This window comes from Benincasa hispida, chromosome 6 (assembly GCF_027475165.1).
Source record: "Benincasa hispida cultivar pf3 chromosome 6, pf3_genome.v1.1, whole genome shotgun sequence".
Classification (NCBI taxonomy): domain Eukaryota; kingdom Viridiplantae; phylum Streptophyta; class Magnoliopsida; order Cucurbitales; family Cucurbitaceae; genus Benincasa; species Benincasa hispida.
The window spans coordinates 52741780-52813868 of NC_143483.1; the positions used below are offsets into that span (position 1 = coordinate 52741780).

Genomic DNA, 72089 nt, shown 5'->3' on the forward strand with positions numbered 1-72089 from the left:
GTCAAGCTGAAGAAAAAGAAGAAACACAAGAGAACAGAAAGGCCCAGGTTGGTAATTCTTTTGACATTTTTTTCCGGCACTATTTGTTACATAAGTGTGCCATATTTAGATATTCCAATCCTGCAGATGGTAGCAAAACTGCATGGAATAATGAGACCATTTCTACTTCGAAGAATGAAATCTGATGTCGAGCTAATGCTCCCTCGGAAGAAAGAAATCATAATATATTGGTTATGATTGAATGTAGCACTGTTTTTAATGTAATTGTTATAGATAGATTCTATAACCTGTGCATAAACTTTTCTTGTTTTCATAAATATTATTTATATATGTAGATATATATCTCCGTCCAAATCCCTCTCGCTCTCGCTCATAAAGGCCAAATCCTAGCCTCTCGCTCTTGCTCTTACTCGTCCCTCTACTCTCACTACTCTCGCTACTCTCACTCTCACTACTCTCACTCTCGCTACTTTCGCTCTCGCTTTCGCTACTCTCGCTAATAGTCTCTATAGCGCAGCCCTCTCGCTGTCGCTCTTCCCTCCACTCTCGCTCACGCTCATACCTCCACTCTTGCTCATACCTCCACTCTCGCTCTCGCACATAAAGTCCCCTCTCGCTCGCCTTACCCCGACCTCCGCCCCGTTGCCAACCCTAGAGGAAACTGATCCATTCATTCTGTTTATATTTACTTGGCTAAACTTGTTTCATATAATCAGATTATGCATTCATTCTGTTGAATGTAGATTATTTTTGCAATCTGACAGAAGCTGGTTATCTTGATTGTGTTACTGTTACATATGAGTTGGCACTTCTGTTTTCTGTATTTTGATCACATTATAGCACGTTTCAATGTGTGTGACAGATTGAAGTTTTATTAACATTTGGCCTTTCATATGATTATATAAATGTGGTTATGGTTATAATATTAATTTTTCTCCTTGGATCAGAGTCTGCCTGGGGTTAAATTCTTAATCTCAGGCACATTACTTGTTAAGTTGAAGTTAAATTCTAAATCTTTCCAATTCTTCTGTAGTTGCTGGATGAGCTAAAGAAGAAGAATCCTGATAATGAAGTCCATTTCAACAACGTATATTACATCTCTTAATCTCTCAAACCCTCCTAAATTTGTAGACAAATAAAATTGTGTTGCCCTTATAAAATCATAATCTTTGTATTACTTGTAATTTGTGTTTTCAAGGCTTGAATTATTGTACGCCTTTTAAATTATAATTCTATAGCAGAATTTGTGGATTAAACGTAATAGATTTACAACCCATATATGAATAATGTCATAGCCATAGTGTTCGATGATGATGTGTCATGTTATAATTTTTTATCGAAAAAATGGATTTGGCAAGGGAACTTTAAAAAACGGACAATAATTGATAAAACGGACAGATTCGGGCTTCAATGTCGGTTAAGAATCAAAAAAAAAAAAAAAATACTTTAATGTCGGTTGGATATTAAAGACCTTTAATGTCGGTTGCAACTGACAAGTTTTAATCACTAAAGACCAACCGACATTGAAGATTGTGTTATTGGTGTTATTGAAGCCCTTTAATGTCGGTTTAAAACCGACAATAAAGGCAATCGACATTAAAAGGCTTCAATAACACTATTTTTAATGTCGGTTTCCAACCGACATTAAAGCCCGAATTTCTTCTAATGACCTGTAGCTTGAAGCTCCAATGGTACGTGAATAACTGATTAAACTCTTTAGTCACGAGATCCACCATCCGTTAACTATCGGGCATTCCTCTAAAGACCGACAACTACACTCTTCTCACTACAGATATATTTCTGTGTCCATATTAACCAATCAATAGTGCGATAACCCTTCACAAATAGCTTGTAACTACAACTAGGCCAATTTACCGTTTTGTCCCTATAATTACATCTAACTCCTTAAATACCACTGATTCTTCTAATGAACAATAACTCGTATTCCTACTATGACTAAGTCCTCTCTTCTAAAGAGAGGGTGTGGCTACTATATTCAAGACCCTTAAGGGAGAAATTTATCTACTTACCCCGTTTCGGGGAAGGAGTGAATTCCGTCTTGTATAAACTGAGTTCCCAACTTCTCAATCAGACAAATCCCCAAAAAGGCAGACTTGTTGAATTGGCAATTTGCCACTCTCACCCATACTAATCAAAGGACCACCTCATATGCAGGAGTTCCCAAAACACTCAAGATTGAGTAATGTCACATTTGGTCATTTTAGTAAAATGTAAGTTTCAATTATCAACGGCATAGAGAGACAAATCATCTTGTGGTCCGATCTTATACAAACTTTTTGTATAGGACACCCCGCTCACATGTCTCCACATGAATGGTCAGGATCAGACCATTATAGCACGTTACAACAATTGTAATTATCTACAAAGTGGGCCGTATTCATAGTATCACCAAGATAAAGTATCCATTCTTTATCCTTATACTACAGACCATTTAGATTATTACTTAAGGCATGATCCACTTGTATATCTCACATACATACTTAAATTTACAAAAATAACCACGGTTCTTAGTTTATTGAATATGAGCAAATGTAAATAAAAGAATTTTTATTTTATTAATAACAATTTGTACAAACTGTTTACAAACTATGAGGCTCCGGGAGAATTAGGACACTAATCTCAACATGAATTGCAATCGTTTGTTATACATTATTTTAATGAAAGCTCAGTTTGGTTATTCAAAGGTTTATCAAGGCAATCTTTATGTCAATGAATTGAGTGATCTTCTTTTAAGATGGTTTATCTTAGCATTGGATTTTGGTTTATTGTAAAAGCTTTGACTGTTGATTCAATGGTGGATTTCCCATAATTGATGTCTGCCTTGTTCATTTTGCATAATCGCAAAATTCATAATCCGAATGGCCTACGTGCATTGCACGCGATTACAATCCATGTTGGTACGACGTGATTGTATTTTGGAAATTGTTATTGAAGTAATTTTATTGATTTTAGTGGATAAATTAGTTGAATTTATTTTTCTTTCTTTTTCTTTTTCTTTTTGTTAGCCCAAAAGTAAAAATAAAAATAAAAACAATTAAAATTTTATAAGTCTCCTCCTGGCTGACTTTAACGTTTGGTGTTTTTAATATAAACATGTCTTTTTTCATGAGCTTGAATAGTAAACACTATTCAAACTTTATTATTTAAATCCATGGATTATCATTTTTTTAATTTCTAATTTAATCTAGGAAGTAAATCTAGGGTTGGCAATGAGGTAGGGCAGGGTCGGAATGCACTCCCCGTCCCTATGAGAAAAAATTTCTCGTTTATATTTTTTATTTTTAATTAATTATTTATTTAAAATCAATTAGATTTTAGTATTTATATTCAAATTTTAAATATTTAATATAAAAAGTATTATTATTATTATTTAAGTATTTAAATTAATAATTAAATTATTTTATAAATAATTAAGAAAATTATTTATAAAATAAATAAAAAAAAGTAGAAAAAAAGTTAAAAGAATAAAAACAGTAGCTAAGCTACTGTTATATATTTATTTATTTATTGTTATTATTATTAAAAATTATTTAAAAAATATTCGGGAAGGGGTCGGAGTCGAGGACGAGGCAGGGATATCGTCTCTGTCCTCGATTGGGGACCCATTTTTTATCCCCGATTTGACCTCCATCCCTGGTCAAACCGGGGATTCCTCGTCCTAATTGGGGTGGGGACCCAACCACGCAGGGATTTTTGTCAACTCTAGGATTTTTGTCAACTCTAAGTACGTCGGCCAACCTCCAAACACCACCTTTGATGACTGTTGTTGGCCAACTTCAGCCACCACCTACGATGACCGTCGTTGACCAACTTTGACTACCACCTCCAACGAATGTTGCTGGCCAACTCTGACTACCACCTCAACGTTCATCATGCAGCCAAGTTCGGCGCCCACCTCGGCGACCGCCGTCAGCCAACCTCTGGCCGCCACGTCAACGATCATTGTCGGCCAACTTCCGGCTACTATTGGGCAATTTTGATCAATATCAACCAACCTCTGGCAATCCCCGTTTCCCTCACATTTGGTAAAATTTCGCCACCAACTCCGTCAACTAACCTCCAACTGCCACTTCCGACGATCGTCACCAGTCGTGAAAAATTAATAAAAACACTCTTAATATATAACAAATAAGACAAATTTGTATATAAAAACACTTTTAAGAAAGAATTGCAATACACGTTTGTTTTTTATTTTAATGAGTTTTTATTAAAAGTGTTTAAATAAAAATGAATTTTTGAAAGAGATTTTTTTTTCTAAGTCATTCTTATTAGATTGCAATTGTATACGTATATTTATTTAGATTATATGTGTAGAAAGTCCTAATTTAATTTAATACATTTAATTTTATTTTTTTTTTACGATCAATTTAACTAGCTTGAAGACTTAGAATCATTTTGTAAACGTAAATGTTTAAAATATTTAAAACAACTTAGCAACTTAGTGACCAAATAAAAATTAAAATTAAAATTTATGACTTTTTATTTCTCAAATGTAATTTGATAAAAAAATATATATAGTTTTTCAATAATTAAATTTAATATTAAAATACTAGTTTATTTTAATTTTAAGTTAGCATATTATGGTAAAAAAAAAATTGGTCATTTTCAAATTAGTTAAAATGACAAAAGTTTATGAAATTTTATTTCAAAATCCAGTAAAATTAAAATATCAAATTATTAAAAAAATAGATTAAATAAAATTATGATTTTAGTCCTAATCTCTATTTCATTTTTTTTTTTTTTAAAAAAAATTCTTATAATTTTTTTAGTTTATTTTAAACTTAATTATATTAAAATAGTTAAGATTACAAATTTAAACTAAACTAAAATCTAACCATGGATTAAATAAAAGAAAATATATAAATCTATATTTCATTCTCAGGCTACTTAAGCCTGCACTTCAAATACAGACTTACCGTAATCCAAACATAGTTTTCACTCAAGCTACCTAAACCTCCCAATCTGATGGCTCAAGCTTAACAGTCTCGGGCTTAAGATCCAAATCGTCCTCCGAATAATTTTAATATAAACTTTGAGTGGAATCCCTTCTATTTTAAATCAACTTAAAATTACCACCATAATTTTCGGGGAAAACTACAAATTAGCATTTGCACAATTATTTTACACTCAAAATAACTAAAATAACATCAAAGTTGCATAATAATGATGTTTATTTAACGGAAATGTTTTAATGTCCATGCATTTTGTTTGGGTAATGATTATGGCCTCTCTATTTGCTATCTGTTTTAATCAAAAGTACTATTTTGTTAATTTGAACCTATTTGTGGATAAGTCATATATTATGATTTAAAATGGATGTGTATATATATTTGACAATGTGATGTGGGGTCATACCTCATAGTTCATGTTTATTTCGAATATTAGAACATATAGATTTTTTTTTTTTTTTTTTTTTTTTTTTTTTTTTTTTTTTTTTTTTTTACAAATTTTATAAATGGATGTCTGAAAATAGGATGTATGAGAATCAAAGATAACTGTGTTTGAGAATCAAAGATGTTTGTTTTTTTATTGTACATGGAAAATGCTATTAGAATTTTATGAATAAAATTTGTGTTTATATTTGATTTATGAAATTAAGTATGACAATCTTATATAATTGTAATGAGATTAGTTAATTAAAAATAAATATCATTAAAAATAACAATTTTAATTATAAATATTTGAAAATTAAGTAATTTATAATTAATATTATTATTGATTCTTAATTGATTAAAATTAATCAATTAATATATTAAATGAACGTCATATTAATTATAATATCATACTTAATTGTTTTTTGTAATTAATTAAATTCAACAATAATTTTAGTTTTAATTAAATAATATAAGAAAATATATTTTAATAAATAATATATTATAGTGAAATAATATATTTCAAAAATATGGTATGTTAATAAAGAATACTATTTTTTTTTTATGTTTATAATGAAAGATTAAATTAAAATTAATCTCAATAAATAATTATTTGATTCTAAAAAAACTAATTATTATTATTGAAAACTATTTTTTATACTAATTAAATTTAATTAATCATAGTTAATTAATTAAATAGATTTAGATTTTTGTTAGCTAATTATTTATTATTTATGTAAAAAAAAAGTAACTGCATTAATTTAATAATTTTTTTTTTGTAAAAATAAGCTAGGTAAATATTTTTAACAGATTATCATTGATTTATTTAAATAAATATTTATATTAATTTTGTTAAATTAATATTAATTAGGGTTGTTTTTAAATATAGAAAAATAAACCAAAATATTTACAAGATATAGCAAAACTTTAGAACTATCAATGATAGACACTGATAAACACTGATAGACTATCAATATCACTAATAGACATTGATGGAAGTCTATTCGTGTCTATGAGCGTCCATTATTGATAGTTCTAAAATCTTGCTATATTTTGTAAATATTTTAAACAGTTTTACCATTTAAAATAATTTTCTTATTAATTAATTAAATAATTAACTAAATTCAAAGTGAAATTATATAAAAAATGAAAAACAGATAGAGAAGAAAAACCCCTACAATTTTGGAGGGAATGAAAAACTTTATTCGTGAAAAATGAAGATGCCCGAAAATAGCTTATTCCCAGATAAAGTGTTGAAATTTTCAAAATAAATATGAATTTTGTATACTGTATCAATTCTCATGCAAACCCCAAACCCACCGAACGACCCCATCGTGACAACTTTACAAGTGAAATATTCAATAAAAGGGAGTAAACCAGGCAACATTTTTTTGTGGTTATTCGCTAAAAAAACCCATCTTCATGAGCTTGAAACTTCAAACAGACACCCCATGGCTGATATCTTCAAACTGTTACATACAAGTCAAGAAATATACAAAGTAAAAGCTTCATTGGAAAAACATGAGTTTCATCATAATCCTTTGTGACAAAATCTCTTTTCAAAAGGTTCCAAATTTGAACAAAATAGAAAGTTCAAATGTGCCTTCATACATTTTAGTTTAGTCCATTGAACCTTTTGTCATATTTCTTTTTCAGTTTATAAACCTTTCGTTCTACTCTTTTGAAGTCATTGTCATTTTTTAAAAATTTAATTTCGTCCTGAAATTTGAAATTTAGCTCTAATACATTTTATAATTTCAAAAACTTGTCTACATAAACATCTTATTGATGAAGTAAAGGAAGAAAATGGAATTACACTATGTCATTGCAACTTACAAAAGAATTTGATGACAACTTAAGTAGTTATTCATGAAAATTCAAGACTAAAATGAAGTGTTTGAAAGTTGAGAGAACAAGTGGGGACGTTAAGAGCAATTGCTCCTCTAAAGCTTTGTGCGCAAGGGAAGGGAGTGTGTCAAGTCATTATATCGACAATAGGTATGAGCGAAATGAAACCTGTAGATGGTTTTGAGCCAAAGACTTGACATTGTCAGGAAAGAAAGTCACCTCATACAGGTCCATTGATTTCTCGTTCATCCTGTTCACCACTTCCAATATTTTAATGATCTTCAAGTTTGGAAGTTTGTATACCCTGTCAAAATCTATTCCAATGTTTTATATACTTGAGAACTAGGAATTCTTGAAAAGGACATACTAATGATTTGCTTGTGATGGATCACAGAGATGAGTCTTTGTTATAGGTTTGATCAAAGCAGTCGAGTTGCCTCGGTTGTGCGTCTTATTATTTCGAGTTTCTTCAAAATATTGACAGAGATGACACATCCATCCCCATCTTCCTGCAACAAGCATCATCAAAATCATTGTCAAAAGAAAAAAAAAACATTACGTTGTAATTGTCTGCAAACATTAAGAAGAGAAATAATTTCAAGTACATTGCCATTCAAGGTCTTTTCACAAGGTTTATGTTTCAAACGACTAAACAAATCTAGTTACTGAAGAAATGACCCTTGAACTAGTTTGTTTGAATTGTGAATTAACTTTTTGAAGATAAAGGTACCGTAATTATAATTTCTGCCTCGTAAGTCTAGCAAGGAGCCGAGGAAAAATTCAAGTGGCATGCTGCAATGCAAGTGCACTTTCAGCCTGCTTTTCGGTTCCCAAACCTGGAAATTGTCCAATATCATGTCCTTGAATGGGCTGAAACTCATTATGTAAACCAACTGCGAATTCTTCGGAACGTTCGACGCCGCTTTGGAAGTAATCTGCAATCTGCAATGACACCCCATTTTCAGTAAAATATAATGCACAACAATCCAAGAAGATCTGACTGTCATTGCCTCTATTCACATATGTCGATTATGATACTGCCCTTTCAACTACAGAACATCTACAAAATACTTGGACTCAGATGTTGTTTGGAGCGTAATGCTTGTTATGGAAAAACTAGAAACAATAGTACAAATTAAGAAAACTCAGCAAGCTTACATGATTTCCAAGAGCTATCCCACTTAGGGCTGCTGATTCTATATTTGAACCTAGTAGCCAATCACCACAGATACCAGCTCTTCCATGAGGATCAAAGATGCATGGAATATTAGGTGAATTTGTAGGAAGTGCTGCTCCCCTGTATAGAGCATGTTAAAAAGGTTATTATTAAGGAAGTTATAATATATATATATATATACATACAACATATTAAACATTCCATCATCCATGCACTCAAGCTTTTGAGTTTAGTAGTTATTTATTTTATTTTTAAATCAAGTACTAGAGCAAGAGATCCTATATTGGATGTTCGTAATATCATTTCCTTGATATTGATAGTCACTCCGTCTTTAGGCTTGTGTTCACCTATTAATCTTAGCTTTTGAGTGATTTCTTTAATGAAGGAAAGAGAAAGAGTGGTCTAGTTAGATGTTATGTTGCTCGTTTAAATGAAACTTCTTCAAGAATAGCAATTACACCAAGAAGATGCAATTTGGCATGTGCACAAAGAATATGCGAAGTTACAAACCTACCTTAGCTATTAACCATTTTTAAACGATCAAGATGGTTCAGTGCCAACTTAAGCATTGTTCAACGACATTACAAAATCTCCACTTCCACGTGTTGTTTACATGTGAATTTTGTTTTGGCCAATTACCATAACTGAACTCGGGTGAAAAAGGGTTTTGGCAGTGACCCTTTAGACAATCCCATGGCTGCTTCAACACCCTCAAGCATATTTTTCTTTACTTTCTCAGCAGTAGAAGTTGGGATATTCTCCTAACAGAACATCATAGTTGATATCCATCAGTACTTAAACAAAAAAAGTTGAGGTAAATTGCTTCAAATTAGGCTATGGACACCCAAGTATCAAATGTCAACTCAAGGTGTCATACATAGTGATAGTGCTATAAGTAAATGAAATCAGAAATGAACAGGCAGTGACAGATTGACTACAAATAGTCAAATATTTTGATACAGTGCACAAGCAAGGGATAAAAAGATGGCCAAAAAAGCCATTCATTTCACTTCCATTTCTTGCTTTTATACTATTTTTGCTTTGGTGGAGCACTCTTTAATTTAATGAAAGCTCAGAATGTTACTAATTCAAAACCTTTTTTATTTCTCTTTCCATAATTGATATTAAATAATGGAATTAAAGGAACTCTTTCCCTTCATATCGAGGCCATTTTCAAACAAAGATTCCTTCATTCTCCTCCAGGCCTTAATCTAGAGTCCCCAAAATCAATCCATTGATGATAATAATCATGGAAACGTTATTAGAGATTTTCTGATAATTAAAAAAAAAAAAAAAAAAGAAGAAGGCATTTGATAAAAATGTGGGTGGAAAACCAACCTGTGGAACCTTGTTCTGTTTCCCAAATGCAGCGGTACTCAGAAAGGTCCAACAGTGGGGCCCATCATTTTGAAAATTTAGAAATTTGTTGTTATTGTTAGCCATCCATGAGATGGAATCAACCCCTTTTACAAAAGCTCCTTCAAATGGAAATGTTACTGCAGCATCTGAGGAAGGAAGAGGGTCCTCGAATGCTGCAAGGAGGGCCCATATAGAACTCAATTCTAATCTCTACAAACACAGAATAGACGGGATCAATTAAGGAGCTTTAAATACTTATTGTTCAGCAAACTAAATAAGCTGGAAAAATTATCAAAAGTTGCACCTTCATTTGTCTAGCAATCAGAGGTAAGCCAGATGTTGCAAGAAGCCGATTAGCACATTTGCCTGCCAGCATAATCAATCCAACATTTCAAAATCTAAATCAAACAGAAAATTTTCTGATAAGCATGATAAAGAAACAGAAAAACAAAGAGATTAATTGAGATTGCAGCTCGATCATAATATTAAATCATGCGAATGATATTTAAACGTCTTGCTTCAGAAATTTTGTGTTTGGGTAGTCAACGCTAACTCATAGAATCAAACCACCTAGCAATTGTCAAAAAGCAACAAAATTTGGAGTCTTCAAGCTTTAAATGGAAAGAAGGAACCATCAACTTGCCATTGTGTGCAATAACAACAGCATCAAAATGCCCGCAAGGTTTTCCATTCTCACTTAAGTGCCACATTCCATTAAAAGGCTCCAGCTTACTTATCCAGCAGGGACGGATCACATCAATCAGAGAAGTCTAGCGACAAAAAGTCAAATAGTAGGAAAGTCAGAGAAAATCAAGGGCAAAAGGTCCCATTTTTTCTTCTGGGATAACTTGTAGACTAGAATTCATTACAAAATTAACCATCAATAATCAATAGTTTCACTCATGTGATTAGGACTACTAAATATTATGCCCATTTAGATTCCATATCATTCATTCAACTATGATCAAACCATGTAATCTAAAGAGTTATATGCACAAATCTTTGCTGTTAACAAGGCAGCGGCTGTTTTAATGTTTTATTTCTTCCAGAAACTTTAGTTCACTCTTCTAAAATGCTCTTTTGCACCTGAGATAGCAACGAGTCAGCAAGTGGCCGCATTCCATTCGTACCAATGTACCTTGGACAGGAAGACATTGGAACAAACCGACCACCCAATTCAAGCTCTCCAACAGTGCCCTTCCACTCTTTAACTAGACCTGCAGCCAACCAACCATCGACCAACTGCGCAAATTGGTTATCAGTCACTGTAAAGAACTGAGCCGCATGATCAAAGATTAGGGGTTCGGGACCAAGACTTCTGGTCCCCATTCTTCCTCCCAACCCATGAATGCCCTGCAATGAAATGAAAATTTGAACTGCCCCCTCCTAGATTAACTAAGTTTATCAAAGATAAATTTTAACCAACATAAAATGGAGTTCAAAGGTTGCATACACATCCATTCACTAGACACTAAAAAGCCTTTTAATCAGGTTTGAGTTGCAATAGTTGATCCAACTTCTGATATACCTACCTCTCTCTCAGATTGTTTTACTTAATGAACAAGAAATTTCTCATTCGGAATATAATTTAATGATTAATAACCAAAAGTAGTCCTACATTTTCATTGAAGTAACAATTTAGCCTCTAAACTTTCATTTATAACGATTTAGTCTATGTACTTTCAAATGGATAACAATTTAGTGCCCTTATGTAACAATTTAGTCCCTACAATGAAAATTCCCATTAAAGTTAAGTGTCAATTTAGTCCCTACTATGTTTATCGATCTACACATAAGAATCCATTAAAATCAAATCTTAACAACATTTTTTCACAATTAGAAGGTATGAGTTTATGGGCTAAATCATAATCAAAGTGCATGGACCAAAATAGTTTTTTTTTTTTTTTTTCCTAACCCAATTCAATTATGTTTGTCAACATGAAACAGATGTCATCCATGACAGAATCAGTGATAACTAAAGAAAAATTCAAATATGAAAGAACTAACAAGTAAAAACCAACCGTGTCAAAGACGGTGGAACGAACACCCCTTTTCTCCAAACTCAGAGCACACATTATTCCCGCCATGCCGCCACCAATAATGGCAATAAGGGGGTCATCGGAGAAAGCAGAAGTGAAGGTCACTTGCTCCTGATTGAAAGTTTTCTTCAGAATCGACCTCCTAGAGGTACCGTATGATGATTTTCGACGGAATTTGGTGGTGGGTTTGTTGCCATCCATGGTGGGTTTTCTGGATTTAAGTCTGGAATTAGGTTTGGATTGCGAATCAGATGCTACAACCAAAGTGAAATTCCTATTCCGGTAGGGTTTCGAGGAGAAGATCGAAGGTTTTGAGATTTTGAGGGGTTGGAGAATGAGGGAAGAGGAAATGAAATGGGTGAAGGAAGACATGATCTTTGGAGAGAAAAGAGTGGATGAGAGGAGAGGTAAGCTTCAATAATCCCCTTTTTCGCTCTCGTGCGCGCCATTTTGTTCTTTATATTAGTTAACCAATGGTTCTTCAAACTTCATTTTTTTTTAAATGTTGAAAATTAAAAAATCTCACTTTTCCCTTCTATAGTGTCTCAAAACTAACATTGAAGTAGACTCCAATTTTAGTTTGAAATTTTAAAATATCATTCTTTTAATTCTAAAATTATTTTTGACAATTATTTTTATTGAAACACCCAGTCTTTCTTGAATCCCATTTAAAGAGAGATTCCACTAAGAGCATTTAGAGTATTCTTGAATCATCGCCTTGAAATTATCATCAATCTCTCAATGGAATCTGGTATGTTAATTATTCTTGACAATTCTTGGTAATTTGACATGAATGATTCTAGGGTTAATCTATTCAATATAGATTTAAAGTATTTATGCTAACAAGTGATGTCAGAGCATTCGACAATTATTTTATTTTGCTTTATTTTAAAATATTTATGCTAACAAGTGATATCAGAGCATACGAATTACTCAGGTGAAAAATAGTTGGTCCAAAGAAGGGCTTTTTTTTTTTATCAAGTTTATTGTCTGTACTTTGATTACTACATTGAGATTACTATTTACAATTGGTGTTTTAGCCCAAAGGCCAGACATCATTGTTGTGCTAGGTATATTGTTAGAGAACCCGCCATATATGTGAAATTATTTTGTCATATTTTAATTGTGAGTATATATTTTATTGTTTATTGTTTCAGTTTGTCTTAGTCAAATAATTGGGAATATGAGTTCAGTCCCTAAGTTGAATGGATCGAACTTCAAGTTTGGAAGGAAAACCTATAAATACTTCTTGGGTGTATGAATATGGACCTTGCATTAAGGACTGATAAACCTACTTCTACTAAAGAACAGCTGAGTATGGCTAATATTGAGAAGTGAGAACGGTCAAATCATATGTGTCTAACAAACATTAGGCACTCCATTCTGAAGTCTTTGTAGGGTTTTATCACGGAAAGTGAAAATGGCAATAAGTTCCTTGCTCAAATTGATAAATATTTTGCTAAAAGTGAAAAAGGGAAAGCAAGTAGTCTTTTGACTTCTTTAACTTCCACGAAGTATAAGAGTAATGGAAACATAAGGGTATACATTATAGAAATGTCCAATCTCACAGGTAAATTAAAGTCACTTGACATTGAGATAAATGAAAATTTACTTGTGCATTTTGTATTTGTTGCTTGTTGCATTGTTGTATGTTTATGATGATGAGGATGAATGATGATGAAAAAGATGCGCAATCTATCTCTTGGTACGAAGATGATGTTATGTGTTGGACGATGATAAATTTATGAGCATGCACACCTTGCTAATGCATACAAGTTCTCTTAAGCTAGACCCAAGTAAAAATCTAACCTAAGTATCCTGGTAAGCCTAGGGTCGAACGCCAGGACTCTAGAGTACTCTAACGTAGGTTTGGTCTTTGAATCTATTACAAAGGTTTCCTAATTGCTTGATATGAGTTGGTTATGTACACTAAACTACTGGCAAGCATTCAAAAGGAAAATCAAAGTTCAGAGAGAAAGAAAAATGTATCGTGGATGTGTGGCTTAAGCGTAGATGGTATGTTTTGATTTCCTAGTGGTAATAAAAAGCCTATATAAGCACAATGATAATGAAATGGAAATGGTATAGATGTTTGCTACAATCTAAATGTATGCGTGATGCGTTGGAGATCTGTTCTTTAATTCATGTTCAACATCTCTCGATGCGGATGCCACACTTATCCTATCTCTAGGGGTACATGCTTTGGTTAAAATGAACAAACATGTGACATGAATAATTTTATCTCTAGAATTACTTCATGCCCTAGCTTGATGTGTTCAACCTTTAAGTGCTCTCTTGAGTGACTAATTGTGTTTTCACTTCAATCAGGTGGATTCAAGTAATCAAATTTATGCATTCATCAAGCTAGAAGATTCACAAACACAAATAGTTAAAAGATTAATAGATGGAGATGTGAAGAATAGTAAAAAATGAGATTGAATTAAAGATAAGTCTTAATACAAATAATCTTGGGTCAACTAAGTGGAATAATGAATGGGAATGCACGATAAAAGAAATAAGTCAAGCTGCAGGGTTTGATCTTTTGTCCTCTTTGGCTTGTTTTTATGCTTGTTGTGACCAACTCAGTGGAGGGGTTGAAGGAGACTGATGACGGGCATAAATGCATGTCATCGTAAGCTTTTTATTTAGAATTATGAGGGCTGTTAAGCATAATATGTGGCAATTACGTTAGGAATTCATGAGAAAATGAGTTTGCGTCGTTCAGCATTAAGAATCTCGGCTAACCCACTATTATGCATTATTATGCATCAATTGTCTATCTTTGTAGCTAATGCAAGAATCGGATGCATACGTGGAAGCCGGGCTATCGCAGAGACGATCGCATACGCTCGACGCATGAATATTGCGTCTATTAATCACATGCGATGATCGCGTAGACAGTCGTATGGGTGTTGCAGCTATCGACTGAATGCATCCATCGGATGGGAATTGTGGTCGTCGAGCGAATGCGGTCATCAAATAGAGGATGCGGTCATCACATAATAGTTGCAGTAATCAAACGAATGCGGTCATTGCAAGATTGCGGCTACACGATAACCATAATAGAGGGATGAACGCAAGGTTGGTGAAATGAAAGCATCAATGCATATCTCGGGAAAATTAAAAGATGATGTTGACATTTCACCTACCATGCCGTTAGCAGCAGAGATTCAGAAAAGGACCAACATGCCGCAAATGTCAAAATCAGAGCAGGTCCATAATGTTGTCGACGATCAAGCTCTATAAATAGAAACCGTTGAGCATAACTTCGGATCATCCAAGGTTTCCATCCAAGTTTCTACCTTCAGGTGGATCCTTGTGATCCAGACTAACGCGTGAGAAGAAAGCTTGAGAGTTCTTCATCTCCTTCATCCATTCCGAGTGATGATCGGAGCCTTCACTGGAGTTAGATCTCGAGAGACTTAGCTCCACCACCCTTTTATGGCACCATCGGCAACCTTGACACACATCTGCTGGAAGCAAGACATTGCATCCAGCTGGTCCTTTCATTTTCTCTTCTCTTCTTATATTGTATTGTATTACATTTTGGATTAAGAAATTAATACATTGTATGTTCAATGCATTTCTATGTTTCCTTCGATTCCATCTCCGTCTTCCTTTACTTAGCATCCTTAACTTTCATCGCATCACTTAGTGAGACTGTTAGAGTAACAAATACTTAATCATGCGACATAGAAATATGAAGCATGTAACAAACTATCGAGTGGTGTGTGTTGCGTGAGTATTATGAGAAAACCTTATTTGCTTAGTGTGAAGCTATAGCAATGCTTATCTATAAGCGGACACAATGCTTGTCTATGAGTAAAATCAACAACAACTAACTGCCTGGGAGGGTAAGTGGTTGGTCGCATTAAGCAGTGTAAGCAAGTGTTCACTAGAATAATCTTATGTCAACCAGGATTTTGCGGTTACCTTGTCTTATATATGCGTCCATCACACCTTTAGAGCTACTCGAGAGAGAGTCTAAAGAAAGAACCTAAAACTTGAGAGAGCTAGGTTAGAATCGATGCTCGGGAGAGCTAGATTAAGATCGCATAAGCAAGAATGGAGACTTAGGAATAAGTTCTGTTTGCTAATATAAATCACGTGCATTTGCGGTGGGCATGTATGTCACGAACGCATTAGTTGGCGTTGGTTGGGGTTGCCCTTGTGGTCAAGCTAGAGTTGGGTTGAAGACATCCCCATATTTTATCTGTTTTTCCATGCATTTACTATGCGTCAACATTTGTTGTGTCTCTACCTCTCATTCGTATTCTCACTGCTTAATCTGTTAGTTAGGAGTAGGAGTAGTTTATAGCTTATACCCTCCATCATTCTTTTATTCAACCGCCGCAAACACATTACCGCATAGCATTTAGTTAAAAGTCCTTGAGTTCGACCTCAGATCACTCGAGAAACTTGCGTTCGCGTTATACTTGGCGTGAGCGCAAGAAAACTTGTGATAGGAATGCATGGTCATCGCATACATTCATAAACGCATAGTTTCATTTCAATGCATGACCCACTGACGCATGAGTATCAACGCATAGCTTAAGATATGCATCGCATAATTACGTTCACTAATTTTCGTCAAAGACATCTTTCTTGAGCTTCTCTCCAACAGCCCCTCGTTACTAACGGTGGAGAATGGCTATCGTCCCTCCTACTTCTTGCTTGCAGACGACAAACGTGAAAATTGACTATCTCTTTAACTAACTACTGGCTAATTTTCTAACTTGCTAACTCCGTAACTTGTAGGCAGCTCCTCCTTATATAGGCAATCAACTCAGCCACTTGGTGATGTGATTGCATTAAATTCCATACCCTAGGACAATCGCCTGCCATTCTGCTTCGATCAAATGTCGCCAGTCAGATGCCCATGCCTGCAAATTGTGATTAGACATGGATTGCACAAGCCAAATGTATCTTTCATGCATCGAGTAGTCTGGACGCATGCCCCTTGTGTTGGGCTTGTCTGCAGCACTTAGTGATTTTTTTTTATTCTTGCATTAAAGTGTGTTAGTTATGCAATTTTTCACTTAAGAAGGTACTTTTGCATGAGTTTATCACATATATGCAATTTCATACATTTTTCTTCATCATGAGTGCGTTTTCATCACTTATAATCCTAATTATTCAAACTTTAAGAGAATAAATACAAGTTATCATACCCCCAAATTTTGAACGATGCTCGTCCTTGAGCATTCCAAAAATAATTCCTTAACATACTCTCATGGTCATACACACTAGCTCCACCTCTCATCATGTCTTTTTAATCTCAAAGTGCTTGAGATTTACATTTAAAATATAAGCTTGTTCCCATCCCAGAAAAATATATACTCGATCTCTTATGCGACAAGCACATTCTTAAAAAATTATTTTGCTTTCCAAAATATTTCCATATTTCAAGTTCAGTAATGCGTTGGAAGGTTTTCTCGTTACAAAAGTCCTGTAAAAAAAAGGTTTTTATTTCTTAAAGACTACCCATGCATCGATTCAGGTAACTCACCTTCATTTTGGCTTGCCCCCATGGATATCATGCAGACATCCAACTAGGAGCAAGTGCCTTTCACGACTAAACTCTTATCTAAGCTTTATGTTTTCTTTTTTGGGCTTAGATAGCGGAGTTTGGGATGCATTGGTTCTGCTTACTTATCTTTGTTTTGGCTTGCTCCCACGGGTGTCATGCGGACATCCAACTATGAGTAAGTGTCATTCTCAATCTTGATTCATATCAAGCTGAGTTTACCCTTGTGCATTGATAGTGAAATTTTGCTATTATGTTTAATACATACATACATACATACATACATACATACATACATATATATATATACACACACACACATACATACATACATATATTGAAGAATTAAATGAAATTATGAAGATTTTTACGAATTAGAGAAGACATCAACTCGAACCTCCCCACCCCCAAATTTTGGAGTTCAGCAAGGTCCTCGTTGCTATGGAAACCTAGGATAGGACCAGTGGCATTATGATCCATACCCTATCACATTCGACAGGTCGATGCAAGCTCACACCACCAACTCAGGTATGTTATTAGAAGATGTGATGAGACAACTTGTTGATAGCAATCTTCTTTTTTAGCAGGAGATCCATAACCTCCAACAGGAGAGCTTCAATTTTCAGACTGAGGTCGGAACTGATCTTCAGAGTTTGAGAGACTCAGTCATTCAATCTTCTAATTTAGTTGAGAGAGGACGTGAATTCCTGCTACTCACTTCTTATGACAATATCGAGGCGATCAGTGATGAGGTAACCTATGTCGACATCGAGGATGAATTGGAAGATAACATGCCATATCTAGAGCCAGTTTGTGAGAACGATGAAGAATATGAGCCTAAAATGTCGATTTTTAGGTGATGGAGTTAGAGGTTGAAAGACCTCGCCCATTCCACTCTCTGGTATATCATTTATTTTTTTAGTTTTGTTCTTTTTGTTCTTAAGAGTTTGATTTTTCTTTATTTTGAATCTTTTGGGTCACTTGAATCTTTTGATTCTTTCTTTTTACCTTTTTTGACTAATATGAAAAATACCAAATTCGATATCTGGTTTTCTTCAAAAGATGCAGAGCCTTATAGCCTTATCGGGGTATATCGACTCATCCAAGAAGGGACCAAAGAAATACGAGAATTTCTTTATGCCTTGACAGAAGATAGGTCACATCGAGCAACCAACGTTAAAAATTTGACCTTCATGGAGGAAGCCAAGTGATAAAATTTACTGCTTTCTTTATTTTTTTTCTAGATTAACCTTCTTTCTAATTTGTAGGGACGACCTGGAAGATAAAAGCATCCTTTTGAGAGGCGAGCCCTACTGCCACAACTCAAAGACTGTGCACGAAAATGACTACAGGGGCAGTTTTTTATTCCCTTGTCTTTATTTTCGTTAGGCTTAGATTAAGATACATTGGGGACAATGTATCGTTTTAAAGTTGAGGATGGTAGTTATATATGCATGTTTGACAAGTCATTGAGCACCTGAGCTTGGACTTTGTGGTTGAGTTGCTGATATGTTTTTGTGATGCATGTATTGTGATGATGACTTTCTGTGATAGGATTTAGATAACTCTTTATTCAATCTTTTTAGGATTCACAAAATGTATGCATGATTTTTGGGCTAAATTTAAAATTTTTTCTTGATTCCCTTGCATATTTTGAGCACATAACCATCTTATCTGTGGTCTTAAATGCTTAGGATTGGGTTATTTGGTCTATATGCTTATTGTCACTCTGAAAGGTCTAGGTGATAGTTGTTAAGTAACTGGAGCTCAACTAAGTAATGCATGCTTAGGTTTTTGCCAAACTCTTGTTTTGTATAGTAAAAGCCTGTTGTATGCTAAATAAAAGGCAAGCATGTTGTAGAGTAAAATTAAGTATCTATGATAATTTTGAAGGGGATTATTTCTCTTTCTTAGGGGGGTGATTAACCTGACACGGCTATGACACCAGTAGTTTCACTCTGAACTAAAGTGCCCTTAAGGAATGAGTAAGCTTCAATATCTTTGAAGGATACGTTACTCATAGTTGGATGTCTTCTACATAACCTGTGTGGGCAAACCAAAACGAAGGTGGCGTAATCTGGATAAGAGTTCCCCTTTTGTTTAAGATAAAAAAAGAAAAAAAAAAGAAAAAAAGAAAAATAAAAATTTGATTCCCTTAAGTGTTACATTGCCACCTTGAGTCTAGGGAACTTAATGCTTAATCCCCTGAGCCAGAGTAGGGCGAAAATGAGTGAGAATTGAATAAAACCTTCATGAGCTAGTAGAGACCTAGATAGGATTGGCTAAGCACACACATACATAGGGGATGGAGAATTAGTTTTAAACTTCTTGATTAAGTGCATGCATTTAAATGATCATTTCTTTGAGAAGAGTTTGTTATCTTTAGCCTTAAGATTCGAGTCGCTCATTTGCATCATTAGTTCCATGTCTATATTTTGTTCTACCTTGCTCAGGACAAGTAAGAATTAAGTTGGGGGTGTTGGATAGCTCTCGAAAAGAGCTATATTTCCTTGCTTAATTTAGGCTTGTTAAGGATTTTATGTGTTTATTATCTTATTTTGTAGGTACTGAGCAATCAAGAGGTAGAATTAGTGATTTGATGAGAAACAGGGTTCATTTGAAGGAATTTGGAGGTGATTTGGACATCCAAACTTCAAATGGGAGGAAATTACCAAAATGCCCCTGTGACAGAGTTGCAATGCTTACCCAATGCTTGCCCAAAGCTATAAGGCAAAATGTGCAATTGCAGGAACAACGTTGCAACGTTATGAATTTTGACGAAAAAGTGTTGAATCCGCGTGCACCTCAAATTTGCACCAGCTTTGCAATGCTGCGTCAACTTGATCGAACGCTTGAGGTCTATCATTGCTCATAAATCCTTGTTGACCAAATAATATTTATAAATCTTTGAAAAAGCAACTCATACTAACCAATAGTACAAGTGGAAAGTCCGGCATCAATCCATAAAGAGCTGGTTTAGATTTCTCAATTTAGAAACTTATAGGAAGTAACCAGGGGGGTTTTATGAAGATAATCTATGTATATGCATGAAAATTAAAGTGTGCAGGTGAATTAAAATATGCAGAGTGAGTTGAGTGAATTTTGTGCAAAAACAATCAATCGAACAAAACATCTAGCTTGGGTCGACTTCATTTAATCCATTCCCTTTTGATTCTATCATGGATTATCCAAAAGATCAATGCGAAAATGTCTAATTGAAACTTAGCCTACTCAATTAGAATCCTAACTGGTAGTCCTTAAGGATGAGTTAATTCAAAGAATTAGTGAGAACCCTCCACTAATCAACAAATAAACAAGCATTAAGATTAAGGAAATTCTAAGCTAAACAATCGATTTCCATCGTCTAATCAATTATTTGAGTGAGATCAATTTAGGTTAGAAAGTAATGCTTATTAAATAGGATCGCAAGTTAACTTCACAAACTCATTTCACCCTTGCCTCTAGGTGATTAACTAACGAATGATTACAAATTAGGGCCAATCAAAGCAATCAATTAAACCATCATAACTTAATTTGTCAAATTATCCATGAAAGGTAGATTGAAGAGTAATTACAAGATGAAATCACAATAATTCAGAACAATCCTCAGCAAATTACTACCAAATCTCAATAATCAAGTAGAAATGGAAATAAACTACAAACCTAAACGATTGGACTATTCTATTTGCAAAAAAAAAAAAAAATTGTCTTTTGTGTTTTATTCAGATGGGTGCAAGGTTAAGATTAACGCAATGCGTCCATTAACGCAAATGCATATTTGCAGAGGACGGGCAACAACGCATGTATCAGTGCAACACACCCCTCAACTCAATGCACTTCTGGAGGACGGGCACATGGTATTTCTACTGGCACAACACTACCTTAACATAGTGCGTTTTCGCTAAGGACGGGTGAAAAATACATACGAGCACAACACACCCCTCAGCGCAATGCATTTGTGAAAGATGGACGCAAAGTGTATCTTGTTAGCACAAGACGTACTCATCATCGCAATGCATACTGGAAGTTGATTGTTATTTCTATTTTTAATTTTTTAATTTTATATATATATATATATATATATATATATATATATATTTTCATCAACGCAAGTCGTTAGGACTTTATGGTATTCATTTTCTTTTACATCAGTCATTCACAACAAATTTAAAAAAATGCAACTTATGCATATAAGTAGGGAAATTGAACAAAGCACGAAAATTAACGCAATTGAATTAAATAAAAAGTAAATTCATAAAGCAATAAAAGCTAGTTTTAAGGAAACAATAAATAGCGCAATGCATAGAGCAATAAAGAAGGCAATTAAGAAAGCAATTAAACATAGATTTTAGAGATATGGATTGAAAGACAATTTTCCCATGATTATCGCAATCCACATCTCTGCAGGCGGTCAAGCTTGCCTGCACAATGCCATCAAGGACATTGTTCCTTCCCGTGAGATCCAGGGGCTTTTGAATTACTTGGCAGCGTTCCCGGTGTTCTATTGCGAAGCTCGGTTGCCAGCTGCCCAACTTGGATCTCCAAGTTCCTTATTGAAGACACCTGCGACTGCATGACTACATCGTTTTTCTCAATATACTGCTTCAGCAGGGACTCCAATGATGATGAATTGGCAGAGGTGTTTGAGGAGGACGGTTGGTTTTGTGGTTGCTGTTGATGACCCTGATTCTGATTCTGATGAAAAGGTGGAGAATTTCCTCGATTCTCGAAATTATTGCTCTGATGGTTACTCGGCCCCCCTTGGTTGTGATTCCCTCCCCAACCGAAGTTAGGGTGATTCTGCCAACCGGGATTGTAAGTATTGTTGTATGGGTTGTTCTGGATAGCAAACACTTGTTATGGGTTTGATGGGCACATCTCTACAGCATGGCCCCCTCCACATTGGACGCAACTTATTGCGGCCACTTGTGCCGGCGCATTAGGTTGCGCTGAAATTTGAGAGAGGGCACCTTGATTAACTGCCATCGTTTGTAGAAGAGAGGTCACCGCAGCCATTTGTGCGGCCAAAGTTGTCATTGTATCCAATGGTACAATGGCATTATCGTTTCTTCTTCTCTCGGAGCCTCTACCCCCGTACCCGTCATCCACACAGTCATCCGTGTTTCGTGAAATGCGATGAAGGATGACCTTGGCCTCTGTGTAGGTCTTATCCATGAATCCTCCCGCTACAGAGGCATCAGCAACGGCTTGCGTTGATCTATTCAAGCCGTTATAAAATGTTTTCATCAGAACGCAATCGGGAATCCCGATATGCAGACAATTTTTTACCAACCTTCTCAAACGCACCCAAGTAGTGCTCAGAGTCTCATTATTCATTTGCTCAAAATTCAACACATCCTTTCGTCTTCTTGCGTTGACTGTTGGAGGAAAGAATTTCTTCATGAACCATTCCACCAACTGGTCCCATGATGTTATTTCGTTTGGCTCCAACGAATGAGCCCATATATTAGCCTCATCCCTCAGTGTGTATGGGAAGAGGTAAAGTCTGATTCCTTCTGGGGTGACGCCAGAGATGGAGAAAGTACTGCACATTTCCACAAAGCTAGTCAGATGGGCATGCAGGTCTTCACCTTGTAGACCTCCAAATTGCCTCGTGTTTTGTACCATTTGGAGCATGACCGACTTTATTTTGAAACGTGTGTTCTCCTCAACCATTGGTCATGAAATTCTAGGCGAGAAGTCGTAGAGATTGGGCACCGCATAATTCCTCATGGGGATATTGCAGACAATAGCAAGAAATACAGGGTCTTGCGCTGGCCGATTTGCCCCTTGATTTCCTTCGGGCCCTTCATTATTATCTGCATATTGACTCTTCTTCGCCTAGCTCTATTCTGACGTGCCCTTGCGCGAAAAGTACGCTCGATCTCTGAGTCAGCTTCGAATTTTGGATCGGTTCCAATACTCATAAACCGTCAACCTGTTCTTCGTGTTAAACAGATAATACAAAGAGATCTGTCCTGCAAAATACCACAAAAGTATTCAACACTAACCGTTATCAATCCCCGACAACGTCACCATAAACTTGTAACAATATTTTTTTATATCTTTTAATTTAAGCATGTGGACAAATATGAATATGAAGTACTATATACGCTCAAGTGCTTGTGATAAAGACATTTCTATGCGATACTACATTCTAGTTATATGCGTTGTTAATGAGTTGCTTGTAGTATGCGATGAAGTAGTGTGTGTCACAAGTTTCCTTGCGCTGAAACCAAGTATAATTCCAACTCAAGTTTCTCAGAATGATCTGAGGTCGAACACAGGGATTGTTTTTGTTAATGTGATACTTAAGTGATACATGCGACCAGTTTTTAACAATGAATAAAGAATGGTGGTTTATACAGAAATATAAATTGCGATGAAATAAAATTTGTGTTGATAAAGTAAAATCCTAAACTAATATGATACAAGATACAAGATACATGATATGCGATACTGAGGTCGAGAACTGACTGTGAAGTTGTACAAAGAATCGATGTATGCGATGGCAAGTCTTTATGAATGAAGTAGAAGGAGAAAGAGTAAAGAGTAAAAACATCGCAAGTTTGTCAATTGTGTTAAAGATGCAACTAAGGTTCCACTTTCCCTTGGCGTACACCTCTCGGTGATCGGCCACATCCCCATATCTCTATGGTGAAACAGGGATGAACATGATGAACGTAAGGTTGTTCCCATCTCTGGAAATACTTCTTGCTTTAGTTAACGCATTCTTCCAACCTTCTCTCGATAGGCGGAATAACATCTTCGCTTCTGCTCTCACAGGTGAAGATGTCGTCGAGCATGCTTTAGCTAAACTTATTTATTTCCTTAACATAAATTAACTCACTCGCTTAATTCTTGCTATTTTCCCAAGGGATTAAGAACACATTATGGAGAAAATGGATTATGAATGTACAGAAGGAGACAGAGAGATGACAATGATGACTATCATAACATTTAATTCTAAAATTAAGCATTCGATACATGTTGTGAATGAGAGATTACAAAAGATGAAATAGAGTTTAGAAAAAAATACGGAAAGAGTGTCAACATCTTGACACAGATCCCGATCGGAGATAGTGCTTGCCGGCATGTGGAAGTGGTGGAGAGGAAAGCTTCCCTCTTAGGCTTACTTTCCCGGTAGAATTGACCTTCGCATAGAGCTTCAACTACGGGAATTGGAAGAATTCTCTGCTCAGAGACTCACCTCTCGGCCTTGTCTCGTGGTTCTCTCGGATCTACTCTGTAAGTCGCTTCAGACCAGCCTCTCTCTCAGAATCAGTATATGCACGTCTCTATATATTCATGTATGTACCAGTATCTATATCTATATATCTTTTCAGCGAATTTGAAGAAGCTATTTATAGGCGAGGCCTTGGCTCTTTGAATTTGTGGTCCCCACTGTATAGTTATGGTAATTCCTGAAATAGCGGAATGGAAAATTCCTTCTGTTACGCAATCAATCCGTCAGAAGTGCACAACTAAAAGTTGTACATTTGTCAGAATCCTCCGCAAATGCGTTGCTCTTCATATCTTCGATCTATCGCCGCATGCGGTGTTATTTTTTATTATCGCATGCGGTTGAAATTGCGTTGATCGCTAAAGCTCTTGATCAATTGTCGCATGCGCCGTCATTGCGTTGATCATCTCTTCGTTCTTGATTGATGGGTGCAATGCGACGTAGATGTTTTGTTCATTTCGTCTTTGAGCCATGAACACATGCGGTGACTTATTTCCTGCAAAACAAAAACTGAAATTCTATTCTACCATCGCAATTGTGTTAGTGAGTGTATTGATAACATTTCATAATTTTCGCATTTCTTAGCCAATTTGAATACTATCGACACAACTTTTCTTTCTTTTAGCCGCAATATCTAAATAAAACAGTATAAATAACTTGTATTTCTACAAGTTATCATGAATATAGTGGAAAATTATGTATATCACAAGTTCAATAGGAGTAAATCAACCTTTTTGGTGTTATATGTCGATGACATACTCATAGCAAGTAATGATTGATGGGATTCGAATCCCAAGTGGAAGCGTGTGAACACCTTACATCCTGCAAATAAATGTTTACATAAACAAAATCAATGTACTAAAACAAAATATGTGTTGAATAAACATGTGAAATAACATGTTTTAGAGAAAGGAAAGAACCATTCTAATATTTATAGATTCCCAAGCTCCTAAAACAATCCTCTTGATATTCCAACAAAAGACGGTCCAACGATCTTGTATACGAACGTCTCCTCGAACAATCTTGAACACGACCATGAGAATAACTTTGTTATTCTCAAAGATTCCAATAGAAGGATAGGTTGTATCCAAATATTGGAAGAGAGTGAAGAGGAAAAACCTTTGGGAGAGTAGAAGAGGATTTCTTTTTGTGGCTTAGGGAAAATTTTGCACAATGAATGTTTGTCCCAAAAAGGCCATAAAGAGGACTTTATATAGAGAAGGGTCAATTCCCTTCTCTAAGTCTTTTTTCAATTTTTCCTTGTAGACAATTAATTAAATAACACTTATTTAATTAATTAGCACATTAATTAAATAAATATTTATACATTAAATCCAATTTAATGTGTATATATATTTAATTATCATAAACATCGTATGTTCTATTTGCAACACCTCTCTATTTATTAATTAATTCTTTGTAAATCTAATTCACTTGAATTAATTATTTGAATCTCATTCAAATTTTTCTTTCCAACTTAATTTGAATTATAGATCACATCCATAATCAATTATATATTAATCATATTTTACAATTGCATCAAATCGATTTAAAAAATTCAAATCATTCCTCTTTAATATCCTTTAGTGAAGACAGGAACACTCATTTACTTACCCTGAAGATGGGAATGAGTGAATTTCATCTTGTATTATTATGTTCCCAGCTCACCACTCAGTATTGTCTAAAAAATGGTAGGCTTATTGAATCGACGAACTGGCCAATCTCACCCATACAAATCAAAGGACAATCCCTCGTGAACAGAAGTTCATAATATACTCAGGATTAAGACTAAGTTGCCTAGGTCATTGTAACGTATAAATTTGATCTTGTCTTATGTCACACAACGCATGGATGATTATAACGCAAGTTTAACATAAAATGATGCGATGATTCTAAATAAGCACATGGACAGTGATGAATGATGGAGAGGGAATGTGGATGATGTGTTATGCTTATTCAGATTTTATGCGATACTACTTCAAGTTGTATGCGTTATTAATGGAATGCTTGTAGTATGCTATGCGTTGTCACAAGTTTCCTTGTGCTGAAACCAAGTATAATTCCAATGCAAGTTTCTTAGAATGATCCAAGGTCGAACACAAGGATTGCTTAGTTAATGCGTTACGTTCGTGATATATGCGACCGGAGGTTTTTCAATTAATAAAAAGAGTGTGTATGTACAAGTATTTAAATTGCGGTAAAGTAAAATATTGCGGTAAAGTAAAGTTGCGATAATAAAATAAAGTGCGATAAAAGTAAACCTAAGCTATTATGATACAAGATACAGGATACTGATACATGATACTGAGTTTAAGATTGACTATGAAGATTATACAAAGGGTCGTGTTATGCGGTGGCAAGTCTTTATGTATGAAACAGAAATAGAAAGGTAATTAATATAAACATCGCAAGTTCATTAATTCCGTTAAAGATATAACTATGGTTTCGCTTTCCCTTGGCATACACCTCTTGGTGATCGGCCACGTTCCCACATCCTTGTGGTGAAACAGAGACGAACGTAATGAATGCAAGGTTGCTTCCATCTTTGGAAGTACTTCTCGTTTTAGTTAACGCATTCTTCCAACCTTCTCTCGACAGGAGGAATGGCATCTTCACTTCTGCTCTCACAGGTGAAGATGCCATCTAGCATGCTTTAGCTAAACATATTTATCTCCTTAGCACAGATTAATTCACTTGTTAGATTCATGCTAATTACCAAGGGATTAAGAAAACATCATGGAGAAAGCAATTAATGGAGGAACGGAAATAGACAGAAAGATGGAGATGAGAATGATCATGACATTCAATACTAATATTTAGCGTCTAATACATGGTGTGAATGATAGACTAAGAAGATGAATACAATTGATGATAAAGAGATAGAAACAAATATAGAAAAGTGCCAACGTCTTGACACAGATCTGGACGGTGGATTTGCTTGCTTGCGGATGGAGTGGATGAAGAGAAGAGCTTCCCTCTCAGGCTTGTTCATCCGTTAGAAGTGACCTTGGTTCAGAGCTTCAATGGTGGGGAAGGATTTACCCTAAGACTCACCTCTTGGCCTTGTCTCTTAAATCTTCCTCGATCTTCTCCGATCAAGCTCTTCAGACCAGTCTCTCTCTCAATATACAAATATCAAAATATGCCCATATCAAGTATATTTTCCAATAGAATTTCAGAGACTATTTATAGGCTCAGCTTTGACTCTCTGCAGTGTGGACCCCACTTTATTGTTATGGCAATTCTGGAAATGGTGGAGTGAATATTCATTCTATTACGCGATCAATCCCATCAGAAATGCACAACGGTCAGCTGCACACGTGTCAGGATCCTCCACAATTGCATTGCTCTTTTGCATCTTCAATCGTTTGCCCGCATGCGGTGTTGTTTTTGATTACCGCATGCGGTTGAGATTGCGTTAATCGCTTAGTTCTTGATCGATTGTTGCATGTGCCTGATCGTCTATTCATTTCTGAATGATTGGCGCAATGTGACGTAAATGCATTGTTCTTTTTCTCTTGAGCCATGAACACATGCGGTGACTTGATTTCCTGCAAAACAGACTTGAAATATTCTTTTCTACTATCGCAATGGTGTCAATGGTGTCAGTGGATGTATTGACAACAATTTATAATTCTCGCATTTCTTAGCTAATTTCTCTACAATTGACGCAACTTTCCTTTCTTTTGGCCGTAATATCTAAATAAAGCAGGATAAATATCTTGTATTTCTACAAGTTATCACACCCCCAAATTTAGATATATGCTTGTCCTCAAGCATATCTTCTACTAAGGCAATAATGCTCAATACCTATCCAAAATTTTGCGTCGATTGATTGCTCCGAATGCTCCACTTAGGCACATTACTTAACATCGAAATTTCCTTCTATCCTTGCTAATTCCTAACAAAGCCCTACTTTATTCTTCTATACTACAAATTTCTGCTCAAAAATACTTTTCTAGTTTTAAAAAGAATGTTTACCTCTTCTTGTCAAAACAACTTGATGCGTCTGGATGCGGTGGTTAAACTTTGCGTCATTTATTAAAGACTATTGATCATGGTTACACACTTCGTTTTGGCTTGTTCCCACGGGTGTCATGCGAACATCCAACTACGGTTGCATGCCAATCTCAACTTTAACTCATGAATTTCAGAGGAGTTGTCTCTTGTTTCTTTTATTTTTCTTTCTCATTTTTTTTTGCTTTTCAAATTGCGTTGTTCTTGGAAACCCACCTTCGTTTTGGCTTGCTCCCACGGGTGTCATGCGAACATTCAACTACGAGCAGGCTTCTTTCACAACTTAACTCTTATCAGGTTGGGATTGTTTTTGAGGTTTTCCCTTGCGTTGACATTGGAGTTTATATGATTTTTTTTAATGGTAATGAGCGTATTTTTCTTAATGACTGCATACTCTTGATCTCATTTACTCAGACCTTCCCCACCCCCAAATTTAGATATGCGCAAGGTTCTCATTGCGTTGTTTGGACAAAATAGACAACACTTAGACAAAATTTCAAAAAGAAGGTTTGAGCAGAATTTTGAAGGATAAAAGGTAAAACATTGCTATAGCTACGAATTAACTAAGTGTTAGTTAGAAAATACAAGGTGTGGGAAATGTTTCTAAGTATATGCATATTATACATCATGGCAACGCAATGAATAATGCATAACAAAAGATCAAGAATATTGCAAAGTTGACAAAGGATGATAAAGAAGAGGCACAGGAATATAAAGAGAATTGCTACTCAGTTGTATTGAAAATTAACTAAGTATACAAGTAATTACAAATATCGCAATGCAAAACTTTTGCTTGTACAAAGAATCAAAGAATTTAATTAAGCATAGAAAAATAATGAATTGTAGTTATCTTTTGGATTTGATTCAGACAGGTGCACGATTAAAAATTACACCGCACTTCCATTAACGCAAATACATTTTTCTTGAGGATGGGCAACAACGCATGTATTCCCACAACACATCCCTTAACTCAACGCATTTCTGGAGGATGGGCGCATGGTATTTCTACCAGCGCAACACTACCTCAACATAGTGCATCTTCGCTAAGGACGGGTAAAGAACACATACGAGCGCAACACACCCCTCAATGCAATGCATTTGGGTGTAATGGACGCAAAGTGTATCTGTTATCATGGAATGCACCCATCATCGCATTATATACCAATTTTTATTTTTTTTTTAATTCATCAATAATGCAAGTCGAAAAGACTTTGCGGTGTTCAACGTTTCATCCAGTCATTCACAAAACTTTTAAGAACATCGCTACTAATGCCTACGAATTAAAGGAATTAAACATGACATGGAAAGATACTAATGAATTAAATTGAAGGAAAATACAGAAAGCATGAAAGGCTAATTCTAATAAGCAGTAAATAACGTAATTTTAGAAAGCAGTAAATAAAAGCTGTAAAGAAAGCAAGTAATCATAGATAGGGATGCTGATTGGAGAAAGTTTTCAGAATTACCACAATAGCATCCCTCCACAAGCGGTTAATCCTGCTTGCCCAAGTGAATGGTATCCATGCGTCGATCCACATCGCCCCCGTAATAAGGCTTAATCCGTTGACCATTGACTTTAAATGCGTTATTTTCGTCTTTAGTTGTCAGTTCCACTGTGCCATGGGGAAAGATAATCTTGATCTGGAATGGCCCAGACCAATGGGATTTCAACTTCCCTGCAAATAATCGCAAATGTGCGTTAAACAATGGTACCTGTTGACCTTCGACGGATGTTCGATTGTCTACGCAGTCGTCATGCCATTTCTTAGTTCTCTTCTTATAGATCTTGGCATTCTCGTAGGCGTCCCTTCGCCATTCGACCAGCTGGTTCAGTTGCAATTTTCAGACTTTCCTCGCACTTGCCAAATCAAAGTTCAGCATCTTGCATGCCCATATCGCCTTATGTTCCAACTTGAGCGGCAGATGACAAGCTTTTCCGAAGACCAGGGCATATAGGGACATGCCAATTGGCGTTTTGTAGGCAGTCCTGTATGCCCACAGCGCTTCGTCGAGCTTGGGTGACCTATCCTTCCTAGAGATACTGACTACCTTCTCTAAGATAGTTTTGATCTCTCGGTTAGAAATCTCTGCCTGCCTATTAGTCTGTGGGTATAAGCGGTTGCAACTTTATGGCTGACATTAAATTTAGTCAACAGGTTGGCGATTATGCGGTTGATGAAGTGAGAGCCTTCATCGCTAATTAAAGCCCATGGCGTTCCATATCGGGCAAAGATATTCTTCTTGAGAAACTTCGCCACTATGGCCGCATCATTCTTGGCACATGCGATGGCCTCAACCCATTTTAATACTTAATCAACCGCAACCAGGATGTAGTGATGACCTTCTGATGGTGGAAATGGGCCCATAAAGTCGATTACCCATATATCAAATAATTTGACCTCCAAGATTGACGTTAAAGGCATTTCATTTCTTTTAGACATATTCCTCGTTCTCTGGCATCTATCACACTGAACAACGTGGGCATGGGCATCCTTAAACAATGTTGGCCAGAGATAGCCACTCTGTTGGACCTTTGCAGCTGTCCGCTACCCCCCAAAATATCCTCCGTAAGGGGACTCATGACAGAGCTCCAGAATGTGCTTGACTTCGTGCTCAGGAACGCATCAACGTAAAATGTGATCAGGTCTGAGTTGATATAGGAATGGGTTTTCCCAAAAATAAAATTTGACGTCATGTCTCAGCTTCTTCTTCTGCTGGTAAGTATAGTCCTCTGGTACTTGGCCGCAAATGATGAAGTTCACAATGTTCGCATACCAGGGAACATTAATGCCTACTGACATCAGCAGCTCATCGGGGAATCTTTCTTCAATATCTTTTTCTTCCTCCTGAACCTCGCATCCAATCTTGACAGATGATCAGCGACTTGGTTCTCGGTGCCCTTCCAGTCCTTGATTTCTAGGTCAAATTCTTATAGGAGAAACACCCACCGTATCAGTCTTGGTTTCGCATCCTTCTTTGTCATCAGATATTTGATCGCAGAGTGATCAGTGTACACCACCACGTTTGTTCCGATTAAGTACTGTCAAAATTTTTCCAGTGCAAATACCACTGTGAGCATTTCCTTTTTCGTGGTTGTACCCGAGAAACTTGTGTTCTCGTTATACTTAGCGAGATAGCAAGAAAACTTGTGGCAGGAATGCATGGTCATCGCATAGATTTTTAGACGCATATTGCATATCCCTTAGTTCAACGCATGACTAGTGACGCATGGAGAATGAACAATGAACACATATTTATTTACTCCATTTTCCTTACATCAATTGGCAAGTCCATATTTGAAACCACTTCCAAATCACTTAGAAACTTCTTGAGCCAAATATTTTCCTTTGTTGCTTAACGAGCAACTACATACTTAGTTTCCATAGTGGAATCTGCAATGGATCCTTACTTGATACTATGCGATACTACAGCTCTCTCGTTCAGGGTAAACATTGATCTTGATGTGAATTTCCTAGAATCCTTGTCAGTTTGGAAATCAGAGTCGTCCCATCAGGATCAAATCCTTAGCTTCATACACTAGTTTGTAGTCCCTCGTTCTCCTAAGATACTTGGGGATGTTCTTAACTGCAGTCCAATGGTCTAACCCTGGATTGGACTGGTATCTACTGACTATTCCCACTGCATAATAAATGTCTGGCCTAGTGTAGAGCATAACATACATTAAGCTGCCCACAACTGAGGCATGGGAACACGTCTCATATCCTCAACTTCTTAAAGTGTCTTAGGACACTGTTCCTTAGACAAGTGAACCCCATGCCTGAAAGGTAATAAACCCTTCTTAGAGTTCTGTATCGAATATTAAGTTCAACATTTTTTCGATATAAGTTACTTAAGATAGAGCCAATGTTCTGTTCTTGCGATCCCTAATTATTTGGATCCCAAGTACATATTGCGCCTCTCTCAAATCTCTCATTTTGAATTGGGCTGTCAACCATTCCTTAATGTCAGCAAGGTACCTTAGATCATTCCCAATGAATAGGATATCATCCGCATAAAGTACTAAGAAAACTATTTTATCATTGATTATTTTCTTGTAGATACAAGGTTCAACATTTTGATCAAAACCAAAAAATTTGATTGTTGTATCAAATCTATTGTTCCAAGATCTGGATGCCTGTTTCAACCTATAAATGGATCGATTTAGCTTGCAAACTTTTTATTCCTAACCTTAGGCTATGAACTCCTCGGGCTGAGACATAAAGATATTCTCTTCAAGATTGCCATTTAGAAAAGTAGTCTTGACATCCATTTTCAAAATCTCATAGCCATAATATGTGGCTATGGACAAGAGAATCCTTATAGACTTAAGCATAGCAACAAGGGAAAAAGTTTCCTCATAGTCAATCCCTTCCCTCTGGGTATAACCCTTTACTACAAGTCTAGTTTTAAAGGTCTGTACCTTTCCAACTACATCTCTCTTTCTTTTATAAATCCATTTATACCCTATGGATTTAGCCCCTTCAAGTGGATCTACAAGCTACCATACTGAATTGGAGTACATAGATTCCTTTTTAAGGTCCATGGCTTTGACTCATTAGTCTATGTCTACGTCATCCATTGTCTGCTTATAGGACAATGGATCCTCATCACTATCATTTGGTATGACAACCTGAGTTTTAGTTAAACTTAAGTAACGATCAGGATGTATCACAACCCTCCTACTGAGTTGAGGCATTCTCAACGATTGAGAAGGATGAGACTGACTTGAAGTGCTGGCTTCTTCATTAACTCTTGATAAAGGACCAACTACATCAGCAACCCTTGTTGATACTTCAGTAGCTTCACTTAATACTATTTTCCTACGTGGTTTATAAGCTTTTATGTGGTATTCCTCTAAAAATGTAGCGTTTGTCGATATAAACACCTTATTTTCTTGAGGGTCATAAAACAGACTACCTCTCGTTTCCTTAGAGTAACCAACAAATTAGCATAATCTTGAACGAGGTTCCAGCTTCTTAGGATTTGTCACTAAAACATGTGCAAGACAGCCTCAAATTTTGAAGTAATGTAAACTCGACTTACGCCCCCTCTATAACTCGAAAGGTGTTCTTGGGGAGAACTCGTAGAGGTTGGGTGACGCATAGTCTCGAATGGGCCTGTTGCGGCCGTTCACCAATAGGATGGGATTCGCCATGACATTATTTTCATTTGGTGCTCTATTTGCTGGTTGTTCCGCGATGTTATCTTTCTCTTATTGTTGTTGTTGGCGACTATCTCTCAATCTTCGTCAGAATGTTCTTTCAATCTTTGGGTCGTAATGCGCCAGAGATTGAAAGCTGCAAAGAAAATCAGAAAATTACCGTTTGCACACTGTATTGTCGAAGTCCCCGGCAATGGCGCTAAAAACTTGATGCATTATTTTATGCGATGAAATAATGGTAAGGATTGCATTGGTGGAAAATGCATTGAGCATGTAAGTATTCTCAGTAAGATCCAAGTATAAATTCTACTGAGTTGCCTGGTAAGCCCAGGGTCGAACTTAGGGGCTAAGGAAAACAATATGCGATGGTTATTTTAGATCACTTTGCGGTAACAAATAAATCAAGTGGTTGGTTGGTTTATTGTTTACAGTATAAAATGTATGCGGTGGAGTTAAGAAAAGAATTAATAATACGAAGGATGCAATGAATATGCTGGGAAACGGGTTGAGAAAGGGTTTAGCTAACACTTCCTAGGAATGCGTTCATTGTTATGTGATCATGCTACATACACACAACAACAAATCATCTCTCAATGAAAATGCTATGGCTTCTAGTTTTAGAGCGCATGAAATATTGCGATAATGTCTATAGGACTTACACATAAGCCTCTATTCTTGCCTATGCGATGATGATTGACACACACACATACAATGCGACCACATACTACCATAACCTATCTCTAGGGTGCATGCGATGCATGTTGGTAAACAGAGCTTATCTCCAAGTCCCTATCTCTTTCTTATGAAGATCTAATCTTGCTCTCTCGAGTCTAGATTCTAACCTAGCTCTCTCAAGTTTTAGGTTCTTTCTTTAGACTTTCTCTCGAGTAGCTCTAAAGGGGTGTTGGGTGCAACATAAGACAAGATGATTGCATGCAATGAAGATCCTAGGTCATGTTAGCTAAGTACTTCTCAACCCATTTGATAGATTTAGCTACTCATGCATGTTTTAAAGAGAGTGAACAGATGTAGATAAGTAACTTCCATTTTATAGATAAATTGACAATGCAGAATAAGAATAAAGAGTATGGTAACAATTTCTTGCTTCCCAGGGCTTTTACACTGTTCTTCTCTACTCTGCTCAAAAGATATTCTTGCTCTCGTAAGAGTTGGCCTTCTCTCTGTCTTTCCAGGCCTCCTGGGTTCTCTCTCGAGCTGACCAGGACGATCTTCTGCTGTCTTTTCCCTTCTCTCACTTCCACCTTCTAAGTATAACAAAAACTAAGAACAAGAACTCTAAGACTGGGCGAACTAACTAACTGAATGAACTCCTTCACTGAAGATGGCCCTCGGTATTTATAGAGTTTCAGGGTGAGAAGCTTTTTCTCTCTTATGATTACACTGATGGGATGGCATTAATTCTCTGTCTGATAATCCGAATAATTGTCACCGAAAAGTTGAGTGTGCTTGCTATAGTAGGTCGTTAATGACTTGTCAACTTAATTCGGAGTCGACCGTCATCAGCTTTCTGTCCCATCGTGATTTATTAAGCTTTCACCCAGATGTACCCACCTTGATGCGCCGAATTTATGTGGCCACCTTCTCGAGTAGATTTTCGAACGCAAACGATCGCATAGCCTTGCGGTCGCAATCTATTATGCGTTCAGACGTTAATTTCTTCGGATCACATTTCTGCCTTGCGTCAATGCATTTTCTTGCACAAAAATATATAAGTTAACTATTTTAATACGATGGACGCATGCGATCGCAATGTTGTGAACTTAATGCTTTTGGACGAATTATTGTATATTTTTATCATCGCAATCCTACATTCTTTTATGATTCTGCATTGTAATAATGTGCATTTCTGCCCGTTATCACACCCCTAAATTTAAACAATGCTTGTCCTCAAGCATAAGCTAAAGATTTCCTTTAAGTCGATCGCCTTCTCTTTCTTAGATTTCTCAAGGATGCCTTATTCGAATCCTATACACCAAAATCTCCTTAATTCTTATCCAAGTCTCTTCTTAAAATATTTCTAAAATTTAGGGATTGCAAGTTTAACCTTCAAAAAGATTTTACTAGATTCCATGGCATCGCATGATTTGTTTCATAAAAAAACTTTTTCACTGGGTTATTTTCAAATGATTTTTATCCTTGCGTAATTTAGACATATTATTTATTTTTATATTTTTTTCTATGACCTTGCGCTGATCCAAATGCCTAGCCTTCGTTTTGGCTTGCCCCTACGTGTGTCATGCGGACATCCAACTACGAGTAAAGCGCTCTTTCTTAGTCTAAACTCATGCCCAATTGGTAGCAGAGTTGCGATAATTTATTTATGCGTTGATCACGATTCCTACCTTTGTTTTGGCATGCCACCACGTGTGTCATGCGGACATCCAACTACGAGTAGGATCCGATCGCAATGTTATGATTTTTTTTAACAAAAAAAAAATGGCAAGGTTGAAAATGAATACCATATCCCCAAATTTAAAACGCAGCAATGTCCCCATTGCTGAAAGATTGAAAGAAGTCATGCGATGCTCTTAGGAAGTTTCGTAAAAAAGTCAGTTTGAAAGAAAGCTAGCAGACCACTAACTTCTAGAAATATTTCATGAGATAACTGTCCTAAAATTAAGTTGATTCTAGAATATATGGAAAAAAAAAATAGAAGCATGCGTTTCATCATTGAAATCGTAATTGGCAAAGAGAAATAATGCGGTGACTTACTAAATTAATCAATGTTAAATGATTATGTCAACTAAAAAGGATGCAATGATGAAATTTTCAAAATTAAAATGCGATGCGATAGTGCAAAATTTGGAATAAATAAAGTTAAGGAAAGATATAACCCCAAATTTGCGCTGCCGCCCGCATTATTTGTGGACGCATCCTACTTTGCGGTAACTGTTTTCTTTGATTACGGTGATGAAATAAAGTAGTTGCGTCTTCGTGTAGTGCCTCCGCAATCGTTCACCTCGATCGTTGCAAGGAAAACATTGAGAGGGTCAAATAATAATAAAACAAAGTTAACAGAATGCCATTTTTTTTTTGTAGATAAGCAACAGATAGCGAAATGAAAATACTAAAAGGGAATAGAGATAAGTTCATGAATTTAGGATTTCAAAGGATAGTTCACAAAACTTGTGTCCTTGATGAATTTGATTCGCATGATTGTGCAGGGACCGCCCACTTCTTTTTCATTCAGAGTTTCTCAGGTGTACGGAGGCGACCTTGCGATGCCAGTCTTTTCCACGATATATTTTCACTCGTTGCCCATTAACTTTGAATATGTTGGTTCCGTCGTCATTGGATAACTCGACCGCACCATGCGAGAATATCTCTCTAACTATGAAGGGTCCGGACCAACGTGATTTTAATTTCCTAGGGAAGAGTCGTAGCCGTGAATTAAATAGTAAGTCCTTTTGCCCGACTTGGAGATTCTTTCCACATAATTGTTTGTCGTGCCAGTGCTTTGCGCGCTCTTTGTAGATATTTGTGTTCTCGTATGCGTGAGTTCTCCATTCCTCCAACTTGACCAATTGAAGTTTCCTCGCTTCCCCTACGGCCTTTAAGTCAAAGTTTAGCTTTTTCACCACCCACAGTGCTTTATGCTCCAACTCGAGTGGTAAATGGCATGCCTTTCCAAATACCAATGCATATGGGGACATGCCTATAGGTGTCTTATAAGCGATCCTGTATACCCACAACGCATCATCCAGCTTTGTTGCCTAATCTTTTCGTGAAGGCTTCACCACCTTCTCTAGTACCAACATGATCTCCCAGTTGGACACTTCAGCTTGACCATTTGTCTGTGGATGGTATGCGGTAGCCACTCTATGGAGGATATTATATTTGCGCAGCAATTCTTTGACAGTGTGTTTGACAAAGTGGGAGCCTTCATCACTTATGATGGCACGTGGGGTGCCAAAACAAGTGAAAATATTTTTCTTCAGGAATTTGGAGACTACCGCCACATCACTTGCGGCGCATGCTACCGCTTCTACCCATTTGGCGACGTAGTCGATGGCTAACAGAATATATTTGTGACCATTCGATGGTGAGAATGGTCCCATGAAATCAATGCCCAAGACCTCGAACAATTCCAGTTCTAAAATGATGTTCATGGGCATCGTATGTTTCCATGAAATATTACCCGTGCGTTGGCACCGGTCACACTTCATCGCGTAGTCTCTTGCATCCTTGAATAGTGTTGGCCAATAATACCCACTTTGTAATACTTTTGCTGCTGTGCGCTGGCCTCCAAAGTGCCCTCTATAAGGCGAGTCACGACACTGTGATAACATGTGTTGATGAGCAGCATCCGGAACACACAAGTGCAAAATCTGGTCTGACCCCATCTTATAAAGATTTGGCTCATCCCAATAATATGATATGCATTCATGTCTGAGCCGTCTCTTTTGGTGGTCAGTATAATCTTTGGGAAATTGTTCGCATACCAAATAATTCACCACGTCTGCGTACCATGGCAATTCTTCAATCTGAAATAGTTGCTCGTCTGGGAATGTTGCGCTCACCTCTGACTGATTGCGGTCAACCTCTGGATTTTCTAATCTGGATAAATGGTCTGCAACTTGGTTTTCCATCCCTTTGCGATCAATGATTTCCATATCGAATTCCTGGAGGAGGAGAACCAATCAAATCAATCTCGGCTTCGCATCTTTCCTTGTCATCAAATATTTTATCGTCGAGTGGTGAGTGTGAATGCATACTTTAGTTCCCAGCAAATAAGCTCTGAATTTCTCCAACACAAATGCCACCGCAAGCAATTCTTTTTCTGTAGTGGTGTAGTTTGTTTGAGCAAGATTCAAGGTTTTACTCGCATACCCGATGAGATGTAGTATTGTTTTTCTCTTCTGTGCCAGCACTGCTCCCACCGCATAACCGCTTGCATCGCACATTAATTCAAAGGGTAATGTCTAGTCTGGTACGATCAACACAGGTGCGGTCGTTAATGCGTTCTTCAAAATCATGAATGCGTTGAGGCATTGGTCATCGAAGTCAAACTTTCTATCTGCCTCCATCAACACACTCAGTGGTCATGAAATCTTTGAAAAGTCTTTTACAAAATGCCTATAAAATCCAGCATGTCCCAAGAAGCTCCTGACAGCCTTTACATTCGTTGGAGGTGGGAACTTTTCAATCGTTTCAATTTTTTCCTTGTCCACCTCCAACCTGTCTCTAGAGACCTTGTGCCCAAGCACAATGCCTTCCTTCACCATGAAATGGCATTTCTCCCAATTAAGCACGAGGTTCGTCTCCTTACATCTTTTCAATATCTTCTCCAAGTTGTTAAGACAAACTTCGTATGTTTGCCCATACACAGAGAAGTCGTCCATGAATATTTCTACAGAGTCTTCGAGATATTTTGAAAAGATGGCCATCATGCACCTTTGGAAAGTGCTCAATGCATTACAGAGTTCAAATGACATGCGTCAAAACGCAAATGTTCCATATGGGCAGGTGAATGTGGTTTTTTCTTGATCTTCGGGAGCAATCATGATCTGGTTATAACCGACATACCCATCCAAGAAGCAGTAGAAGTCATTTCTAGCTAGGCGATCCAGCATCTGGTCGATGAAAGGCAGAGGGAAATGATCCTTCTTTGTTGCCGCATTTAATTTGTGGTAGTCCATGCAAATCCTCCATCCCGTGACGGTCTTTTGCAGTATCAATTCGTTATTTACATTGGGGACTATTGTCATTTCTCCTTTCTTCGGCACGCATTGCACGGGGCTGATCCACGTGCTGTCGGCTATTGGATAGATGATGCCCGCGTCTAACCACTTGGTTATCTCCTTCTTTACAACCTCCTTCATCGCAGGGTTGAGTCTGCGCTGATGTTTGATCGATCCTTTGTGATTCTCTTCGAGATGAATCCTATGCATATAGTACGCGGGGCTGATTCCTCTAATGTCTGCGAGCGTCCAATCAATTTCTTTTACATACTTTCTCAGAATGCTCAGCAGCATATTTTCTTGGTCTTCCTTGAGCGTAGAGGAAATGATTACCAGTAGCTTTTCATTCTGCCCCAGAAATGCATACTTCAAGTGGTTATGAAGGGTCTTCAGCTCTATTGTTGGTGGTTGTTCTAAGGACGACTTTTTTGTTTTTCTTTCTTCATTCACTGTCAACTTATCTTCTTGGGATGTGATCATCTCATCTTCTTTGGTTATTTTTTTTTCTGAGATCGCATTGCATGCTACAATGGATGTAATCGCATCCTCATCTTCATTTTCATCTTCAAGCTTCTCTTCGTTATTCAAACTTTGTTCATTGTCGGATTCATTAAGGTCTTCTTCATCAAGATATTTCATGGCTCGGATAATGTCAAACTTGAGCTTCTGTCCATTCATGCTCAGCGTGATCTCTCCTTTGTGCACATCAATCTGGGCGTGAACGGTGGATAAGAATGGTCACCCCAAGATGATGGGCACGTCCTTGTTTGCTTCGTATCCCGGGATGATGAAGTCTGTTGGTGATATAAATTTGTCGATTGTAACTAGAACATCTTTCACCTTCCCCTCTGGATGCACAAGAGATATATCCACTAATTAGAGAGTCACCGTCGTGGGCGCAAGCTGCCCCATATTCAGCTACTTGAAAATTGACGATAACTTGTAGAAATACAAGTTATTTATGCTGCCTTATCTAGATATTGGGATCAAAAGAGAAGGAATATGCGTTGATTATATTAAAATTAGCTAAAAAATACAATAATTATGAATTAACACAATTACACCCACTAACATCGTCAAAATGGTAGAAGAGGATATTTTTACTCTGTTTTCAGGAAACCAAGTCACCGCTTGCGATCAAGACTCAACGAGAAACTGAACAACGCATCTCTTTTACATTGCGCCCGTCAATCAACAATGAAGAGACGATTAACGCAATGACGGCGCAATGCGACAGTTAATCCCGAGCTGAATTTCAACCGCATGCGGTAATAAAAACAACACCGCATGCGAGAAACCGATCGAAAGATGCAAATGAGCAACGCAAAGGCAAAGGATTGCGACACGTGTACAACTAACCGTTGTGCAGATTTGATGGTTTGATTGCATAACAGAAGGAATATTTATTCCTTCATCTTCAGAATTTCCATAACAAGAAGTGGGGTCAACAACCAAGAGTCAAAGCTTTTCACCTATAAATACCCCTATAGAATTCACAGAAGATATACTTGACACGGGTATAATTGATATGAGGGCTAATTGCTGCTAAATTACTGAAAGAGAGGCTGAACTGATTACTGATCGAAAGAAATCCGGGAAAAAAAGAGACAAGACCAAGAGGTGAGTCTCAGTGCGAATCTGCTAGATCCCCGTTGCGAAGCTTTGTGCTTAGATCCCTGCTACTGATTGAGCAAGATTGAGAGGGAAGCTCATCCTTCCGCACGATCCATCCACACCGACAAGCAAACTCCATCCAGATCGGTGTTAAGACGTTGGTGCTCATTTGTATTTGTTTCTAACTCTATTTTCATCAAGTGTATTTCACCTTCTTAATCTCTTCATTCACAAATCATGTATCAGACGCTGAATAGAAATATTAAATGTCTCGATCGATTTCATATCCCCTTCTCTGTCTATTTCCGTTCCTCTGTTTATCGCTTTCTTCATAAAGTCTTCTTAATCCCTTAGTAATTAATATGAATTAAACAAGTAACTTACTCTGTGCTAAAGAAATAAATGCGTTTAGCTAAAGCATGCTAGACGAAATTTTCACTTATGAGAGCAGAAGTGAAGATGTCATTCTGATATGTCGAGAGAAGGTTAGAAGAATGCGTTAACTAAAGCGAGAAGTACTTCCAGAGATGGAAGCAACCTTGCATTCATTACGTTTTTCCCTGTTTCACCATAGAGATATGAGAGCGTGGCCGATCACAGAGAGGTGTACGCCAAGGGAAAAGTGGAACCGTACTTATACCTTTAGCACAATTAGGAAACTTGTGAAGTTTGTATTAATTACCTTTTCTGTTTCTGCTTCGTACATAAGACTTGTCACCGCATTACACGATCTTTGCATAATCTTCACAGCCAGCCTTGACCTCAGTATCTTGTATCATGAAACCTGTATCTTGTATCATAGATTTACTTTAACGCAATTTATTTTATTATCGCATATTTACCGCTTTACTTTACTTTATCACATGTTTATATTCTTGTACATAACAACTTTGTTAATTGAAAACCCCTGGTCGCATGTATCACAAGTATAACGCAATAACCTCAAACAGTCCCTGGTTCGACCTCGGATCACACCGAAAAACTTGTAGTGAAATTATACTTGGTTTCAACGTAAGGAAACTTGTGACAACGCAGCATAGTACAAGAACATTGTTAATTAACGCATATCTAGAAGTAGTATCACATGGATTTGTACCTTGCTTGCATCATATACATCCATGCGTTGTGTGACATAAGATCATTTTTTAAGTAACAGCATCAAGTTAATGCTGGCCTCAAGATTGCATAGCACTTGACCGATGTATAATCCTCCAATGGAGTAAGGTATAGTGAAACTCCTAGGGTCGCGCATTTTTGGTGGGATTATAGATTTTGAACTCTGTGTCAAAGCCACCGTTGCAAACTTACCAATGCCTCTCTTCTTTGTCACCATATCTTTTAGAAACTTCGCATATGCGGGCATCTCCTCAATTGCTTCAGTGAACGGAATATTAATATGAAATTGTTTTAACATATTCATGAAGCGTTGATACTATACCTCATCATTTTTCTTCTTGTTGAGTCTCCGTGGGAATGGTGGCAACTTTATTCTTACGGTCCCCTGTTCTTTTGGCTCTGAGGTGGACGCAATCTCTTGTTCCATCGCCTCTTTTTCTTCTTTTTCTTCTCGAGTCAACGCAATCTCTGATTCTAGTGCAATTAGAGTAGTCCAACTAGGCTTCTTCTTGTCCCCTGCCACAATCCTTCCGCTTCGCAACGTCACGACTTGACATTGCTCTTTACCCGTACTCCCTGGGTTGGTGGGAGTTCTGTTGAACTCGGCAGGGTCCCTTGTGGTCTGTTCTTAAGTTCGCCCACAATCTGGCCTATCTGAATTTCTAGGTTACGGATAGACGTCGCTTGGTGATAACTAGCAGAAATGCCAGTTATTATAAGCCTTTTATTTAGAATTATGAGGGCTAATAAGTAGAAAATGTGGTGATAATATTTAGAATTTGCAAAAAATTGAGTTTTGCGTCGATTAGCACCTAAATCCTCACTGACCCTAATATTATGCGTTACTCCGTGCCAAAGTGTCTATTTTTATAGCTATCGCAGGAATCAAATGCATGCGTTGGAAATAAGCAATCACAGATAAATGTATGTGCTAAAGCCAGGGCGCAAAGACAAACGCATGCACTGAAAGTTGGATTGCATGCGTCTATCGCATGGAAGTGGCGGTGATCGAATGCGTCCATCGCATGGAAGTTGCGGTGATCACTTGGAGATTGCGGCCGCGGAGTAATAGCCATAATAGAAGAGCGATTGCAAGATGGGTAGAATGCGTTGATACTTTAGCTGGATCAAGCTCGGACGCATACTTTGGGAGTATGAACGAGATAAGACGATGTGACAATGCCCATATCGTGACAAAAGCAGCAGTGAGCCATAACGCAATCATGATAGCTGTTGGCGTTTAAACTCTATAAATAACCCTTTGGACCTTCATTTCAAGACATCCGAACATCTGCCTCAAGGCAAAGGTTTGCGATCACAGATGAGAGGTTGAGTAAGATTTTCAGTGAGAATTCTTCACCTTCACAAATTAGACCGAGTGACGACCGAAGCTTTCGCTGGAGATAGAGCTCGAGAGAGACATCTCCATCATTCATCCATGGCACCACCAGCAGCCTTGACGTAGAGTCCTTCATTTCTCTTCTAACCTCTGTATTGTATTACATTTTAGCTTAAGATATTAAGACATTTTGTAATCAATTCATCTCTTGATTCCTTTAATGCCATCTTCTTCATCATCTTTATCTTTATCATCATTTACCTTCATCGTTTATTTATCAAAGGCAATCGCAAACTTAATCGTGTAGCTAGAGATAGGACACATGTAACAACACACCGAGAGGTGTGCGTTGTGCGAGTATAGTGAGTTAATCCTCTTTACTTGGTGAAAGGCTATATCAACGCTTGTCTATGGGTTGTTGCATTGCTTGTCTATAATTTAAATAGCCACGTCTAACTGCCAGAGAAGGTAAGAGATGGAATGCACTAAAGCAAAGTATGCATTATTCCTAGAGATAGGCACAATCTTATGCTCGATGCAACCATGTACTATAGAGATATAGTCATGTGGCCGACCACCAAGAGGTGTGCGATGCGTTAGTGTGATGAGCTGGGATTACTCAGGCAATTTAAGATAATAAATATTACTATGTGTTAATGGTTGTTGTGCATCTACCTATTCTCATCGCAAGTCTTCTAATGCTCAATCTATTTAGATAGGAGTAGAAGTAGTGTGTAAATCCATTAAACTTATTTTTATTCATCGCCTCAAACGCATTGCTTCACAAGAATTATTGAGTGATAAGTCCCTGTGTTCGACCTCAGATTACCCGAGAAACTTGCGTTTGCGTTATACTTGGCGCAAGCGTAAGAAAACTTGTGATAGGAACACGTGGTCATTGCATACTAGATTAACGCATTTTCATTCCAACGCATGACCCCTTACGCATGGGCGTAAACGCATAGCTTAAGCCATGTCTAACGCATGATTGTGTGCGCAACCCCATCCTTAATTTTCCTTTCAACACTTAGTTTTGAAGCATAGTTTCCTTATTTTCAATGTATTGCTTCAATAAACTTCCCAAAGTGGAAGATTGTGGTGCCTACAAACTACTGGCTTGATTACTCGTTTGGCCGTTGGTTCATGGGAATAATCTGGGTGGCTTTCTTTTTGCACCACTGATTGAAAATTTTGCTGTTGATTTTTCCACGCGAAATTGGTGTGGTTTCTCCACCCAGGGTTGTACGTGTTAGAAAACAGATTATTCTTCACAAAATAGATTGACTGTGGATTTCGTGGGCATTCCTCCATTTGATGTCCTTCACCACAAGTAGCACAACTTATGGTCGTTTGATTAATTGCGTTCACTTGCCCACTATACGTTGCTGGGCTATTGATTGCGATTCCCTGTATCAAGTTCATCATCGTAGTTATTTGACTCTGAAGGCATGCGATGGCACCATTGTTCGCATCACTGTCCTTGATTCTCAATCTTTGATCGCTTTCTCTCCAGTCCTCGTGATTTTTAGAAATGCGATCAAAGAGATTCTTGGCCTCATCATAAGTTTTATCCAGCAGACCTCTAGCTGCTACCGCATTGGCAGCGGTCTGCGATATAGGATTTAATCCATGATAAAAAATCTCCATCTGTAAGCAGTCTGGTAAGTCGTTAAACCTCGCCCACGCATCACTGAGTGATTCGTCAATATCTTGTTCAAAATTGGTTATCAATTTCCTTCTTTTGGCATTCTCCGTCGGAGGAAAGTACTTCTTAATAAACTTCTCTACTACTTGCTCCCATAAGGTAATCTCTCCTGGCTCGAGAGAAATAGCCCATTTTCATGCCTGGTCAAACAACGAAAATGGAAACAAAGTTAGTTGAACCTCCTCAGTGGAGATGTTAGGGAACACAAAAGTGTTGCAGATCTCGATGAAACTCCGGAGGTGGGCGTGTGGATCCTCGCCACATCTACCAACAAACTGTCTGGCAGTTTGGATCATCTGCAGCATCATCGGCTTCATTTCGAATCTCAATCCATCAAAGGTGGGCCTCATGATTCCTGGGGAGAAATCGTAGAGGTTGGGCAATGCATAGTCCCGAATGGGCCTGTTGCGGTCGTTCACCAATAGGATGGGATTCACCATGACATTATTTTCATTTGGTGCTCCATTTCCTGGTTGTTTCGCCATGTTATCTTTCTTTTGTTGTTGTTGTTGGCGGCTATCTCTCAATCTTCATCGAAACGTTCTTTCAATCTCTAGGTCGTAATGCGCCAGAGATTGAAAGCTGCAAAGAAAATAAAAAAATTATCGTTAGCACACTGTATTGTCGAAGTCCTCGGCAACGATGCCAAAAACTTGATGCGTTATTTTATGCGATGAAATAATGGTAAGGATTGCGTTGGTGGAAAATGCATTGAGCATGCAAGTTTTCTCAGTAAGATCCAAGTATAAATCCTACTGAGTTGCCTGGTAAGCCTAGGGTCGAACTTAGGGACTAAGGAAAACAATATGCGATGGTTATTTCTAGATCACTTTGCGTTAACAAATAAATCAAGTGGTTGGTTGGTTTGTTGTTTACAGTATAAAATGTATGCGGCAGAGTAAGAAAAGAACTAATAATACGAAAGATGAAATGAATATGTGGGGAAACGGGTTGAGAAGGGGTTTAGCTAACACTTCCTAGGATTACGTTCATTGTTATGCGATCATGCTACATACATACAAAAGCAAATCATCTCTCAATGTAAATGCTATGGCTTCTAGTTTTAGAATGCATTCGATATATGCGATGATGTCTATAGGACTTACACATAAGCCTCTATTCTTGTCTATGCGATGATGATTGACACACACACATACAATGCGACCACATACTACCATAACCTATCTCTAGGGTGCATGCGATGCATGTTGGCATACAGAGCTTATCTCCAAGTCCCTATCTCTTTCTTATGAAGATCTAATCTTGCTCTCTCGAGTCTAGATTCTAACCTAGCTCTCTCAAGTTTTAGGTTCTTTCTTTAGACTTTCTCTCGAGTAGCTCTAAAGAGGTGTTGGGCGCAACATAAGACAAGATGAATGCATGCAATGAAGATCCTAGGTCATGTTAGCTAAGTACTTCTCAACCCATTCGATAGATTTAGCTACTCATGCGTGTTTTAAAGAGAGTGAACAGATGTAGATAAGTAAGTTCCATTTTATAGATATATAATCAAAGTACAGAATGACAATGCGTAATAAGAATAAAGAGCCTGGTAGCAATTTCTTGCTTCCCAGGGCTTTCACACTATTCTTCTCTACTCTACTCAAAAGATATTCTTGCTCTCGCATGAGTCGACCCTCTCTCTATCTTTCCACGCCTCCTGGGTTCTCTGTCGAGTTGACCAGGACGATCTTCCAGCGTTTTTTCCCTTCTCTCACTTCTGCCTTCTAAGTATTAAAAGACTAAGAATAAGAACTCTAAGACTGGGCAAACTAACTAACTGAACGAACTCCTTCATTGAAGATGGCCTCGGTATTTATAGAGCTTCAGGGTGAGAAGCTTCTTCTCTCTTATGATTGCACTGATGGGATGACATTAATTCTCTGTCTGATAAGCCGAATAATTGTCACCGAAAAGTTGAGTGTACTTGCTACAGTAGGTCGTTAACGACTTGTCAACTTAATTCGGAATCGACCGTCATCAGCTTTCTATCCCATCGTGATTTATTAAGCTTTCACCCAGATGCGCTGACTCTATACAGCCACCTTCTTGAGCAAATTGTCGAACGCAAACGATCGCATAGCCTTGTGGTCGCAATCTTGAGCAGATTTTCATGAGCGCAAATGATCGCATAGACTTGTGGTCGCAATCTCTTATGCGTTCGAAAGTTAATTTCTTCGGATCGCATTTCTGCCTCGCATCAACGCATTTTCCTGCACAAAAATACATAAATTAACTGTTTTAATGCGATGAACGCATGCGATCGCAATGTTGTGAACTTAATGCTTTTGGACGCAATTTTGTATATTTTTATCATTACAATCCTGCATTGTTTTATGATTCTACGCTGTAATAACGTGCATTTCTGCTCGTTATCAATAATCATCTATGAATGATATAAAGTATTCATACCCTCCTCTAGCCTTTACATTCATTGGATCACAAAGATCTGAATGTATGAGCTCCAAGGGCTCTTTGGCTCTATAACCTTTTCCACGAAAAGGTCATTTAGTCATTTTTCCTTCAAGACATGATTCACATGGAGGTAATGAATAATTTTCTAACTTTCTTAGAAGTCCATTCTTTACCAATCTCTCGATCTTGTCAATATTTATATGACCTAATCTCAAATGTCAAAGATACGTATCATCGTTACTTGGAGAAGCTCTTCACTTTTTTGTTTGATTATTCACACTTATAAACATCTTACGATTTAAAAGTGTTTTTTTATTCAGTTGATCTTAACACATATAAGTTATCTTCTAGTCTAGTTAAAACAGATATTCACCAGTTTTCATAACGAACGCTTCATTAGAAGAAAAAGAAACAGAGTACGATTGTTCAACTAAATAGGAAATAGAAAAAGGTTCTTTCTCATTTTAGGAACAATGTATAAGTTTTATAAAAACAAAAATCTACTTCCAAAAAACAACTTAGTAGCTGCACGAGCTGAAATGACGTCTCCTATTCCAACCTTGAGTGTCATTCACCTTCCTTGAGCTGCTGAAAGGAACTAATTCCCTGTAAAGAAGAAAACATGTGATTAGTGGCTCTTGAATCAAGTATCCAGACATCATGGTCATTTTCCATTAAACAAGTTTCTAGAACTAGTAAATCATATTTACCTTCCTTTTCTTTCTTCTTCTTAGCAAGGTACTTGGGGCAATTGTGTTTCCAATGACCATCCACATTGTAGTGAAAGCATTTGTCCTTGTCAGCCTTAGCCTTAGCCTTCCCCTTCCCTCCTTTCTTTTGTTGGATCTTCTTAGAACCAGGGGATGAATGAACAGACTTAGTTCCTGAGGATGAACCCTTGTGGAACTTTCTAGAATGGACAACATTTGCCTCTCCTTCTACTAGTCCTTTACCTTTCATAAGGGACTCATAAGTATGTAACTAATTAAGAAGGGTAATTAGAGTGTATTGTATTTTGTTCATAACCGCATTACTATGGAATTGAAGAAAACTCTTCGGAAGAGATTCTTCTTCTCAGTAAGGTACTTAGGACACCTGACTTTGCTTGTCGATGACCGCTCTGTTCATTTCAACAACATTGAACTGGACCATCAGGTCGAGAACATGTTCTCTCGCTGATTGTTCTTCCTTCATGCATGCATTGTAAATGTATTCGAGGGCCTCATGTCGGATCTGAATGGATGGTTGTCAAAATATCTCCTGAAGAGACTTTATGATCTAAACAACGTGCAGACATCATGGCCTCATGCTTCTTGGTAAGAACGTCAGAAAAACTTGCCAAGATGTAGGCTCAGGCCTTGTATTGGCCTTCGTCCAACGATCATATGCATCCTTAATGCTTGGGATGCATTGCGAGTGAAGACTGGAGGATATTCCTCCATCAAGATGAACCGTAGATCATCAATAACTAGAATCGTATTCATGTTAGATTTCCGTGTTGCATAATTTTTCATTTTCAAGCAAGGAAATGATTGTGGAAGACATTTTGAAACAAATAACAATCAATTGACCGTATTAATTATATTTGTCTTAACTCATTACATAATTATCCAATCAATTTAGCAAAAACACATGTAATTATAGAACCCTAATTAAACTATTGATTTTAGTTTTTGCAATGATATTTTAGAGGTTTAGTGCAACAGCCACCGAAGGGTGATCAACTACTCCTCTCTTGAATTGAGACAATCTCAGCCAACCACTAAGACCAGAATAACTCTTATTTCTATGGTTTTTAGCTATCGTTATTTCGGTCGAGGATTCATTAACTAGCTTAATTCATCCTATAAGTATGCCCTTTCATTTTCAGATCCTAGAGGTACACTTCAATAGACTACCAAAAGGAAAGATAAATGTTGAAGATTAGCCTAAGAAACCTTATCTATTGCTGGAGTTTGCGTTGTTTTGACTCCTATGATCAGGACCTCCAAGGGATGGTCACTCCAGAACGACACGTAGTGGACCATAGGAATCTCACGGTGCAACTTAATGGAGAAGATCGTAGAATACCTTGACACGCATCCCTCTCCCACTTACTATGAACACTTTCCCTATTCACCTTGTTATTAACCTATGCAAATACTTTCTGAAGGGAGGCTGGGCCCAGGGTGACATGAAGCTGAGCATGAATCTCATGGTGTGAATTCTTAGGGACGTGAGAGCTGAACCTTAATATATCACATATACCAATTTCCTCCCACTAAAGTACTCTAATATTTTTAGGGTTTTATTATGCTTAGTTTAAAAAACCAGTTAATGAATTTATCTAAGTCCTTTTAATTTTCTCAATACAACATTTATATTGAATGATTTATCAATACTTGATTTCATTTATTAAACTCTTTTATAAAATCAATCATTTGTTGCATGTTTATAAAATATTTGCCCAATTCACCTTCCAAGTCGGTTCCCAGGTGGAGTTGTTCTATTTTTGTCACCTTAAATACCCCCGCCTAAACAAAGTGTTCCTTAGGTAAAGGTCTCTTATGGGTATTTATTTTATGAATTTAATCTTTTGATTAAATTCATTTTAATCCTATTAAAACAAATTAAAAAGATTAACTTATTTTTAATCCCTTTAGAAATAACTCCAACATAAGTCTAAGTTGATCAATTTTAAACAATTTAAAAATTAATTTGGACCTATGTTTGCATGCAACTCTTGATTATAGATTTCAAACTATCTCATTAAAACTATAACACTTATATTTTAATGCTTTATTAAAACCTATAAATTTGTATCTAATGACATTGATTAAATACACAATTATATTTATCTAAGTAATGCATGCTCAATGCAAATTCTATTTTCATTTTATAAATATAACACTTATATAAATCATACATGAAAATCAAGCATTCACATACATCATTCCACTATGTATTATAACAATTTTAATATAGTATGATGCATGGACATGAAGGAAATCGGGACGATGATTTCCGTGAGTAGCGGAAGCAAGACTATTCCAAATTACAATCATGAATCAACAATACATTTTCAATCGACTTCAATACAAGCGGTTATGCAAATATACAGAGAAATTACAGCATGAAAAAACATAAAGAACATAGAGCAAACTGAACGCACATAAGAGGATGCGTCTCCACAATCCGATGCACGACTCTGATTGAACAACTGTAATCATGAGCGCTATCTACATGATCGCAACACCGCACGAATACAACACGAACTCTTAGTGCTCATCCTTAATGAACTCCTTGGTCACGAACTCCTCCGCAACAGCGAACGGCCTTCACAGCCACGAACAGCCTCTGAAAAACCTCGACGGTGTCGAGTTGAGTCTAACACCACCAATAAGGTGACCTTGGTATTCTCGGTGTGAGAATCCAGAGGGTGGGCTCTGTTCAGACTTGGTGTGAGGTAGACGAACGGAGGAAAGACAAATTGTGTACACGACTGGGCAAGTAGGAGAAGTCGGAGGCCTATCGTCTAGGTCGATGCCCAATCGTTTAAATAAAGCTATGCGATCATCTAGCAAAAGCTATGAGATCGTTTAGCTTGGTCGATTCGACACGATCGTTTACCTTGGGCCAGTGATCATCTAGCAAAGCTATGCAATCGTTTAGTAAACACTGCACGATCGTTTAGCTAGCACCTATATGATCGTTTACCTAGCCCAACCATCGTTTAGTAAATCTGTATTTACTTGACGACTTCCGTGAGTTTCTTTTCGCCGAAGAGAAAACTCAAAACTTTTCAAACTTTGCAAAAATCTCTTTTTCAAAATAGGAAACCGATTTCCTTTTAAAACCTCACGGTTACAATGATCAATAACCACCCACTACATTTGGTTATTTAAAAGAAAAAGTATTAATTATCTAATAATCAATATTATTATAAATATAAATGATAACCAATTTATCATACTATATTTATAACCTATAGTTTTAATATTTCATCTCATGAAACATATAAACCATAGTTCTTTTTCTATTCCATGGTACTTAATGTAAATCTCATTTACATCAATCCTCCACTAGATGTATCTCATACATCATATCGATTATATCACATATAATTAAAATACCTCTTGTCAATTTGAACATTTCAAATCAACACCAAGAACTGATCCTTCAACATGAATCCAAGCTACCAAGGGGACCTCATAGACCTGTAAATCCGAAGCTCCAATGGTACATGAATAACTGACTAAACTCTTTAGACATGGGATCCACCATCCGTTAATTGCCAGGCACTCCACTAAAGACCGATAGCTGAATTCTCCTTACTACAAATATATTATGTGTCCATCTTAACCAATGAGCAGTGTAACAACCCTTCGCAGATCGCTCGTAAGTACAATTGGGCCAATAACTGTTATACCCCTGTAGTTACATTTATCTCCTTAAGTACCACTGATCCCTCTAATGAACATAAATCATAGTTCTACTATAACTGAGTCTTCTCTTCCAAAGAGAAGCTGTAGCCACTATGTTTAAGCCTCGGAATCAGCCCTTAAGGGAGCAATCTCTCTACTTATCCATGCTTCGGGAAAGGAGTGAATTCCATATTGTGGATTGAGTTCCTAGCTCCCAGATTAGACAAATCCCCAAAAAGGTATGCATGTTGAGTTGGCAATTTGGCCACTCTCACCCATACTAATCAAAGAACCGCCCTCAAAGGCAGGAGTTCACAAAACACTCAAGATTGAGGTCTTGTCACCTATGGTCGTTTAGGTGAGATGCAAGTCTCTAATATTAACGAAGTTATATACAGAGTCTAGTCATCTCGTGGTCTAGGTCTTACACAAACTCTTTGTATAGGACACCCCTGCTCCACGTCTCCACATGAATGGTCGGGATCAACCATCTATAGTAGTTTACAACACTTGCAAACCTCTACAAAACGGACCGTATCCGTAGTATCACCAGGATCAGGTATCCCACCTTAATCCTTATACTACAGACTGATTTAGGTTATCACTTAAGGCATGATCCACTTGTATATCACATATACATGCTTAAGTTCACATAAGATAACCAAGGAGCTTCGTTTATTGGATATGAGTAAATGCCAGAATTAAATAACACTTATTTTATGCATTTAACAATGTGCATCTTTACAAAACAACGAGACTCCGGGAGAATTAGGACACCAATCCCAACAAGACATTCTTAATGTAATCATATATAAATATAACATAACACTTATATCATGATGCATGAGCATGCTAATTTAATCATGCATCCATAAAATATAATCCTTATTTTAATTATGATGCATGTACATGTTTATCCTAAGATGAGATTTGTTAATCTATGACATACAATATGTAATATGAATTCAATATTAATCTAAACATACATCCAATATATAATTAAATTAATTTAACTAGCAAAAATTGGACCAACTTTGGCACCCTAATAAAAAAAATTAATTAAATTGATATAAATATTATATCAATTTAATTAATTAATATTAATTAAATACAAAAGAAAAATTAGGTCAAATGCTTCAACAGCTGCATCACTCCTCGTGCATGCACTGCCACAGTTTTGTCAAATTTCATAACGTTGCAACGCTGAGGGGCAACGTTACGACGCTATGAATTCTATGCTTTATGTCATACCACCTCATGTTTCAACGTTGCAATGCCACGATAGCAGCATCACGACACTGAAAGGCAGAATGCCTCTATTTTACGTGTTTCCATCTCCAAACTTACCTCAAACACCTCTATTTCTTCTGATCTCTTCAGCAACAGTTGCTCTATCGATCAACACGAACTTACAGACTCAAAGCAACAATTAAATTTGCCTAAAACTACAATGGGTCCTCACATTTTAATTATACTAAAAGTAATCTAAGTGCTAAAATCGAAAATATCCAATCTTGCAAACCTTTATTCAAAATGCAACGTTAATAACCCACCTCTAAACTAATTTTTGTTTAAAAAAATACGAAGAACGTAGATGCAATTGACTCTGATAGCAATTGATAGGATTCGAAACCCAAGCGGAAGCGTGTGAATGCCTGGCATCCCACAAATTGATTTTTACATAAACAAAATCAATGTACTAAGACAAAATGTGTAGAATAAACATGTGAAATAGCATGCTTTAGAGAAAGGAAAGAACCATTCTCACCTTTGTAGATTACCTAGCTCCTAGAATGATTCTCTCGATATTCCAATGAAAGGCTCCTCCAACGATCTTGAACACGAATGTCCCCTTGAACAATCTTGAACACGATCACGAGAATAACCTTGTTATTCTCAAGGATTCCAATAGAAAGATAAGTGGTATCCAACTATTGGAAGAAGGTGAGGAGAAAAAACCTTTGGGAGAGTAGAAAGGATTTCTTTTTATGGCTTAGGGAAAAATTTGCACGATGAATTCTTGCCCCAAAAAGGCCATAAGGAAGACTTTATATAGAGAAGGGCCAACTCCCTTCTCCAAGTCTTTTTCCAATTTCCACTATTAATTAAATAACACTTATTTAATTAATTAGCACATTAACAAAGTTAATCAATATTTGTTAACTGTAGGTACACTCTACTAAAGACCCATAGCTGCACTCTTCTCACTACAGATATATTTTCGTGTCCACAGATCTAGACCAATAACAGCAAGTTAGTCCTTCATGAGTGTTCGTTACTCTAACTGGGCAAATTATCGTTATACCCTTGGGTTACCTCTGACTTCTTAAGTACCATTGCTCTTTTAATGAATAACTTGTTTATGGTTCAACCAATAAATAGAAACCCTCTCGGGCCAATGAGAAGGCAAGGCTCTTTGTTTAATCCCAAAAACACCACTTAAGGGAATACTCATCTACTTACCCTGAAGATGGAAGGAGCGAATCCCATCTTGTATTTTTATGTTCTCAGCTCCCTGCTCGATCTTGCCCCTAAAATGGTAGGCTTATTGAGTCGGCGAACTGGCCACTCTCACTCATACAAATCAAAGGACAATCCCTTGGGAGTTCATAATATACTCAAGATTAAGACTAAGTTGCCTATGTCATCTTAGTGAAATAGAAACCTAACTACTCAACGGTGTTACATATAGTGATTATTATTTCACGGTTCGATCTTATGCAAACTCATTGCATAGGATAACCCCGCTCACATGTCACCTACATGAACGCGTTGGATCATTGCGTTTGTATCAAATACAAAGTGGGTTGTATCCATAGTGATACTAGGATAAGGTACTCAACCTTATCCTTATGCTATAGACCCTTTAGGTTGTATCTTGAATATCGATCCCTGTATGTCTCCACATACAGGCTCATAAGGCAACCTTAGATGTTAGTTTATTGGATTTATGGTTATTAAGACAAAATAGAAAATAACAGAATAACATTTATTGAATTAATATTTATAACTATTTATTGATGACGGTCAATTAATAACACTTACTATTTATGAGTTTTAGGGCATAAAACCCAACAATGGTGTAGATTGATTGCATGACACTAAGAGGTTTCTCAAAAATAATTTTGAGATGAAGGATCTTGATGATTCCTCTTTTGTATTAGGAACTAAAATACTATGAGATCGCTCTCAAGGTATTTTGAGATTGTCATAAAAGAACTACATTAAAATATTTTGAGTAGATTTGGCATGAAAGATTGTGCATCAGAAGATACTCATGTTGCTCAAGATGATAAATTTCATCTAGGTCAATGCCCCAATATTGTACTTGAGACTAAGGAGATGCAGAAGATTCCCTATGCATCAGCTGTTGAAAGTCTAATGTACGCTCAAGTATGAACGCGTCCATATATTGCGTTCATAGATGGAGTGTTAGGTAGATATTTGAGCAACTCAATGATGGAACATTGAAAATCAACCAAACAGGTTATAAGGTATTTGCAAAGAATAAAAGATTATATGCTCATTTATCGGAGATCAGAAGTTTTGGAGATCATTGGATATTCTTATTCTGATTGTGTTGGATGTCAAGACACTTTGTGATCCACTTTAGGCTATATATTCATGTTAGTTGTGTTGAGATGTATGCCCTAAAGCTCATAGGTATATGTTATGTGAAATAATGATTGACTATTTTAAATATGCAATAATTCATTAAAGAAATATTCAATGTTATTTTATGTAACTTAAACATGTATGTGGTTGATATACAAGTGGATCATGTTTAAGTAATAACCCAAATGGTCTGTAGTATATGAATAAGATTGGGTGCTGTAACGCAGGTTTTGATAGGTATGATTGATGATGTTCTATGCTCGAAATGATGCGATACTACCGCTAGATATGCGTTAATGATGGGTGTTCACGTAGTATGCCATGCGTTGTCACAAGTTTCCTTACGATAGAACCAAGTGTAATTCCATCGCAAGTTTCTCAGTGTGATCCGAGGTCGAACATGGGGACTGATTTAGGTTATTGTGGTATGTTCATAATATATGCGACCAGGTTTTCAATCTTTTAAAAATGTGTTTGTACAGGTATATAAATTGCGATAAAATAAAGTAAAGCAGTAAAGATGCGATAATAAAATAAAATACAATAAACCTAAGCTAGATGATACAAGATACAGGCTTCATGTACAAGATGCTGGGGTCAAGGCTGGCTGTGAAAGTTGTGCAAAGACATGGAATGCGGCGACAAGTCTTATGAACAGAATAGAAAGAGAAAGACAAATAATATAAACAACGCAAGTTCTCAATTGCATTGAAGCTACAAATGTTGTTCTGCTCTTCTCTCGGCGTACATCTTTCAGTGATCGACCGCGCTCCTACATGTCTGTGGTGAAACAGAGACTAATGTAATGAATGCAAGGTTGCTTCCATGTCTAGAAGTACTACTCGCATTAGTTAACGCATTCTTTTAACTTTCTCTCGCTAGATCAGAATGGCATCTTCACTTCTGCTCTCACAAGTGAAAATGCCGCCTAGCATACCTTAGCTAAACGCATTTTATATCTTTGACACAGATTAAGTACTTAGTTAATTCATATTGCTTATCAGGGAATTACGAAGACATTATGAAGAAAGTGATTGATGGGTGAACGAAAATAGACAGAAAATGATAAATGAAAGCTATCGAAAAATTTAATATCTCTATTAAGCATTTAATACATAGTGTGTGAATGAAAAGATAAAGGAAACATGAAATACAACGATCAAAGAGATAGAACAGATACAAACAAGTGTCAATGTCTTGGCACTGATTTGATGGAGATCTGCTTGTCGGATAGGATGGATTTGATGGTAGGAAGAGCTTCCCTCTCAGGCTTTCTCCACCAGTAGCAGGGATTTTTGCACAGTGCTTTCAATCGGGTGTTTAGCAGATTAGATCTGAGATTCACCTCTCGGTCTTATCTCGTCTTCTTCCCGGATTTCTTCACTTAAGCACTCAACTCAGCCTTTTCTCTCAACAGTTTTGCAGCATTTAACCTGTATCTCGTAACATACTTTTTCTCTGAAATCTATGGGGTATTTATAGGTGCAGGTCTTTGACTCCAGCCTTGTGGTCCCCACTTATGGTTATGGTAATTCCGAAGATGGAGGGATATTATTCCTTTTGTTATGCAATCAGACCGTCAATTCTACACAACCGTTAGTTGTACACGTGTCTCAATCCTCCGCTTTTGCGTTTCTCAACTACATCTTTCGATCATGGATTCGCATGCGATGTTGTTTTTATTACCGCATGCGGTTGAAACACAACTCTGGATCGACTATCGCATTGCGCCATCATTGCGGTAATCATCTCTTCATTGTTGATTGATGGACGTAATGTGACAGAGATGCGTTGATCAGTTTCTCGTGAGCCTTGAGTGCAAGCGGTGACTTGGTCTCCTACAACACAGAGTAAAATTCGACTTGTCTTCCATCTTTATGGTGTTAGTGGGTGTAATTGCAAACATTTATAATTATTGTAATACTAGGCTAATTTTCATACAATCGGTGCATATTCACTAACTTTTGGCCGCAATATCTAGATAAGGTGGCATAAATAACTTGTTTTTCTACAAGTTATCAGGTGCCTTATCCTGGTGACACTACGGTCATTACCCACTTTGTAATTGTTACAATAGTTGTAAAGTGTTACAAACAATTTTATCCTAGTCGTTAATGTGGAGACATGTGAGTGGAGGTATCCTATACAAAAAGTTTGTATAAGACCGGATCACGAAATTATTAGTCTCTCTTTATAACACTATTGATTGAAGAGATTAACATTTCATAGGATGACCATAGGTGAATCGACCTTAATCTTGAGTGAGTTGTGAATTCCTGTATATAGGGTGTTTCTTTGATCTGTATGGGTGAGAGTGGCCAGATTCGTCGACTCAATATGTCTACCATTTTGGGGATTTGTCCGAGTAGGGAGCTAGGAACATAGCTACACAAGATGGAATTCACTTCTTCCTTCTTTAGGATAAGTAGATGAATTGCTCTCTTAACATCTGATTTCGGGTTTTGAATAATAAGGCCTCACTCTCTCACTGACCCTATAGGGATTAGTTTATAATTGGATTATGAATTGTTTTTCATTAGAGGAATCAGTGGTATTTAAGGAGTTTGATGTAACTACATGGGTAAAATGGTAATTTGATCCAACTATAGCTATGAGTAATTCGTGAAGGGACGACATACTATTGATTGGTTACATCCATGGACACAGAAATATATCTACAATGTGAAGAATGTAGTTGTGAGTTTTTAGTAGAGTGACTTACAATTAATGAATGTTGATTAATTTAATTAAAGAGTTTAATTAATTAATCTCATATCATTGGAGCTTCTGATCTGTAGGTCCATTAGGTTCTCTTGCTAGCTCATAAGGGGTTAAAACAAGGAACAAATGTTTTTAGAATAATTTGAATTGTTCAAAATATTGAAGAGACATAAAGGTATAATTTATATTAATGTGATTAATATAAAGTTTAATGTATATTGATACATTTTAATATATAGTTAGTTATAAATATGATTTATAATTCATACTATATCTATAAGAGGGATAGATATTTGAATAAGATTCAAATTAATATACTGTATATTGATACATTATAATTAATTATAAATATGATTTATAATTATTACTATATGAGAAAAATATATTTGAATAAGCTTCAAATATTAATTATATGAATGTAATTCATATAAATTCTATATATTAAATTTATATAGATAAGATTCATATTAGAATTATAGGTTAAAATTAGTATGGATGAGATTCATATTAAAACCATAGGTTATGTGAGATGTTGTTATTTTTCAAATTAATTAATTAATATTAATTAACCATATATAAAATTTTATTTAATATATTGTTTAAATAATATAAAGTTTGAATAACGCCCTTGGGAGTTATTCTATGTAAAATGGGGGGGGGGGAACATAATTTCCTCTTCATCCATCATCTCACAAAACATTTTTCAAGGAAAGAATTATTCTCTATAAAAGTTATAGATAAATCAATATTTCAATCTCTCTTCTATTCAATTTGATTCTCCAAAAACAAGAATGATCCTACCATCCCATTCTTTGTCTTGAGAATAGCAAGGAAGAACCAGTGGTTTGTCTTGATGATTGATCGTGTTCTTGGAAGGAGCTTCGTGTTCGACGAAGATTTGAAAAGTTTGTGAGATTGTTGAGAGAGGGAAGTGATGCTTAGATTTATGAGGTATGGAAAATATGGATGATATGTGTTGATTGATAGCATTGTGCACTCAAGTTTCCCCAATGGAATCCAAGTATAAATTCCTCTGAGTTTCCTGGTAAGTCTAGGGTCGAACATAGGGACTTGTGAAAATAGTTGCATTGAAGATTTTTATGAAAACTTACGGTAACCAGTGAAATAAATAAGTGTTGGGTGGTTGTTGCATTGATGAAAATAATAATAAATGTGGCAAAGTTTGAAAAGATTTGGTAAATGGGAAATACAATGAATATACGGTGAAACGGGTTGAGAAGGGTTTCGGCTAACACTCCCTAGGATGCATTCATGCTTTGCGATCGTGCAACATGCATACAATAGTAAACCACCTCTCGGCGTGAATGCCATGACTTCTAAGGCTAGAACGCATGCGATAAATATGTGATAAGTCTATAGAGTTTACACATAAACCTCTATCTCTATTTATGCGATGACAATATGACATTCACCCAAATATGCGACTACATAATATCATTCCTATTCCTAGGATGCATGCGATGCAAGTTGACAAACAGAGCTTATTTCTAAGTCCCTATCTCTTGTTTATGAAAGTCTAATCTTTCTCTTTCGAGATCAGATTCTAACCTAGCTCTCTCGAGACATTAGGTTCTTTCTTTAGATTCTCTCTCGAGTAACTCTAAAGGGGTCATTTGCAAAACATAAAACAAGACAATCATAAGCAATGAACTTCCTAGATCATGTTAGCTTAGTTCCTTTCAACCCATTCAACTAGTTTAGCCACTCATGCATATTAAGAGAGTGAGAAGATGTAGAAATAGAACTTCCATTGAATAGATATAAGATGAAGTACATAATAACAATGTAAGTATAGTAAAGAGCTTGGAGCAATTTCTTGCCACCAGGCGTTATACTGTTCTACTCGTGCTCTAAAGATATTCTCACTTTCGTGAGAGTCAACCCGCTCTCTGCTCTTACGCCCCAAGGTTCTCTCTCGAGCCGCCTTGAACGATCTCCGTCGTTACCACTCTTCTCTAGCTCCACCGTAAAATGGAAAAGAAAACTATGAACAGAGGTGTGAACTTGTAAAGTGATGTGAAGTAATCGACTGCTTAACCCCTTCTGTGAAGAATGCACTTGGTATTTATAGGGCATAAAAGGTGAAAGATGGCTTCTCTCTCCTGGTTGTATAGATGGGACAGCTTTAAGTCCTGACTGATGCACTGAATAATTGTCACCGATAAAGCTGGATGTACTTTGTGACCGTTATCGGCTGTCAACTTAATTTAAATCTGACTGCCGTCAACTTTCTATCCCATCGATCTTAATTGTCCTTTCGTCTGGATGTGCCTACCATGTTGCGGTGATTCTTCTTGGGTGAATGCTTGCGAGCATGATCAACACAAAGTCTTGCGGTGAAGTTGTGCTCAACCAATGTATTCGTATGATCGCATTCTTTGCATTGCGTTAACGCATTATTCTACACAAAAATATAAAGATCAACTGCTCTAATGCATTGGACGCATGCGACCACAATATTATAGAATTTATGCTTAATGGACGCAATTTAACATTTTCTATCAACACAACCCATCATTGTTTAAGAACTTAGCACTATGATAATGTGCATTGCTGCTTGTTATCACACCCCTAAATTTAAACAATGCTTGTCCTCAAGCATAAGCTAAAGATTTCTTTAGCAAGTTAACCGCAAAGTTTTCTTTCCTAGATTTCTCAAGGATACTTCGTTCATAACCTATATGCTAGAATTTCCTTAAGTCTTATTCAAATCTCTTCCTAAAATATTTCTAAGACTTAGGGATTGCAAGCTTAACTTTCAAAAGGACTTTATTGAATTCCGGAACATCGCATGATTTATTTCAAAAAGAAAATTTTCCACCGGGGTATCAAATGATTTATCCTTGCACAAAAAAAATTTCTTCATTGCTATTTTTTTCTAACCTTGCATTGATCCGAGTGCCTTGCCTTCGTTTTGGCTTGCTCCCACAGGTGTCATGCGGACATCCAACTACGAGCAATGCACTCTTCCTCAGACTAAACTCATACCAATTTGGCAGTGGAGTTGCGGTCATTTATTTATGAGTTGATCCTGGCGACTTACTTTCGTTTTGGTTTGCCCCCACGTGTGTCATGCGGACATCCGACTACGGGTAAGTGCCTTTCACAATTTAACTCTTATCAATCATGGGTTTCCCATTGCGTTGACAGTGGAGTTGTTATTCTCAAAAATCATCTTTTTGTTTTTTTTAGCAAGGTCGGAAACAAATACCCACCCCCAAATTTAAAATGCGGCAATGTTCTCATTGCCAACAGATTAAAATAAGTCATGCGATAGTAAAAAAAATGCATTTTAAAGAGAAAATGAAAGAAAACTAGCAAACCCATAACTTCGAGAAATATTTCATAAGGTGAGTATCCTAAGATTTACATTGACTCTAGTATATACAAAAGAGATAGAAGCATATTTTTCATCATTGAAATCATAATTGGCAAAGAACAACATGCGGTAAACTGCTAAAGTTATCTACTGGTGATATGATTACGGTAATCAAGGAGGATGCGGTGATAAACTTTGAAAAATAATATGCAATGTGATAGCGCAAAATTTGAAGTCAAGATAAGGAAGATTACACCCCCAAATTTAGCGTTGTCGCCCGCATTGTATTGACACATCCATCTTGCGGCAATCATTCTTCGTTGGGTTGCGGTGATGGAATAAGATAAGTTGCTTCGCATACGTTCTCGCAATCCAGTGCCTCGATCATTGTAAGGAAAACAAAGAGAGGGTCAAATTATTTTAAACAAAAGAAAAGCTTTTTTTTTTTTTGTAGTAATATTACTGAAAAATGGAAAGATAGCTGAAAAGATAGTGAGGATTTTGAGTAGTGGAGAAAAGAGTTGAAGACTTAAAGTTTTCCAAAACTTGCTTCCTTGAGAAATTGCGATCATTTGACAATGCAGGGACCACCTACTTCCTTCTTTATTCAAAGTTTCTTAGTTCCATGGAGTCGACTTGGCGATGCCAGTCTTCTCCATGGTATGCCTTTACTCGCTGCCCATTGACTTTGAATATGTTGGTATCGTCGTCATTTGATAATTCCACCGAGCCATGTGGAAGTACTTGTCGAATTGTGAACGGTCCGGACTAATGAGACTTTAGCTTTCCCGGGAAGAGTCGCAGACTTGAATTGAAAAGCAAGACCTTCTGCCTGACTTAGAGGTTCTTGCCGCATATGCATTGATTATGCCAGCACTTAGTGCGCTCCTTATAAATTTTCGCATTTTTATATGCGTTGTTCCTCTATTCTTCCTGCTCGACCAATTGCATTTTCTGCGCTTCCCCTGCTTTCTTTAAATTGAAATTCTTTGTCTTGATGGCCCACAATACTTTATATTCTAGCTCTAAGGGCAATGACACGCTTGGCCGAATACCAACGCATAGGGGGACATACCTATAGGTGTTTTAAATACGATTGTACTTGAGCAACAGCTTCTTTATACTGTGGTTGACAAAGTTTGATCCTTCATCACTTATGATGGCACAGGGAATGCCAAAACGCGTGAAAATATTTTTCTTCAGGAACTGGGAGACTACTGCTGCATCACTTGCAGTGCATGCAATTGCCTCTACCCACTTGGAGACATAGTCAATGGCTAATAAAATATAGTGCTTACCGTTTGAAGGAGGGAATGGTCCCATGAAATCAATCCCCCATACGTCGAATAGTTCCATCTCCAAGATAGTATTCATCGGCATTGTGTTTTTCCATGAAATGTTGCCAGTGCGCTGACACCGATCACATTTCATTGTGTAGTCCGTAGCATCCTTAAATAACAAAGGCTAGAATAATCCACTTTGTAAAATTTTGGCTGTAGTATGTTGTCCTCCAAAGTGCCCTCCATAAGGTGAATCGTGGCACTGTGACAATATGCATTGTTGAGCAGCATCTGGTACACATAATCGAATGATTTGGCTTACACCTCTTTTATACAGATTCAACTCATCCCAATAGTAGTGTCTGCATTCATTCTTAAGCTTCTTCCGTTGATGGTAGGTGTAATCTTCAGGAAATTATTCACAGACCAAATAATTAACGATGTCTGCATACTAGGGCAGTTTTTCTATGCAAAATAGCTGCTCATCCGAAAACACGACACTCACTTCATATTCATTGTGGTCAACCTCAGGATTTTCTAGTCTAGACAAGTGATCCATAACTTGATTCTCTATCCCCTTTCGATCAATTATCTCGATATCAAATTCTTGAAGGAGAAGAACCCATCTGATCAATCTCGGCTTTGCATCCCTCTTTGTCATCAAATATTTGATTTCCGAGTGATCAATATGAATGAGTACCTTGGTTCCCAACAAGTATGCCCGAAATTTTTTCAATGCAAAAATCACAGCCAGAAGCTCTTTTTCAGTGGTGGTATAATTAATTTGAGCAGGGTTTAGAGTTTTACTCGCATATGCGATGGGGTGCAAAATTGTTTTCTTCTTTTTCACTAGTGCGACTCCCATCGCATACCTGCTTGCGTCGCACATGATTTCGAACGGTAGTGTCCAATCCGGCGTAATTAAGACGGGTGCGGTAATCAGCGCATCCTTTAACATTTGAAATGCGTTGAGGCAATTGTTGTCAAATTCAAACTTTCTGTCTCCCTCTAGTAACGCACTCAATGGTCTTGCTATCTTAGAAAAGTCTTTAACGAATCTTTTGTAGAATCCAGCATGCCCCAAGAAGCTTCACACTACCTTCACGTTGGTTGGAGGTGGAAGTGTTTCAATTGCATCAATCTTTGCTTTGTCCACCTCCAACCCTTCTCAAGAGACCTTGTGTCCCAACACTATACCCTTTGTCACCATGAAGTGACATTTTTCCCAGTTGAGCACCAGGTTCGTCTCTTCACATCTTTTCAGAATTTTCTCCAGATTGGCCAGGCAGACTTCATAAGTGTTCCCATAAACGGAGAAGTCATCCATAAATATTTCTATTGAGTTCTCGAGATAATCTAAAAAGATCGCCATCATGCACCTCTGGAACATGCTTGGTGCATTGTGGAGGCCGAATGACATGCGGTGAAAAGCGAATGTCCCATATGGGCAGGTGAATGTGGTCTTGTCTTGGTCTTCAGAAGCTATCATGATCTGGTTATACCCGGTGTATCCATCCAAGAAACAGTAAAAATCATTCCCTGCTAATCTGTCCAGTATTTGATCGATGAATGGCAGAGGGAAGTGATCTTTCTTTGTGGCCGCATTCAATTTGTGGTAGTCCATACAGATGCGCCATCCAGTGATGGTCTTCTGCGATATTAATTCATTGTTCTCATTAGGGACTACCGTCATTCTACCCTTCTTCGGCACATATTGTACAGGGTTGACCCACATGCTATCTGCAATGGGATAGATAATGCCCGCATCCAGCCACTTGATAATCTCCTTTTTAACGACCTCTTTCATCGTAGGGTTAAGTCTGCGTTGATTTTCAATGGTTGCTTTGTGGTCATCCTCAAGATGAATGTGGTGCATGCAATATGCGGAGCTAATTCCTCTGATATCAGCGAGCGTTTAGCCGATTGCTCGTACATGCTTTTTGAGAATGCTCATCAACGCATTCTCTTAATCTGCATTGAGCGCAGAGGAAATTATTACTGGCAGCTTCTCATTCTGCCCCAGAAATGCGTACTTTAGATGTGTTGGTAGGGTTTTTAGTTCAAGGGTTGGTGGCTCCACGAAAGAAGGTTGCGTTATTTTTCTTTCTTCTTTCGACTCTTCTTCTTGCATTGCGATCAGTCTTTCTTCCTTGTTTGTTTTTGTTATGATCGCATTGCAAGCAGCTACGGATGCGTTGGCATCCTCTTCTTCATACTCTTCATCAGACTTTTCTTCTTTAATCAAATTCAAGTCATCTTCCGAATCTAGCAGGTCTTCCTCATCAGGAAATTTCATGGCACGAATTATATTAAATTTGAGCTTCTGCCCGTTTATGCTCAAAGTGATCTCGCCCTTATGCACATCAATTTGAGCACGACTCGTTGATAGGAAAGGTCACCCTAAAATGATGGACACATCTTTATCGGCCTCATAATCCAGGATGATGAAGTCAGCTGGCAAAATAAATTTATCAATCGTGATCAGCACATCCTTCACCTTACCCTCTAGATGAACCAGAGATCTGTCAGCTAGTTGGAGAGTCACGGATGTGGGCATAACTTGCCCCATATTTAGTTGTCGAAAGATTGACAGCGACATCAAATTTATGCTGGCGCCCAAGTCACACAGGGCTTGTCCAATATAGAGTCCTCCTATAGAGCAAGGAATAGTGAAGCTCCCAGGATCACTCATCTTCAGTGGGATAATAGATTTGGAACTTTGCGTTAGTGCCACTGTGGCAAATTTTCCAGTGCCTCTTTTCTTGGTTATCATGTCCTTCAGAAACTTGGCATAGGTAGACATTTCCTCAATCGCTTCACTGAGAGGAATATTAACATGTAATTGTTTCAGCATAGACATGAAGCGTTGGTACTGTACCTCTTCATTTTTTTTCTTCTTTAGCCTCTGAAGGAAAGGTGGTAACTAGACTTTCACGGTTCCTGTTTCATTTGACTTTGAGGTTGATGCAACCTCAGGTCCTACTGCTTCATTTTCTTTTTCTTCTTCTTGCGTTGCCGCAATCTCAGGTTCAACTGCGATGGAGGTTGATCTGTTCTGCTCCTTCTTTCCTCCCTCCACAGTCTTTCCACTGCGCAATGTCACAACCTGACATTGCTCCTTACTTGAACCCCCTAGGTTGCGTGGAAGCTCGGTTGAACTTGGCAGCGCACCTTACGGTCTACTTTTGAGCTCATTTACAATCTGGCCCATTTGCAATTCAAGGTTGCAGATGGACGTAGCCTGACTTTGAACCACCGTCTCATTTTTCTCTATATATTGCTTCAATAGTCTTTCTAGGGAAGAAGATTATGGTGGTTGTTGTGAGCTACTTGTTTGGTTGCTCTGTTGATCGTTGCTGCATTGAAAGAACCCTGGTGACCCTTCTTTTTGTGCCACAGATTGAAAATTTTGTTGTTGATTCTTCCAAGCAAAGTTTGGGCGGTTTTTCCACTCGGGGTTGTAAGTGTTGGAAAAGGGGTTGTTATTTACAAAATATACAGATTGTGGGTTTTGTGGACAATCCTCCATCGTATGCCCATCACTACAAGTCGCACACCTTGCAGTGTTTTGACTTATTGCGTTGATTTGCCCACCTTGCAGTGTTGGGCTACTGATCATCATTCATGAATCAAATTCATCATTGTGGTCATTTGGTTTTGCAATGAAACAATAACACTGTTATTTGCATCCAAATCTTTGAGTCTTAATCTCTGGTCGCTCTCCCTCCAGTCTTCATGATTCTTGGAGATGTGATCCAGGATATTCTTCGCCTCATCATAAGTCTTGTCAAGCAGACCACCAGCTGCTGCCGCATTGGCAGCGGTCTGCGAAGCAGGATTCAAACCGTGGTAGAAAATTTCCATTTGAAGGAAGTTTGGCAGCCCATTATGCAGACAATCTCAATCCAACCTTTTAAACCTCGCCCAGGCATCACTTAGCGATTTTTCCATATCTTGTTCAAAATTAGTAATAAGCTTTCTTTGTTTGGCATTTTCTGTAGGTGGGAAATACTTCTTCATAAACTTCTCCACCACCTGCTCCCAAGAAGTGATCTTTCCTGGTTCGAGCGAATAAGCCCATTTCCTAGCCTGATCACAGAGAGAAAATGGAAACAACGTTAATCGAACCTCCTCAGCAGAGATGTTTGGGAACACAAAAGTATTTCAGATTTCAATAAAACTTCGGAGGTGGGAGTGCGGATCTTCACCACGCCTTCCTCCGAATTTTCCTGCAGCCTGGACCATTTGCAGCATCACCGGTTTCATCTCAAATCTACTTCCGTCTAAGGCAGGCCTCATGATTCCTGGAGAGAAATCATAGAGGTGTGGCGATGCATAGTCCCTAATGAGCCTATTGCGATCGTTTGCCAACAAAATTGGATTTGTCATGACATTGTTGTTGTTTGGTGCTTCATTCCTAGGCTGCTTCGCCATCTCTTCTTTATCGGATTGTGGGTTCTGTTGGCAGTCTCTTAGTCTCCTTCGAAATGTTCTCTCAATCTTCGGGGTTCGCCAGAGATTGAGAGTTTTGCAAGAATTCACAAAAATTACCGTTAACAACTATTTTTCCGAAGTCCCCGACAACAGCGCCAAAAACTTGATGCTTAGATTTATGAGGTGTGGAAAATATGGATGATATGTGTTGATGGATAGCGTTGTGCACTCAAGTTTCCTCAGCGGAATCCAAGTGTAAATTCCTCTGAGTTTCCTGGTAAGTCCAGGGTCGAACACAGGGACTTGTGAAAATATTTGCGTTGGAGATTTTTATGAAAACTTGCAGTAACCAGTGAAATAAACAAGTGTTGGGTGGTTTTTGTGTTGATGAAAATAATAATAAATGCGACAAAGTTTGAAAAGAGTTAGTAAATGGGAAATACGATGAATATGCAGTGAACGGGTTGAGAAGGGTTTCAGCTAACACTTCCTAGGATGAATTCATCCTTTGTGATCGTGCAACATGCATACAATAGTAAACCACCTCTCGGCATGAATGCCATGGCTTCTAAGTCTAGAACGCATGCGATAAATGTACGATAAGTCTATAGGGTTTACATATAAACCTCTATCTCTATTTATGCGATGACAACATGACATTCACACAAATATGCAACCACACAATACCATTCCTATTCCTAGGATGCATGCGATGTAAGTTGACAAACAGAGCTTATCTCTAAGTCCCTATCTCTTGTTTATGCAAGTCTAATCTTGCTCTTTCGAGACCAAATACTAACCTAGCTCTCTCGAGACATTAGGTTTTTTCTTTAGATTCTCTCTCGAGTAACTCTAAAGGGATAATTTGCACAACATAAAACAAGACAATCACAATCAATAAACTTCCTAGATCATGTGAGCTTAGTTCCTCTCAACCCATTCAACTAGTTTAGCTACTCATGCGTATTAAGAGAGTGAGAAGATGTAGAAATAGAACTTCCATTGAATAGATATAAGATGAAGTACAGAATACCAATGCAAGTATAGTAAAGAGCCTAGAGCAATTTCTTGCCACTAGGCGTTACATTGTTCTATTCGTGCTCTAAAGATATTCTCGCTTTCGTGAGAGTCAACCCGTTCTCTGCTCTTACGCTCCAAGGTTCTCTCTCGAGCCACCTTGGATGATCTCTGGCATCACCACTCTTCTCTAGCTCCTCCGTAAAATGGAAAAGAAAACTATGAACAAAGGTGTGAACTGGTAAAGTGATGTGAAGTAATCGACTGCTTAACCCCTTCTCTGAAGAATGCACTTGGTATTTATAGGGCATCAAATGTGAAAGGCGGCTTCTCTCTCCTGGTTTTACAGATGGGACAACTTTAATTCCTAACTGATGCACCAGATAATTGTCACCGATAAAGTTGGATGTACTTTGTGACCGTTATTGACTATCAACTTAATTTGGATCCGACTGCCATCAGCTTTCTGTCCCATCGATCTTAATTTTCCTTTCGCTCGGTTGCGTTCACCATGTTGCGGTCATTCTTCTTAGGTTAATGTTTGCGAGCATGATCAACGCAAAGTCTTGTGGTGAAGTTGCGCTCGACCAATGTATTCCTATGATCACATTCTTTGCATTGCGTTAACGCATTATTCTGCACAAAAATATAAAGATCAACTGCTCTAATGCATTGGACGCATGCGACCGCAATATTATAGAATTTATGCTTAATGGATGCAATTTAACATATTCTATCAACGCAATCCAACATTGTTTAAGAACTTAGCACTATGATAACGTGCATTTCTGCCCGTTATCAGGAAGCAGTGAAGAATGTTTTCAAAGATTAGTTTTCTTTCTCTTCTCCTATATCAGCATGCTTACCTATAAATGTATGTTTATCCTGTATTGCATGTTTTTCTGTTTTTCCTTGAATTCCAAAATGAATTTTGAAAGCACATGCATTCACGCGCTTCCGTTGAGGAATTCTTTTTTTTCAATTGGTATCAAAGTCAAATCGTGCCTTTAATTTTTGTTTTGGAATTAAAAACAGAGAAGAGGTGGGTATCTTACTTTGCATTTGATGTATGGGTTTGCAAAATAGGCAATTTCAAATTTTGGAATTTTAGATTAGTGCTTCAATGTGATTAAAGTTGTAAGGGCCCATTGTTTTGGGCATTTTCATTTTTGTAATAGAATCTGTAAGTCTGTGTCGATCAAGGAGCAAGAGTTGCTGAAGAGATCGGTTCAAAATGAAGCAAAACCAGGCCAAGAACAAAGCAGAGAAATGCATTTTGTCTTGGAGCGTAAAAGCAGAGTGTTGCAATGCTAAGCTTTACACTGTGGCATAGAAGCTCAACGTCATGGTGCTTGCTGAGCATTGCGACGATGGAGAAGCAAGCCTGAGAGGGAAGCTCTTCCTGCCATTGAAACCATCCGATCCGGCAAGCAGATCTACATCGAATCTATGCCAGGACATTGGCACCGAATTGTATCTGTTCTATCTTTCTTTCATTGTATTCCATATTTTCTTTATCTCTTCATTCACACATCATATATCAAACATAGTAGAAATATTAAATGGTTCGATAGATTTCGTTTACCATTTTCTGTCTATTTTCGTTCACCCATTAGTCACTTTCTTCATGATGTTTTCTTAATCCCTTGATGAGCAATATGAATCACCAAGAACTTAATATGTATTAAAGTTATAAAATACGTTTAGCTAAAGCATGCTAGACAACATCTTCACCTGTGAGAGCAGAAGTGAAGATGTCATTCTGATCTATCGAGAGAAGGTCAGAAGAGTGTGTTAACTAAAGTGAGTAGTACTTCCAGACATGGAAGCAACCTTGCATTCATTACGTTAGACTTTGTTTTACCACAGACATGTGGGTAACGCGGCCGATCACTAAGAGGTGTATGCTAAGAGAAGAGCGGAACAGTATTTGTACCTTCAATTCAATTAAGAACTTGCGTTGTTTGTAATACTGATCTTTCTTTTTCTAATCTATTCACAAGACTTGTCGTCACATCCCACATCTTTGCACAACCTTCACAGCCAGCCTTAATCCTAGTATCTTGCACATAAATCCTGTATCTTGTAACATCTAGCTTAGTTTTACTGTATTTTTATGTCTTATCGTATCTTTACTGCTTTCCTTTATTTTACTGCAATTTACATACTATACACACCTTTTATAAAAATTAAAAAAAACTTGGTCGCATATACCATGAACATACCGCAATAACCGGCACCACTTCCCCATGTTCGACCTCGGATCACACCGAGAAACTTGCAAAGGAATTACACTTGGTTCCATCGTAAGGAAATTTGTGACAACGCAGAGCATACTACCTGAGCAATCCCTAATTAACGCATAAATAGTAGTAGTATTGCATCATTGTGAGCATTTAATATCATACACATATCCCATCGCGTTACAAAAAGGCTTGCAAGTCAGTAGAATTTGCTAAAAATTAAGGCTGAAGAAGTGTTCTTCACCAACTGAAAACCAGTGTGTCTTCTCTATTCTTTTCTACAATTCATCTTGTTTTGAGTCTCAAAACTCAATCTAAGGCTCCTAGAGGATAGTAGGAAAGCTCTAGTGGTGGTTAATGACCAGAAGAAGGGAGAAGTGCAGTTGAATTTCGAGTTTGAAGTAGATATTCAAAGGTACTATTTGAAACCCTTTTATCTTTTGATGAGCATGCTCAATTTGAAGCCAAAATTGAGGAATTGGAATGCTTTATGATCTTGTTTTCTTCCGTTGCACGTTCATAGAAACTAGCAATTGGAATCAGAGCATCATTTAAGCATTCAATTTGAATTAATTTTGGCTTGGTGGGTGTTTTTAATAAGTTGTATGAAAATAGTGAACTGATATGGTTCTTTCTTAGTTTTGGCATCAAATTCTCTTCAATTATGTTGTAATTCTTGTAATTAGCTCTTGATTAATAGGCCTTAATGTGTGCTTAAGATTCTATAATTCAATTAGAGTCATTAATGTTGTAATTAGAATGTAATTGAAGAAAGAAGCAGTGGAGGTCAGTAGTAGAAAACTGAAGTTTCAGCCACTGGCTTGCAGCGTCGTGACGCTGTGCTTGGAGCGTCACGACGTTGTTCATGTTCCAGCCCAGAATCATGAAGAACATCCTGTGGCATGGTAACATTGGGATGCAGCATTGCGACCTGTTCATCCCAGCCCAGCATGCATGCGTGAGCCCAAACCGACGGTCCAAGTGAACCAGTCCAGCCGGTTCGGGTCAAGAAGTTTCGATTCGACCTGATTAAGCCCGATTCAGCCTTTTTTTTTAGCATTGGAGGTTCGGTTCGAGAGGTTTGGGTCTAATTCAAGGCAGTTCAAGTGGTCTAGAATGTTTTGGAGCCAATTTTGTTGGTTTTTTTTTTTTTAATAATAAGCCTTTGTTTGCTTGAAAATGCCAAAACTAAACCATATCAGTTTATGTTTATTTATTTATACATGTGTTGTATGTTATAATTAAATAAATCTTGTATGTGCATATAGTATGTCATGTAGATTTAAAATCCCACTATAGGAAGCATGTTACATGCATTGAAAGTATGTTATAAGGTGTTATAATATATAGTATGCATGTTTAGGGTTTCAATTGTTTTAAT

General features: G+C 37.3%; 1 protein-coding gene across 8 annotated transcripts; it reads right to left on the reverse strand.

Moving 5' to 3' along the window:
* Positions 1–7148: 7148 nt before the first annotated feature.
* LOC120080408 (FAD/NAD(P)-binding oxidoreductase family protein) lies at positions 7149–12284 on the reverse strand. 8 transcript variants are annotated; one of them, XM_090314970.1, is made up of 10 exons: positions 11799–12264; positions 10864–11019; positions 10421–10547; positions 10082–10143; positions 9757–9987; positions 9058–9179; positions 8400–8538; positions 7972–8183; positions 7609–7750; positions 7149–7491 (listed from the first exon to the last, which is right to left on the reverse strand). In XM_090314970.1, the coding sequence occupies exons 1-8, from the start codon at positions 12186–12188 to the stop codon at positions 8022–8024; spliced, it is 1389 nt and encodes a 462-aa protein (XP_090171096.1). In that variant the 5' UTR covers positions 12189–12264; the 3' UTR covers positions 7149–7491; positions 7609–7750; positions 7972–8021. The 8 variants fall into 8 exon arrangements, with proteins under 8 accessions (XP_090171096.1, XP_038890991.1, XP_090171098.1 ...); XM_039035063.2 differs by having other exon boundaries at positions 10864–11130; XM_090314972.1 differs by having other exon boundaries at positions 8933–9179; positions 10864–11130; positions 11799–12248.
* Positions 12285–72089: the final 59805 nt, after the last annotated feature.

What these genes read in the sequence shown, in the direction of transcription:
- LOC120080408 (XM_039035063.2), bottom strand. Translation starts at nt 12,188, where the DNA reads ATGTCTTCCTTCACCCATTTCATTTCCTCTTCCCTCATTCTCCAACCC. An exon ending in GTTCCACCGTCTTTGACACG is followed by an intron (nt 11,131 to 11,798) that starts GTTGGTTTTTAC and finishes ATTTCATTGCAG; the next exon opens with GGCATTCATGGGTTGGGAGG. An exon ending in TGTTGTTATTGCACACAATG is followed by an intron (nt 10,144 to 10,420) that starts GCAAGTTGATGG and finishes TTATGCTGGCAG; the next exon opens with GCAAATGTGCTAATCGGCTT.